The sequence below is a fragment of the Bos indicus x Bos taurus genome, chromosome 27 (assembly GCF_003369695.1).
Source record: "Bos indicus x Bos taurus breed Angus x Brahman F1 hybrid chromosome 27, Bos_hybrid_MaternalHap_v2.0, whole genome shotgun sequence".
Classification (NCBI taxonomy): domain Eukaryota; kingdom Metazoa; phylum Chordata; class Mammalia; order Artiodactyla; family Bovidae; genus Bos; species Bos indicus x Bos taurus.
This window is the reverse complement of record NC_040102.1, coordinates 6,273,775-6,340,000: the sequence shown is the minus strand read 5'-3', so window position 1 is coordinate 6,340,000 and position 66,226 is coordinate 6,273,775. Positions and strand designations below refer to the sequence as shown.

Here is a 66,226-nt window from a genome sequence, read left to right as displayed (position 1 = left end):
GGGAACAGCGGCCTATCTGTTCCTCCTTTGGAAGGCAGCCAATTTGAGCACACCAGCCTCTTCTTATTTTGCAATAATACTTTTGTAACCCGATTGTGATTCCGCCATTGCCTGCAGGAAAGAAACGGAGCACACGGGAAGGTTTTAGGAAGGCCGTGGTACAAGTCCTAGGCTTTTGGAATCCCTCTAATAAGTTATCTGGTGCCTTTCTTTGATTTCTTTTTTCTTTTCTATACCATCAGGAGTAAAGGAGGAGGTGAGGCTAGCAACTAACAACGTTTCTGTGAACTCAGCTCAGCCTCAAAGGTGGCGTGACCATGGCAGCCACTTCTTCAACTGTATTTTGCTTTGCTTCAGTGATTCTTTTAAAGAATTCAAGATGTAGTCCACAGGTTGGTAACAGAAACCAATGTATTCTGTATTGAGCCTAGCACAAATCAAGGATCAAAGCGAAAGGAAAGAAGTGAATTTACAATAGCAGTTAGCAAATGAATCTCACCCATCCAGGGGAAAGCACCTTCCTCTGGCTCACAGCAGCTGGGCAGTCGCAGTGGTCAGTGCAAGAGACCCAGTGGGAGCATCATCCACTACATGCGTCCATGCATGGAGGGGACCTCGCCGTGAGTCTAGGTGTGTGCCATTTTATAACTTACAAAGTTCTTTGTTCTCAAAGGAATTCAAAGAGCTTGCACATGAGGGAAATGGAAAAAAACCTGATTGGCCTTTTGATTGGCCAGATCAAAGGAGGAAAACGGTATTCCCCAAACCCTGCTGTTCCCGATCTTTATCAACTGTTGATGCTTTTCCCCTTTCTTGGTGGATGTTTTCATGATGCTCCCATTCTTCATGATGTTTAAGTACATAAGCAGTTTAAGTACAAGTAATGTCTAGGTACACATGTTCTTTGGGTACAAGCAATAAACACAGTACATCAGGTCACCATCTGGTACATGCTTCATCAAAACAGTGACTGAATGGTACGGTAACATGAAATTATTAGCCATTGCACTGCATTTTGACCCTCATGTTACAAGTCACAAGGGAGTCAAGTATTATAATAACTATAAACATTAACATTAACTGTGCATGTGACTTGATAAACATTGTATAGCACAATAACATACAATTAACAAGACAGTAAGTATGATTTGGTCCCATCACTTCATGGGAAATAGATGGGAAAACAGTGGAAACAGTGGCAGACTTTATTTTTGGGGGATCCAAAATCACTGCAGATGGTGATTACAGCCATGAAATTAAAAGATGCTTACTCCTTTGAAGGAAAGTTATGACCAACCTAGATAGCATATTGAAAAGCAGAGACATTACTTTGCCAACAAAGGTCCGTCTAGTCAAGGCTATGGTTTTTCCATTGGTCATGTATGGATGTGAGAGTTGGACTGTGAAGAAAGCTGAGTGCCGAAGAATTGATGCTTTTGAACTGTGGTGTTGGAGAAGACTCTTGAGAGTCCCTTGGACTGCAAGGAGATCCAACCAGTCCATTCGGAAGATCAGCCCTGGGATTTCTTTGGAGGGAATGATACTAAAGCTGAAACTCCAGTACTTTGGCCACGTCATGCGAAGAGTTGACTCATTGGAAAAGACTCTGATGCTGGGAGGGATTGGGGGCAGGAGGAGAAGAAGACTACAGAGGATGAGATGGCTGGATGGCGTCACTGACTCGATGAACGTGAGTCTGAGAGAACTCCAGGAGTTGGTGATGGACAGGGAGGCCTGGCGTGCTGTGATTCATGGGGTCACAAAGAGTCGGATATGACTGAGCGACTGAACTGAACTGAACTGAAGTATGATTAGAAAAACCAAAGCATGCATTATCCAATGTGAAGGTGCAGAAAACCAAGACAGCAAAGAGTCCCATATAGATACATTAGGGTTGTTTAACTTATTGATTACTCCCTTCACATGTTGAAGATAATTTGACATGTTAGCACTATGATCAGGGATAAACACACAACATTCTGTGTGAATTATGGCACAGGTTTACTGTGCTGCTGTTAATATATCTAATGCCATTCTATTCTGAAGTATGGCTTTGCATATTAAAGCTTATTTTGTAAAATTAGTCAAGGCTTCTACTATGAGCATTATGTCAGTGGTGCCAAGTGATGGCACAAATATTGCAGCTGAGTAGCCATACCACTGGAACACAGATCGTGTCTATCTTGCCTGTGCTATAGGGAAATTGGCTGGGGTGTGTGGTAATTCATTTAAAATTTGACCGCGTGCAAATGACGGTCCCAAGGTACATCTTCCAGTCCATCCTGTGGGTAACCAGGGCCAAAGATTAACCCCATATATCCAGTGAGTTCCATTTGGGGCTAAAATCATATGCCTGGGTTGTTTATCCAATCAGTCCCTGGCCATATGACTGAATCTGGTGAATTCATATGATTCACTGCTTCTGTTTGATTACACAAATTTAATCAAGATGTTACACAACATGTTGGTAGGAATGCTAGAGATTTAGTACTATTAGGATACAATTTGGTATGATTATTTTCTTCCCAGCAAATTGGGGCTGCCTTTATCAATCATCCCTCTTCTGAAGTTACCCACTTATATTGGTCCCAAATTTGGCATATTTGTAGGGTACCATATCGTGTAGCTTTGGTTTCTCTATGGGCATGGCTAGCATTGGTTCTTTCTTTCATATAATAGTCACAGGCAACTCTTTTTGCTTGATCATAAACAAAAGGCAAATTGTGTCCTAATCCATCAGTATTGTTACACCAAGTTAGTAAGTCATATTAAGGACATTTAAACTTCTGGTTTGATCTTGATTTTCTTGAATAAAATGACATATTCTTAAAAGTCAGGTCCATTTAAGGGTGACACCCACCAAGGCCCATGAGTGGAAGACAGTGATAGAGCTCCACAGGCCCAACAGTATGACTGGCTCTGGAAGGTTGCATAGAAGCAGGCCCAAGAGAGGAAGACATTGTCCTGTGGGTCCGCCTGTGTCCAAGCAACAAAGGTTCTCAGGAAAAGATCTATTAGGTCAGTTTGTGTGATAAACATTATATATATTTTAAGTTTCTTGAGTGTAGCAATATTGTAAAGGGATATGGTTAGGTGTTTCCATTCCCGTAGTCTTAGCAACAATTACATTTTTGGGCCTTGGGCTATAGCTTCAGCTGGTTTGGTTTATTCATATTGGGTAACTTAAACCATATTTTAGCCCCAGGACATGTTAGATTAGAGGATCCAAACGTTTTGTCTCCCCGGAGGGTTTGCAAGGCAGGGGGCATTCCAACAGATGAATAATTGTGCAATCTGATCTGGAGCAGCAATTAACACCAGGTAGTCCCCACCATTTTGTAAAAGAACCTTAATTTCCCCTTGGTAATCATTGTCTATTACTCCTCCAAAGACTTGTATACCTTTAATGGCCAGGCTAGAATGGCTTTTAATCAAGCTAAGATGTTTCAGAGTTAATTTAATTTCAATTCCTATAGGAAGCACTTTAGTATCTGAGGGATTTAAATGAGTCTGTTCAATAGAATATAGATCCAATCCAGCTGCTTCAGGAGTAGCTTTAAAAGATTTCATAGCTCCTGGTTGCATTTCCTAATACTCTAAGGTTGCATCCCATCTTGAAATGAGGGCCACAGATAAACTAAGATTAGGACTCACCATTCTCATCAAGGGGGTTTCACTTTGTCCAATAGGTCTATTATTTAATTGTTGCAAGTCTTCAAATAAATTATCTTTCCATTGTTTATATTCTCCCACTCCTAACTTTAATAAGTGTTGTTTTAAAAGTCCATTCATCCGTTCAATTAAACCGGCTGTTTGGGGATAATAAGGGATATGATAAATCCATTCTATATTGCTTGTCTGGGCATAGGTTTTAATTAACTTAACTTTAAAGTATGATCCATTTTCACTTTGAATCTGAACTGGGGTACCATCGTATGGAGTAATAATTTCTAGAGTTTTAATTATATTTTGCTGATTTGCATGTTTGTAAGCACAACCAACTAGATATCCAGAATAAGTGTCTACTATTGTACATACCTATTGGCATTTCTGACTAACTGGTAGAGGTCCAATATAGTCAGTCTGCAATATCTGGCCAAGTAATGTTCCTCATTGTAATTGTCCAGTTAATCTTTGAGGAAGGGGGCACTTGGTTAGATGCTGATGTATTGGACCGTGAGCTATTACCATTTTTATTACATCTTGTGTTGTAGGAATACCATGATTTTGCCCCCACCTCTATATGTAGCCTTTTCACCAAGATGTCTGGCTTTCTTTTTTTTTTTTTTTTTTTTTGGTCTAACTTCTTTTTTTTCTTCTCAGTTGTATTTATTTATTTATTATTTACTTTACAATATTGTATTGGTTTTGCCATACATTGACATGAATCTGCCATGGGTGTACACGTGTTCCCCATCCTGAACTCCCCTCCCACCTCCCTCCCCATCCCATCCCTCTGGGTCATCTCAGTGCACCAGCCCCAAGCACCCTGTATCATATCATACATCGAACCTGGACTGGCAATTCATTTCACATATGATAATATACATGTTTAAATGCCATTATCCCAAACCATCCCACCCTCACCCTCTCCCATAGAGTCCAAAAGACTGTTCTATACATCTGTGTCTCTTTTGCTGTCTTGCATACAGGGTTATTTTTACCATCTTTCTAAATTCCATATATATGCATTAGTATACTGTATTGGTGTTTTGCTTTCTGGCTTATTTCACTCTGTATAATAGGCTCCAGTTTCATCCACCTCATTAGAACTGATTCATATGTATTCTTTTTAATGGCTGAGTAATATTCCATTGCATATATGTACCACAGCTTTCTCATCCATTCATCTGCTGATGGATATCTAGGTTGCTGCCATGTCCTGGCTATTATAAACAGTGCTGCGATGAACATTGGGGTACACACGTCTCTTTCAATTCTGGTTTCCTCGGTGTGTATGCCCAGCAGTGGGATTGCTGGGTCATAAGGCAGTTCTATTTCCAGTTTTTTAAGGAATCTCCACACTGTTCTCCATAGTGGCTTCACTAGTTTGCATTCCCACCAACAGTGTAAGAGGGGGTTCCCTTTTCTCCACACCCTCTCCAACATTTATTGTATGTAGACTTTTGGATCGCAGCCATTCTGACTGGTATGAAATGGTACCTCATAGTGGTTTTGATTTGCACTTCTCTGATAATAAATGATGTTGAGCATCTTTTCATATGTTTGTTAGCCATCTGTATGTCTTCTTTGGAGAAATGTCTGTTTAGTTCTCTGGCCCACTTTTTGATTGGGTCGTTTATTTTTCTGGAATTGAGCTGCAGGAGTTGCTTGTATATTTTTTAGATTAATGCTTTGTCCATTGCTTTGTCTGCTATTATTTTCTCCTATTCTGAAGGCTGTCTTTTCACCTTGCTTATAGTTTCCTTTGTTGTGCAGAAGCTTTTAATTTTAATTAGATCCCATTTGTTTATTTTTGCTTTTATTTCCAATATTCTGGGAGGTGAGTCATAGAGGATCCTGCTGTGGTTTATGTCAGAGAGTTTTCCTCTAGGAGTTTTATAGTTTCTGGTCTTACATTTAGATCTTTAATCCATTTTGAGTTTATTTTTGTATATAGTGTTAGAAAGTGTTCTAGTTTCATTCTTTTACAAATGGTTGACCAGTTTTCCCAGCACCACTTGCTAAAGAGATTGAACCAGGAAGAAATAGAAAATCTTAACAGACCCATCACAAGCATGGAAATTGAAACTATAATCAGAAATCTTCCAACAAACAAAAGCCCAGGACCAGATGGCTTCACAGCTGAATTCTACCAAAAATTTAGAGAAGAGCTAACACCTATCCTACTCAAACTCTTCCAGAACATTGCAGAAGAAGGTAAACTCATTCTATGAGATCACCATCACCCTAATACCAAAACCTGACAAAGATGCCACAAAAAAAGAAAACTACAGGGCAATCCATCCTAAAGGAGACCAGTCCTGAGTGTTCATTGGAAGGATTGATGTTGAGGCTGAAACTCCGATACTTTGGCCACCTGATGTGAAGTGTTGACTCATTGGAAAAGACCCTGATGCTGGAGGGATTGTGGGCAGGAGGAGAAGGGGATGACAGACGATAAGATGGCTGGATGGCATCATTGACTCAATGCACATGAGTTTAGGTGAACTCTGGGAGTTGGTGATAGACAGGGAGGCCTGGCATGCTGCAATTCATGGGGTCACAAAGAGTTGGACATGACTGATCGACTGAACTGAACTGAACAGGCCAATATCACTGATGAACATAGATGAAAAAAATCCCTAACAAAATTCTAGCAAACAGAATCCAACAACATATTTAAAAGATCATACATTATGACCAAGTGGGCGTTATCCCAGGGATGCAAGGATTCTTCAATATCCACAAATCAATCAATGTAATACACCACATTAACAAATTGAAAAAGAAAAACCATATGATTATCTCAATAGATGCAAAGAAAGCCTTTGACAAAATTCAACATCCATTTATCATAAAAACCCTACAGAAAGCAGGAATAGAAGGAACATACCTCAACATAATAAAAGCTATATATGACAAACCCACAGCAAACATTATCCTCAATGGTGAAAAATTGAAAGCATTTTCCCTAAAGTCAGGAACAAGACAAGGGTGCCCACTCTCACCACTACTATTCAACATAGTTTTGGAAGTTTTGGCCACAGCAATCAGAGCAGAAAAAGAAATAAAAGGAATCCAGATGGAAAAGAAGAAGTAAAACTCTCACTGTTTGCAGATGACATGATCCTCTACATAGAAAACCCTAAAGACTCTACCAGAAAATTATTAGAGCTAATCAATGAATATAGTAAAGTTTCAGGATATAAAATCAACACACAGAAATCCCTTGAAATCCTATACACTAGCAATGAGAAAACAGAAAGAGAAATTAAGGTAACAATTCCATTCACCATTGCAATGAAAAGAATAAAATACTTAGGAATATATCTACCTAAAGAAACAAAAAACCTATATAGAGAGAACTATAAAACACTGGTGAAAGAAATCAAAGAGGACACAAACAGATATAGAAATATACTGTGTTCATGGATTGGAAGAATCAATATAGTGAAAATGAGTATACTACCCAAAGCAATCTATAGATTCAATGCAATCTCTATCAAGCTATCAATGGTATTTTTCAGAGAACTAGAACAAATAATTTCACAATCTGTATGGAAATACAAAAAACCTTGAAAAGCCAAAGCAATATTGAGAAAGAAGAATGGAACTGGAGGAATCAACCTGCCTGACTTCAGTCTCTACTACAAAGCTGCAGTCATCAAGGCAGTATAGTACTGGCACAAAGACAGATATATAGATCAATGGAACAAAATAGAAAGCCCGGAGAAAAATCCATGCACCTATGGACACTTTATCTTTGACAAAGGAGGCAAGAATATACAATGGAGATGTCTGGCTTTCTGATGAGCCCATAATGCTAATCCTTCCAGTTCAGAATCAGGGACAATGGATGCACTGTTGATTTCAGCCAAGTGATCAGGTTCCCTGTTATATTTTCTTTCTTCTGTTATCTCAGGTACATGTGCATCTACAGGAAAAACTGAAACATTAGTCTGTGAATGTATTTCCCAAATATCTTGCCACAATTCCTTTCTCCATATGTGTTTAGATCCAAGTTCCCAGTTATGTTTTCTCTATTGAGGAATCCAGGTAGTAAGACCATTAGTTACTGACCATGAATCTGCATAGATATGACATTCTTTAAAATCCTCTGCCCACCACACTTGGAAAACTGCAAGTAACTCAGCAAATTGACTACTTTCCCCTTCCCCTTCAGTGGTCATTACTCTTTGAGTTGCGGGATTATAAGGCACAGCTTTCCAATGTCAGGTTGCCTCCGCATATGTAGTAGATGCATGGTGCTTTTGCTCCTTAGCTAACTGTTAATATTCTATTTCCTGTTTTATGGGTGATTCTTCTGTTGGTTTTTGATATTGTAATTGGGAAGCTTCTTCATCAGAACAGTCAAACACTCATTCATGTAATAACAGAAGGCCAGATGGCCCGCCCAGGTTTTGCCTGGTCTTGAGTATACCATTTTCATTTAATTATACTAGACTCTTGAGCATAATCAATTCTGAGAGTTTGGGGGGTACTCATAACCCAAGTTATAATAGGAATATTTGACCTTAATTGTACTTCATGATATAAAGTCATAGCCTCTGTGTCAATTAATGCCCAATAGCAGGCTACCAATTGTTTTTCAGAAGGAGTGCTGGCATTAGGAATTTTTTGTAACCAACATCCTAGAAGCATTCTTCCCCCTTCTTGTTTTTGCCATAGACTCCAGTTTGCATAATTCTCATCCATAGACACCTGTAATTTCATAGGGCCTTCTCTAATGGGCCATAAATCCAAAGCAGTTTGAATGGCTATTTTAGCTTGTTCAAAAGCCAACTTCTGTGCCTCTCCCCATTCAAAATTATATTTCTTCCTGACTACTTTATAAAGAGATTGTAATATCTGCCTGAGATGAAGAATATGCTGCCTCCAAAAGCCAAATGATCCTATAAACTTTTGGGACTGTTTCTTAGGTTGGGGAGGAACAAGCTCCAAAATTTTCTGCTTGCCTTTAGGGAGTATTTCTTGTTTTCCTTTGTTCCAAATTATTCCTAAAATTTTTACTGATTGTCTTGGCCCTTGAATTTTTTCAGGATTTATTTCCCATCCTTTCATTTTTATGGGCTGGATAATTACATCCAGCTGAGTCCTCACTTGTTCTTCATCAGATCCTTCTAAGAGATTATCATCAATATAATGAGTAATCTGCATTCCTGTAGGTAGAGCCACCTCATCCAAATGCTTAGCAGCAATACCATGATAAATTGTAGGGCTATGAATATATCCTTGGAGTAGTGTAGTAAAGGTATACTGTTGCCCCTGCTGTGTGAAGACAAACTGATCCCACTGTTCGGGATCAATAAAGAAAGCATTAGCTAAATCTATGACAGCATACCAAGTACCAGCATGTTTCTGCACTTATTCAATTAAAGTTAACAACATCAGGGATGGCTGAAGTTAAAAGCCTAGTGTGTTTGTTAAGTTCTCTGTAGTCTACTGTCACCCTCCAAGATCCATCCGGTTTCCTTACAGGCCATACAGGATTATTTCATTCCATTCGAGCAGGAATTAAGACTCCTGCATCAACATGTTCTTTAATAGTGTTAGTAATTTCTTCTTGCCCTCCCTGGAATACAGTACTGCTTTTGTGTGACCATCTCAGTAGTTTCTGGGAGGGTCACTGGAGGCTCCAACAATTTTCCCACTACCACTGGAGCTACTAATTTAATCATGTGCACACCAAATTGGTATTTTCCTTCCTCTAAGTTTAAAGTGAGCCCCTTTAAAATATCTATTCCAATTATGTATTACGGAATGAGAACTATCATAACTTGATATTCTCTTTTAGGTAAATAGCTAATTTTCATGTATAATGAGGTTTGTACAGCTTTAGAGTCTTTGCCTCCTAATCCTGAAATAATAACTGCTCCTTAAAGATATTTGGATTTTCATAAGTTAAATTGGCCTCCAGCCCAGTATCAACTAATGCTTTAATAATTGTTTTAGATCCATTTTCTCAAAATATCTGAATTTGCACATGTAGGTAGATGTCTTTAGTAACCAATCTGACTTGGAAAGCTCCAGGGCTTGGCCTTCCCTTCATTTGGGCAACAAATCTGAATATAACAGAAGAAGGAGGAGGAGAAATGACCTGGGAAAATGGATTATTGTTTCCAAGATCTTTAGTTTCTACTTCAGACTTTTGAATATGAAGGCCTTTCTCTTTATGCTTCCTGGTAGTTCAGACAGTAAAGAATCCACCTGTAATGCAAGAGACCTGGGTTTGATCCCTGGGTTAGGAAGATCATCTGGAGGAGGGCATGGCACTCCAGTATTCTTGCCTGGAGAATCTCCATGGATAGAGGAGCTTGGTGGGCTACAGTCCATGGGGTTGCAAAGAGTCAGACACGACAGAGCAACTAAGTGCAGAGCTTTATACTTCTGCCATAATGCCACAATTGTTTTTCCATCAATTTCTGCAAAAGACCCTCCAGTTTTCAACAGTGCAGCAAACATATCTTTCCTGACATTTGGTGCTTGCCATTGCCATTATTTCCACCATTACCTTTTGCCTTGGGAGTTTCCCATTCTCCCAGATCTCCTAATTGCTGCACTTTCTCAATAACTTCCTGAATTGGGCTTCCAGTTTCAGAGAACAATGCTGCTGCTGCTGCTGCTGCTAAGTCGCTTCAGTCATGTCCGACTCTGTGAGACCCCCATAGACAGCCACCCACCAGGCCCTCCATCCCTGGGATTCTCCATGCAAGAACACTGGAGTGGGTTGCCATTTCCTTCTCCAATGCATGAAAGTGAAAAGTGAAAGTGAAGTTGCTCAGTCATGTCCAACTCTTCGCAACCCCATGGACTAAAGCCCACTAGGCTCCTCCGTCCATGGGATGTTCCAGGCAAGAGTACTGGAGTGGGGTGCCATTGCCTTCTCTGTCAGAGAACAAGAAAATCACAATAATGTTCTTATATGCCGCTGGAGCAGTTTTAATAATTTGGTTACAGCTACTTGCATCCAAAGCAGTATCATGTATAGTAGCTGGTCCCTGTCTATTATATAGAGAAATTTTCATACCCTCTTCCTTCAATCTTTGTATATACTCCCATAGCATATACCAAGATTTGGTGCAGGCTGGCCAAGAGCCAAGAGTAGGGCATTTAATTCCATGTCCCGAAGCACATAATTGTAGCAAAGCTACAGGTCCCTGCCCATAATTAATATTCCAATCACCAAAGGCTTGTTGAACTTGTGGGTCATGGAATATAGGGATAAATTTAATACAGTCTTGGTCATCTGGAACTATTCCATGACCCCCTGTTTCAGATAGTTGGACCAGCCAGGCTACAAGCGGCTCTCCGGCCTGTTGCATGCTGTGGGACGGTATATCATTTATCTCTTCTGTATAATCCTTGTATATCATTTTAGTTGTGGGAGCATGGCCCCCTCTTTGCTCCATCTTTCCACGTAAAGCCAGTTCTGCCTGACAAAGTTCTCCTTCCTTTGACTTTTCTACACTATCATCATCATCCATGTATTCATCATCTTCCTCATTATCCCAGATATCACTGTCCCAGGTAGCAGGGTCCCAATCAGGCAGGCATGGGCCAAGACAACCTGTACCTTGTGTTGACTGATTCACCCCTTGCTGTGAAGATAATTTGTATTTAGCCCCATGCACTGCTGCTTTCTCTGACACTGTCTGGTATCTAGAAACTTGATCAGGTAAGACTCAATTTTGACATTGCAACATAGCCGTGTGGCTTTGTAAATCCAGCATTTCTTTTTCTATTTGTACCTTTTCAGTTTCCAATTCTGCCTTCCTAGCATGTATTTTCCTACAAGCCATGAACAAACACCAACCTTGTCTTCCAAAAAAGAATCTGTTCCTTAGCTTTCTCCAAGTTAACCATGGGAAGCTGCCCCAACATGTCCAGTGGCTCAGCACACCACATTACAGTGTCCCAGTTTTCACATAGTCCAGCTCCCTTTCTCATTCCCGAGCTAAACTGCTGAAAGAAGGATCTTCCCATTCCGGAATAGGATCAACTTTACCATGAAAAAGCAATCACATCTCGAAACATGCTGACTATGCCAAAAACATTTTGCTTTGCTTCAGTGGTTCTTTTAAAGAATTCAAGATGTAGTCCACAGGTTGGTAACAGAAACCAATTTATTAAAGTATTAGGCTAGAATAGGCTAGTAAAAATCAAGGATCAAAGTGAAAGGAAAGAAGTGAATTTACAATAGCACTTAGCAAATGAGTCTCACCCGTCCAGGGGAAAGCACCTTCCTCTGGCTCGCAGCAGCTGCGCAGTCGCCGTGGTCAGTGCACCAGAGTCCCAGTGGGAGCATCATCCACTACATGCATCCATGCATGGAGGGGACCTCGCCGTGAGTCTAGGTGTGTGCCATTTTATAACTTACAAAGTTCTTTGTTCTCAAAGGAATTCAAAGAGTTTGTACATGAGGGAAATGGAAAAAAAACCTGATTGGCCCTTTGATTGGCCAGATCAAAGGAGAAAAATGGTATTCCCCAAACCCTACTGTTCCCGATCTTTATCTACTGTTGATGCTTTTCCCCTTTCTTGGTGGATGTTTTCATGATGCTCCCATTCTTCATGATGTTTAAGTACATAAGCTGTTTAAGTACAAGTAATGTCTAAGTACACATGTTGTTTGGGTACAAGCAATGAACACAGTACATCAGGTCACCATCTGGTACATGCTTCATCAAAACGGTGACCTAATGGCATAACTTTAAATTATTAAATAACATTTTTATTATTATTAAATAAAATTTTGTTATTAGATATTATTATTAAATAATGTTTTATTATTTAATATTATTAAATATTATGTACTATTATTATTCAATAACATTTTTATTATTAAATAACATTAAGTAACAAAATTATTAAATAACATTAAATTTTAACCACGGCACTACAAGTGACACCTAGGAGGCAGGGGCTGCAACAGTCCTTTGGGCCCTTAAGAGGCCAAAAGACTCTACCTCCAACCACTAAACTAAAAAAAGGGAATCTGTGAGTCTGTCCTCAGATTAAGCCCATTTTTCCTGTTGGCATTAAAGTTTTACATCACTTTCTTCCTGTCTCATCAACAGGTATAACAATCCTCCCATGAAGGAGTGGTTTGTGAGCTGATTGACTAATCGGAAGAGATGGAGACAACTACTTTCAGATTTTTAATGGGCTTGTCAGAAAAAAAAACAAATTGGTGATGTCTAGTTCCTAGACAATAAATCTACTTTGTCTAAAAGCCCCAGAAGAATGGAGAGGGCTGACTCTGAATGATAAATTCTCTATCTGTTCAGCCCTCTCATTTCCCAATGCATCTTACCTGGAACAGGCAGCAAGAACAAAAAGAGCAACACAAAGAGAAGGCAGAAGAGCCTCATGGCTGGCTGGCTTTCCAGCTGAGACTGGACAGGATGGTGTGCTCACTCACTTTATAAAGGCTCCAGGTCCACAGCCATAGGGAGAAGCATTCAGCAGCTGCAATTCCTATAATATTACAGTGATGACAATATGACGTATTTCCTGATGCTTCATGCCAAGGTTCCTTACAAAGCAGACCACACCCATTCCCCCCAGGAGTTAATTACAAATCTCAGAGCTTGAGGTGAGTGAGCACAGGGCTGTTTTGATGCCTCTGAGCTCTGGGTGCTCCTGTAGGGCTGCCTTATGTCTGGCTGTCTGCAACGGGAAAGACCTGCCCACTCCTGGATGCATTCCTGGGGCATGTAGCTGGGAGCTCACCTGTGCCCACTGTGGTCCTTCTATGCTTTTACCTTCTTCCTAAAGTCCTGGGAGAGTCTGAGGGCTGCTAGGAGCCACATCAGTCCAGTCCAAAGCTGGTATATTCAGAATCTAGGTGTAAACTGGGGCTGGGTCTCGCCCTAAGCCTGCAGAGATACCAGAAATGGTTATGAACCAAGATAAGCTTTTAAGTAGTGTGGAAAGGGAGGAAAAGTGGGCTGCATTCTGGAGACATTGCCTTGGCCTGTGATGGAGTGTGACATCTCAGGTCAAACACAGCTTATACTTTACTGCGGTCTGAAAACCACCAAATTCATGACTCAGGAAGGTGTCTCATTTTCCTTTATCAGAGACAGATGGATGATGTATTTAATGTGCTGGTGTCTCCTTACTGATGGTGTCACTCCCTCTACAAATGAGGGGCTTTGGAAGATGTATTTATGACCTCCTCCTCCTCCTGAGAAAAAGAAGGAGGTTTCTGTGCAATGTTAACAGAAAGAACAAGGTTTCTGAGAAAGTTCTGAGAGAAAGAATGTGCTTTGTGGGAGAATCCTGACATAAAAAAGAATGTTTCTGAAGAATCCTCAGAGTACAAAGTAAGTTTCTGAGGAAATTCTGACAGAAAAAGTTTTCTGAGGGGAATCTGACAAAAAATTAGATTCTGAAGATATTTTGAGAGAAAGAAGGTTTCTGAGGGAATTTTGACAGGAGTTTTCTGAGGGGAATCTGAAAGAAAGATGGATGTTTCTGAGGATATTTTGAGAAAGAGAAAGCAGTTTCTGAGGGAATATAGATAGAAAGATGTATGTTTTTGAGAGAATTCTCATAGAATGAAGGATGATTCTGAAGGAATTGTCACAAACAGAAGGAGGTTTCTGATGGAATTCTGACAGAAAGAAGGTTTCTGTGGGAAATGATGAAAAGTAGGAGATTTCTGAGGTAATTCTGACTGAAAGAGTGATTTTTTTAAAAGACTGTTTTCATCTATAGGTTTTATAGAATATTGAGTAGAGTTTCCTGTGGTATACAGTAGGTCCTTATGGATTATCTGTTTTATATGTAGTTGTGTGTACATTGTTGTTCTTCAGTCAGTAAGTTGTGTCTGACTCTTTGTGACCCAATGGACTGCAATATGCCACACTTTCCTGTCCTTCACTATCTTTTGGAATTTGCTCAAATTCATGTCCATTTAGTTGATGGTGTTATCTAACCATCTCATCCTCTGTCACCACTTCTCCTTTTGCCTTTACTCTTTCCCAGCATCAGGGTCTTTTCCAATGAGTTGGCTCTTCACATCAGGTGGCCAAAGTATTAGAGTCCAGCAACAGTCCTTTAAAAGAATATTCAGAGTTAATTTCCTTTAGGATTGACTGGTTTGATCTTCTTTCAGTCCAAGGAACTCTCAAGAGTCTTCTCCAACACAACAGTTTGAAAGCATTAATTCTTTGGCACTCAGCATTCTTTATGGTCCAACTTTCACATCAGTAAATGACTATTGGAAAAAACCATAGCTTGACTAGATGGACCTTTGTTGGCAGAGTGATGTCTCTGCTTTTTAATATGCTGTCTAGGTTGATCATAATTTTTCTTCCAAGGACCAAATGTCTTTTAATTTCATGGCTGTAGTCACCATCTGCAGTGATTTTGGAGCCCAAGAAAATAAAGTCTGCCACTGCTTCCACTTTTCCCCCTTTTATTTGCCATGAAGTGATGGGACTGCTTGTCATCATCTTAGTTTTTTGAATGTTGAGTTTTAAACCAGCTTTTTCACTCTCCTCTTTCATCCTTATCTACAGGCTCTTCAGTTCCTCTTCACTTTCTGCCATTAGAGCAGTATCATGTACATATCTGAAGCTGTTGATATTTCTCCCAGCAATCTTGAATCCAGACTGTGATTCATCCAGCCCAGCATTTCACATAATGCATTCTCCATATAAGTTAAATAAACAGGATGACAATATGATAGCTATACACTGAACAATGTCGAATTTGTGATCTCTGAAGAAGAAGATTTAGCTTTGGGACCAGGGACCAGGCTTGATCACTCAAGAGCTTTTGTGTAGCAGAGTTTTATTAAAGTGAAAAAGGACAGAGAAGTTTCAGCATAGACATCAGAAGAGGGAGTGCCCCAGTAGGAAATGGTGACCCACTCCAGTGTTCTTGCCTGGAGAATCCCAGGGATAGGGGAGCCTGGTGGGCTGCCATCTATGGGGTCGCACAGAGTCAGACACGACTGAAGCAACTTAGCAGCAGCAGCAGCATACTTTACCAGGCCCACTCCCACAATATACAAGATTAGTCAGAAGGTTCATGTCCAGCAAGATACGTTGCTATTATATAATCATTAGTGCAGAGCTTAAGGACAAACATATCCTTGAGCAAGATGAGTTATTTTGTTGTGTAATCATTAGCTCTAGGCTTAAAGAAAGTTAGTCTTAAAGATTGTTGTCATAACAACTCAGAGTTTAAGAAAAAATGTCTTATGTGACTAAGATAAAGCAATATAGAGAAAAACCATTTGTGCCTTTTCTCCTCCTCGAGGGCTCCAAGACCTCTTCCTCCTTGAGGGCCCTAGACTCCTTATCAACCTTCCTAAGCCTTAGCTCTCTCAAATCTAAAGCCTTGTCTTACTCCTTTCCCAATTTTGTACCAGTTAGTTGTTCCATGTAGGGTTCTAACTGTTGTTTTTTTGTCCTGCATACAGTTTTCTCAGGGACAGGTGGTTGTCTGATCTTCCCATCTCTTTAAGAATTTCCCACAGTTTGTAGATCCACATGGTCAAAGCCTTAAGCATAGTCAATGAAGCAGAAGTAGATGTTTTTCTGGAATTCCCTTGCTTTGTCTATAATCTTACAAACACTGGCAATTTTATCTCTGGTTTATCTGCCCTTTCTAAATCCAGCTTGTACATCTGAAAGTTCTCAATTCACATACTGTTGATTCCTAGCTTGAAGGATTTTGAGCGTAATCTTACTAGCATGGGAAATAAGTCTAATTGTATGGTAGTTTGAATATTGTTTGGCATTGCCCTTCTTTGGGATTGGAATAAAAACTGACCTTTTTCAGTCCTGTGACCACTGCTGAGTTTTCCAAATTTGCTGACATATTGAGTGCAGCACCTTAACAGCATCATCTTTTAGGATTTGAAATAGCTCAGCTGGAATTCCATCATCTCCACAAGCTTTGTTGGTAGTAATGCTCCCTAAGGCCCACTTGACTTCACACTCCAGAATCTGTGGCTCTAGGTGAGTGACCACACCATCATGGTTATCTACATCATTAAGACCTTTTTTGTATAGTTCTGTATATTCTTGCTACCTCTTCTTAATCTCTTTTGCTTCTGTTAGGTCCTTATCATTTCTGTCCTTTACTGTGCCCATCCTTACATGAAATGTTTCCTTGATCTGTCCAGTTTTCTTGAAGAGATCTCTAGTTTTTCCCATTCTATTGTTTTTCTCTACTTCTTTGCATTGTTCATTTAAGAAGTCCTTCTTACCTCTCCTTGCTATTCTCTGGAACTCTGCATTCAGTTGGATATATCTTTTACTTTCTCCCTTGCTTTTCAAGTCTCTTCTTTCCTCATCTATTTGTAAAACCTCCTCAGACAACCATTTTGCCTTCTTGCATTTCCTTTTCTTTTGGATGTTTTTGGTCACTGACTCCTGTACAATGTTATGAATCTCTCTCCATAGTTCTTCAGGCACTCTGTCTACCATATCTAATCCCTTCTATCTATTTGTTGTATGTATATGTCAGTCCTAATCTCCCAATTTATCCTTCCCTCTCTTGGAACTTGCTATTCTTTTCCTTCTTCCTATAAGAAAATGATCATCTTTAGTATTTCACCTAAATAATGATTTAGGTGAAATAATAAATACAAAAGTGCCTTAATTCCAGCTGAGGAACTCATGAGGGCTTGGAGCAAATGTTAGTTTTTCTATTTCTCTAGTATTCTGAGTAAAATTGATGAGTTCATATGTATTTATGACACAATTGCACGCATGTTTTGGGTTGAGTTAACAATTACAATTACTCCTCTTCTTTTGTTGTTTTGAATTATAGCCAAGGACCTATTGCTTAGAAATGATTGGGGAGGATGACTACTTCACTTATGGGCATTGTGCTGATGATTTCTATTAGTTGAGTCATGAAGATGTATGAGACACCTGAGGCTGTCAGTTTACATATGCATATTTATTATATGCATTATATTTATATGTGTTACTAGAATTTAAAATACCCGTTTCCAATTTATTTTCTTTATTTAACTTTAGTCAGCTCTGCATCATTAAGTATTAGTTCTACAGAAAAGGGAAACCAGAACCATCTTAATGAGTTTTATTTGAAAATAACTTCCATTAGTATGCAAACTAAACCTGTATTTTCAATGATTATTGTATATTCCAATTTACCATATATTTATTAATAGTATATACTTATTATATTTTTCCAATTCTTTTATCTAATGCTGTGTTCTCTGCTAGAAAAGCTACAACTTCTTAGCTGTTGGGGAAACTGAAAACTGTCAAAAATGGAAAGAGGCTTTTAGCCGTGAGGGGTCATGGTTTGTCTTTTCTTGAGTGGAAGAGTGATGGCTAACTTCCATTTTGTTAAGGTACAATAACATAGGATTCGGAGGCAGAGTCTGCTTTGCTGAGCCCAGATGCTTTCCTCCTTCAGCCTTATCACCTCCTATTCTATAGCTGACACGATTTCCCATGGTATATGCCAATTCTGGTTTTATTGAGCATATGAATCTAAGATAATACAGTATCTTCTGTGGCAAACTATGTCATATTTAAAAGCTTTTTTTAACTTTTAAGTTTTCAAAAATGTAATAAAATGATAAAGTGTTCATTAAATATAAGTTAAAAGGAACTTATTGGTTTGTATTACTCAAATCTAACATGAACTTCATTAACAAAATTGTTTCTTTATTGAATCCTTATTTTGAGTGGATTAGACAAAACTAGACAAAGGTGAAGAATTTATTTCAAAATGCCATTCTAGAAATTTGTGGGGCAACCAACTTGTCTTTTCAACCTTTGACATTTATCTCTAGTCCTCCTAGAATATAACTAGTCTTCATTATCTCAGTTTTGAGGTTCTTCAGTTACAAAGGATATCTTAACAATTATGGATAATCAAAGTTTTATCAAAACATTTATATTCATATAAAAACCCAGGATGTTCTAGATAATTTATTATTAACATATCCACATCTGACAGTTTTGTTATCTCAGGAAATTTCGGTGTAACCAAATTAAATCAAACTTTAATTCAGTGCAACTGAATTAAATCAAACTCACTAAAATGAGTGAAGAACTCCCATTGAGGTATGTCTGTGTGTGTAGAGACACAAAGGAGGGAGAGATTGCCTTGCTTTGTGAGATGCGTGTGGAGAGCATCTGGAGAAAGGCTAAGCAGAGGTGATTGTGGAGTCATTTGGCCTCATTCAATAGATTTTTTTCCATCCTGTGAAACCTGTGCCCTGTAACATTCTTGTCCTCTCTCTCCCCCTTTCATTTTCTTAGCTATAAAGTACAAATCCACGTGCAATGCAGGTGGTGCAGAAAACATGGGTTTGATCCTCGGTTTGGGAAGATTCCCTGGAGCAGGGTGTGGCAACCCACCCCAGTATTCTTGCCTGGAGAATCCCATGGGTAGGCTCCTCTGCCCTACAGTCCATAGGGTTGCAAAGAGTTGGACATGACTGAAGGGACTGAGTACACACGCAGCACAAAGTATGATTGATCCAGAATTACTATGTGGAAATGATTCCAGCCAGAATGTGGAATGATCTCGTGGCACATTTGGAAAGAACGAGCAGGGCTCACTGAGTTCTTAGCTCTCTGTCGTCTACCCATGAACCTCCTCACAGGGAAGAGTTCTTGTGTTTAACTCCCCCAGGCCCTGGGGAAAGGGGGCAAGACCAGCCTCAGCTAGTGTTGGCAGGACTGAGTGGGACAAAAGCCTCCAGCTCAGGTGCCCCGGTTAGCAGGATCACGTGATGAACAGACCTTGAGTCAGGCCACCCAAGTAGGTCTATCTTAACAATGAAAATGATTTTTGTTCAGAGTCAGATGAAGAAGAAGGATGATATTCCCCTTTAGATAAGCAAAGCTACCTATTGTTATTTCTTACCCTTATGATTTTTTTTTCTTATTTTAAAACTTCATCTTTTTTAAGAGAATCATTTTTAGGGTATGAGATGGCCTGTCGTTTAGTTCAGTCTTGTAGTTCTTAAGATGCTGGCAGTGCATTGAGAAGAAGTTCCCCAGGGATGAATACAAGTAGAATTAGGACATTTATTTCCAGTCAATGGAGAAAAAACAAGTTTAAGAGGAGTCTGTATAATTTATCCTCAAGTTCTGGAATTCTGGGCCAAGCTGGAGCCTGTGAAGTTCATGCATGTGTTCTAGAGTTTGAAGAGCCTACAGTTGGCTCTTATCAAGGAGATTTTGATTTGGGAGCTGGCGTTGGATAGGGAAAAAATATCCACCACTTTCTACAACATCTTTTGTCTTCATTACATACGCCAATGGGCTGTTCTATAGTGGTGCAGCCTCCGTCTTTGCACACCCCTTTCAGCAGATTACACTGTTTCTGTCCTGGAATAAGGCCAGTCCTTGCTGCACAGAAAGAGATTTAACAACGTCATTAATTCACCATCCATGTATTGATAGTGTACATAAAGCAATGCATTTACAGAAGAACAGCTTTGAGATAGAATAAATGATATTACCTATTATTACTGATACCCTTTATCTATTTCTACACAGTTGCTGGTGGTTTCTGAGGCTCCATTCTGTTTGGGTACCTCAAAAGATAATTATCTCAGGATTAGAAAAGAAGGAAGCTACCCTACACTTGAAACTCCTTCTGTGGCAGAACCAGGAAGAAAGAATAGTGGAAGTAGTGTTTAAAAAAGGAAAGACCTCTCAGGTTCATAGGCTGCCTAAAACCTGTAGATGATCCTACTTTAAGGGTAAACTGAAACTCCTGGGTGATAGAGATACTAGTGATCTACCACTTTCCAGTATAAAGTCTGGCAGACTTGCCCTTTTTGTTCTTTTTTATTAATTTGTTTGGTTTTGGCTACACTGTGTCTTTGTTGCTGAGGCCAGGTTTTCTCTCGCTGTGGCAAGTAGGGGCCACTCTCTGTTGTGGTGCAGGAGCTTCTCCTTGCAGTGGCTTGTCTTGTTGAGGAACATGGGCTTTAGGGCGCTCAGGCTCAGCGGTTGTGACACACAGGCTTACTTGCCCTGTGGCATGTGGGATCTTCCCAGACCAAGGATTGAACCTGTGTTCCCTGCATTGGCAGTTGGATTCTTAACCACTGGGCCAGTAGGGAAGTCCTTGCCCTCATTCTTGAAGCACCCCTGCAGATTTAGCATTGGCTTATGTAGCTTTTACTGGTGCGTAATGCCATGACACGCGTGGCACATATTCTGGTATAAACTACTGCTGTCTTCTAGGAGTCTTCTTGCCGTTCTTTGCAGACACTGTGGTTTCTTCTGCATTAGGGAAATTACACTGACTTCTTCCTTTGCCAGAAGTATTGAGGGCTCCTTGCAAGTGGTTTATCCATGAACACGTACCTTCTAGTTTTCAGCTCAAAAGGCATACCTCAAGAAACTCTTCCCAGATGCTGCGAATCAACCATGACCACATGCTTCAGGCACTTTTAATACTCTGTTCCTCTTTATTGTACTTGGAAAAATTTATAATTATAGATAAATTTGTTATCATTTACCTAGTGTCTGTCTTTTGTACTGTGGGAAGATGCCCTTCCTTTTGCTTCCCACTGCATCTTTTGTGTTTCCCACAGCCCATGGGAAGTAGCAGGCACTCAGTACACACTCCTTACCACTGAATGCAGTTACGTATTCTTTGACACCACACACAATTTGTCTCTTATTCCTTCTAAAACTTACTGGCTCCAGCCTGTTTTTGACTGTCTGGTCCCCACTCTTGGATATACAATCGTATTTGTGGGTCTCCAGTCCTAGGAACTTCTCTAAATCTTAGGCCTAGATTTCTTGGAGTCTTATTTTCCTGTCAGTTATTTCTGGTCTTTGTTTTAGGATAATCTTTTTAAAAATTGTTTTTCACCCTATGACTGAACCACTGCCGTATCCTTTGTCCTACTCCAGTGATGACTTTTGGCTGGATCTTTACTTCCAGGAGAACTATCCCCCTTAACTTTTTCTTTTTTAATTAAAAAAAAAAGTCCTTAACATGGGGTATGTATGACTTTGGATGGAGACAGTAATTTATGTTTAATTGAATTTAGCTTAAGTGGTGGAAAGCAAGCATGAGCAAAAAATTAAAAATAAAATAAAATATTCACTAATTAATCATGCAGACATAATTGTCTTGAGGCAATTGCTTTCAGCAATCTGAGAATTTATCTAATTTTAAGGAACACTGATCAGGAAAAGCTACAGACTAGTGTAAGTCATCCGAATAATAATGCCAGAGTATTAAGCCAATTGGTCATGCCAATTGGTCATGCCTACCACAAACACTGAAGAAAAAGAGTTTAGAGTTAAGTGAAGTAACATGTTTCAAAGACACTGTGACTCCCCAAAGAGGAACCTTAAAAATCTTCTCAGGTTCCTCAGTGTCTAATTAGGAGATTAAAAAGCCTGCAATCAATTAGAGTTTCCACTTTGTGGGCATAGATTAATGGAAACAACACTGACCCAGATTAAAAATACTTGGTTCAACAATGAGGTCCTACTCGAAAACACATGGAACACTGCTCAATGTCATATGGTGGCCTGGATGGGAAGGCAGTTTGGGTGGAGAATGGATTCATATATATGTACGGCTGAGTCCCCTTGCTGTCTACCTGAAACTATCACAACATTGTTAATTGGCTATAGTCCAATATAAAATAAAAGTTAAAAAGAAATACTCAGTTCCAGCTGCGGTGTTCCCCCTACCTATGTGATCTTAGTGAAAACATTCTTTATATGGACATGGATCTTCTTATCTGTAAAATTAAGAAATTAACTATTAAATTGCCTTCTATCTTTAAGTCCTTAACATTGTGTAATTTTATATTAGCCGTCACTACAAGTGTGTTATCTTCTGACAGAACTGAGGGCCAGATGAGAATTATGTGAACTCCCTCAAGAGTTCACAAATCAAGGGGACAACTATACATCAGAGTTCCTAAGATATTCATAGATCAGGTAAAGATCAAACAAGTCAATATATTCGATTATATTTGAAAGAATGTTATAAATGATTCAAGGAAAAGAGAGAGTTACCCAAATGAACCCAGATGTTGAGGGGTGGAAATACCCTGCCGTAAACAGTTTTACAAGGATCTAAATGACCCAGCCTGAAAATGACACGTTCCCTTTCTCCTTCATCTGCACTTTAATATTCCAGCTTCTCAATCATGAGCACCAAGGATGTAACTCGAACTGTTAGAATTCCTTCCTGCTTATTTTCCATTATGCTTAAAATTTTGCCACTGAAGCGCCATCCCAAATTTCTGTGCTTTTTCCAAATTCCCCTGCCCCCTGTTGGTTTTTAATAACTCGATAGAATTCCTTTTTGTTGTTGTTGTTGAGTTGTCTTACACACTAACTTGCACCCTTCACAAATATTCCTTTGCCAATAGACTCCAGGTCACGTTCATTCGCTAACCAAGTCTGACCCAATAGCTGCCATTTCCACTGTCTCTTTTGGAGATGGGGGCCCTTGTCAAAGCTACTTGATTTGTATCCTTGTGTCAGATGTCAAGGCTTCTCCCCCCTTCCCCTATATTTGAGCCCCCCTTTGTAATCATGGAGCTCTTGGAACTTGTTTTCTGTTGATGTAAATCCTTGTCTTTCTTCCCGATTTGGACCCAATGAGTTCTAAGGAGGACGCTCATGTTGGACCTCTGTATCCCTGAGACTGTGCGTTAAGGTCTGAGTCAAGATGGCCATGGTATAACTCAGTGTCTGAGTAGGTCTCCTAAGAAACCCAGCTCTACAGTTATTCGCCACCTACCTTTTGGTATTATAGCCAAAGAGAGAAGGAGAACAGAAAGCAATAAATGGAGTCTCATGGTTGAATGCCTGGTAGAGCAGTGAGTGATCAGGAACAGCAGGATACAGCACCTTTTATCTACTTCTGCAGACCAAGAGTCCTTTTAGTCACTGAAGCTTAACAAGGAAGAAAATAAAACAGCTTCCGTTGGAATGTTTCCAAACCCTGGGCTCTCTAAATTTGGTGACAAATTAACCTAACCACTGGAGACCAGATGGCTTATCCTGTACTTTTTCTGTGGGCTTTCACATTTTTCAGAGGTCAGTATCTCTGACCAGCATCTTTTGAAGGCTCGTTGAGTGCAAAGTCCTGGTTACCAAAAAGTCCTCTGTGTTGCAAGGGGACTCTTTATCATACCAGGAAGAAAATAATTGAATAAGGTCCATTTCTGGAAAAAAGAAACTGTACTTTTAAGTTATTTCTTTAAAAGAGAGGCCAGTATCACATATGTATTATGTTCTTAGTAGCATCTGAAAGGTAAATACACTGAGTTCACATTGAAAACTAAAATTTTCTCATCCGTTATAACCCTTTGTATAATTGTCCCATTTGACAAGGTTGGTGAGAACAGAAGAGTCAAAGAGCATAATATTTCCTCAATCACCATGTATTGTCCAAAGACTCAATGCCAAAAACTTAAGGAGACATGCAGCCTTTCCATATAGCCAAAGCTATAGTTTTTCCATTAGTCATGTACAGATGTGAGAGTTGGACTGTAAAGAAGGCTGAGCACCAAAGAACTGATGCTGTTGAACTGTGGTGTTGGACAAAACTCTTGAGAGTCCCTTGGACTGCAAGGAGATCCAACCGGTCCATCCTAAAGGAAATCAGTCCTGAATATTCATTGGAAGGACTGATGCTGAAGCTGAAGCTCCAGTACTTTGGCCACCTGATGCGAAGGACCAACTCATTAGAAAAGACCCTGATGCTGGGAAAGATTGAGGGCAGGAGGAGAAGGGGACGACAGAGGATGAGATGGTTGGATGGCATCACCGACTCAATGTACATGAGTTTGAGCAAACTCTGGGAGTTGTTGAAGGACAGGGAAGTCTGGTGTGCTGCAGTCCATGGAGTCGCAAAGATTCGGGCACAACTAAGCAACTGAGCAACAACAGTCTTTCCACCTACCATATACAAACAAAGTATATGCCTAAAGCCTTTGGCCAGTAACCAATTGACCTAAAACCAATTTATGGCTTTACAATACATTTATCTAAATTCACTTATTTTTGCCTTTATAAGCTTTCATATGTAATTTCTTTGAGGGGATATTTTTCTATACTTTTATGTCTTCTCTTATGACTGTCCTGTGCTTAGTTACTCAGCCGTTTCCGACTCTTTGCTACACTTTGGATGGTAATCTGCCAGGCTCCTCTGTCCTAGGGATTCTCCAGGCAAGAATACTGGAGTGAGTTGCCATACCCTCCTCCAGGGGATCTTCCCATCCGAGGGATCAAACCTGCGTATCTTCTCCTGCATTGGCAGGTGGGTTCTTTACCATTAGCGCCACCTGGGAATGTTTATTAACTAATGTGTTTACTTATTTTATGTATTTTTACAAATTGAGATACAGCTGACACAGAACTTTGTGTAACTTTAAGGTGTAGAGTATGTCAATTTGATACATTTGCGTATTATAGTAGGATTGCCACCACTGTGTTAGCTAACACCTCTCCTAGGTCACCTTTTTCTTTTTCTTTTTTCTTTGTGGTGAAGACAAGATTTAGTTTCCCATTACTTTGAAGTTTATAATACAGTATTATTGACTACAAGCACTATTTTGTGCCTTAAATCTCCAGAACTTACTTATCTACTAGTTGTAAGTTTGCACCCTTAAATAGGGAGAAGAAAATGGCAACCCACTGCACTATTCTTGCCTGGAGAATAGCATGGACAGAGGAGCCTGGAAGGCTACAGTCCATGGGGTCCTAAGAGTTGGACACAACTTAGCGACTAAACCACCACAGCCACTCTTAAATAACATCCCCCTAATTCCCCCACCATGGTCCCTGGTAACCACCATTCTGCTCTCTGTTTTTACGAGTTTTGCCTTTTTACATTCCACATAAAAGTGGTATCATACAATATTTGTCTTTCTATGTTGGACTCACCTCACTTTGACATAATGCCCTCAAGGCACATCTATGTTGGTAGAAATGACAGGAGTTCCTTTTTTTCTCATGACTGAGTAATATTTTATTGTATATGCACACCATATCTTCTTTACCCATTCATCCATTGATGGACACTTGGGTTGTTGTCACATCGTGGCTATTGTGAATAATACTGGAATGCTGGAATGTGGGAGTGCAGATAATTCTTCAAGATTCTGATTTTATTTCCTTTGTGTATATACCCCAAGGTGAGATTGCTGGATCATATGGAGACTATTTTTACTTTTTGAAGAACATTCATGCTGTTTTCTGTAACAACTGAATCATTCTACATCCCACTAACAGTGCACAAGTTTCTCTTTTCTCCACATCCTCACCAACACTTGTTATCTCGTCTTCTTGATGATAGCCATTATGGTAGGTGTGCAGTAATATTTCATTGTGGTTTTGATTTGCATTTCCTGATAATTAGTGATATTGAGATTCTTTTCATGTACCTGTTGGTCATTTGTATGTTTCTTTGGAAAAAGCTGTTCAATTTCTTTGACCTTCTTTTTAAAAAATTGGGTTATTCAGTTTTTGTTTTTGAGTTGTATGAGTTCTTCACATATTTATACATATTAACCCTTCTCTGATGTATCATTTGCAATATTTTCTCACATTCTGTAGATTGCTTTTTCATTTTTAAAATTTTTATTTATTTGTTTTTGGTTGCACTGGATCTTCGTTGCTGCATGCGGGGTACTCTGTAGTTATGGCGCGAGGGCTTTCCATTGTGGTGACCTCTCTTTTTGTGGAGTATAGGTTCTAGGTTCAGACTCTCAGTAGTTGTGGTTCATGGGCTTAGTTGCTCCATGGCATGTAGGATCTTCCCAGACCAGGGATGGGACCCATGTCCCCTGCATTGACAGGCAGATTCTTATCCACCGTAAATCCATCTTTTCATTTCTGAAGATTGTTTCTGTTGCAGTGCAGAGCTTTTTTAGTTTGATGTATTCCTGCTTGTTAATTTTTTCTTATTGTTTTTGGTATCACATCCCAAAAAAATCTTGTTGCCAAGGCAAATGTCAAGTTTTCCCCTGTTTTCTTTTAGGAGTTTTATGGTATAGGATCTTATGTTTAAGTCCTTAATTCATTTCAAGTTAACTTTTTGTGAGTAGTATAAGGTAAGGGTACAATTTCAGTGTTCTCCATGTGATTATCCAGTTTTTTCAACACCATTTGTTGGAGAGATTGTCATTTCCCCATTGAGTGTTCTTGGCTCCCTCGTCAAACATTAGTTGATTTCATAAATACTACATTATATGCTGAAAGAAGGGGAATCTTCAGTACCGAACCACACTTCCTTAATCATTGAAGTTTTACATGTGACTGAAAACTGACTCCTTCTAAGGACAACTTTGAGGTATGTAGTTGAACTCAAGTCCTAAGGGCATGCAAGGAAAGTGAGACCTTATGATTCTAGGGAAGAAAGTGAAGTTGTAGTCAGAAGTTGTGACACATCGAAAATCTATTTAAAAGGGGTATTGAAAGCATACCCTTGAAAGAGGTTACTATGTTTTTTACAGTAAAAAACGTTTAGGTTCTAAAAAGGAGAATTATTTGTGTAGAGGAAAACAATTGAGAATCTCTAAGTTATCACAATGTTTCCTCATTGCAGGAGGACATCGATATATTTTTGTTGTTAACTGAGGTTTTATTTGTTAGTACATTTATTTCTGTTGGTCTTAAACTTTCTGTTCCCTCCTTTTTGATCTCATCTCTTTGCAGTTATCTGCCATGCACTTATAATACTTATAAATCACCTCAAATTATTTCCTCTTGCCTCATTCCAGTTTTCTCCCCTTTCCCTATTTATATCTCCTCCACTCCCGGATCATTTCTAGATTTGGTTTTTGCATTTTCTTTGAACTCTGTGTGTCTATTTAATTGCACTGTATATAAAGATATCGTCATCTTTGCAACTTGTTGGTTAATTTTTTTTATCTTTCTGTGACAAATTTTTAAATATTTGTTAAGTAAATGGGCTTTCTTACTTTTTTTCCTATGTTTTTCATTGGAGTATAATTGCTTTACAGTGCTGTGTTAGTTTCTGTTGTAAAATGAAGCAAATCAGCTATATATATATATACACACACACACACACATATATATATATGTATGTAAACCCCTCTCTCCCACCCCACCCCCATCCTACCCATCTGGGTCATTGTAGATTGCCCAGCTGAGCTTCGTGTGCTTTATAGAAACTTCTCACTAGCTAGTTTACACATTGTAGTGTATATATATCAACCCCAACTTTTCTTACTTTTAAAGAGATTTTCTGGATCTGAAAATGAGTCTCAAAGCAGTTATCAGGGTAGATGTGAACTCACTATATATATATATAGGCGAGGGATGATAGAAGTTGATAATAAAAACAATAATGTTTAATATATACATTCTAAAATGTTTAGACACAAAGACGTTTCCTTTTCGATGATTTTTCAAGTTTCATTTCTCAGTCTTCTTACGGGGTGCTTGATAATCTGAATAGACAATGGGCATTGGAACTGGCAAAAGAATCCACCATGCACAACAGCATTTCCACCTTCTTCGGCAGGTGCCAAGTATATCCTCTGTCAATTTGCAGGTGTCTCTTCTGCAAACACCATTCAGATTGAGACAGTGGTTTACTGCAGATGATAAACCACTTCTTACTGCAGAAGAATCTGTAAGATCATTTGTCCATGAAGGGAACATAAACCTGTAAATTTTGGTGTGAGATTAAAAGAGTTCTAGGATGAGCATTTCTACATGGAGGAAAGAAACTGGACAAAGAGTCCATCCAGTTGCTTCATCACATGCACTGACTCCTTTTTGCCCAAGAGCCAAAACAATGACAAAGTGCTCCCTCCTTTCCTTATATGTTTTGTCTTCAAATGTAACCTTGGTAATGTTGAACAATGATGGGACGGACAAAATGTATGTTCTAAATACACCAATGTCCTTATTTTCACTCCTTTATATGGACCTTCAACCAGTATTTCCCAAATGTCTTCTATTCACTAGGCATTTTTTGCACTAGCAATAGAACAGTGAGAATGGCAGAAATATTTCTATTTCTCATAGCACCTACAGTCAGTGGGGAAAAGCTGACCATACAAAAATAGAATAAGATAATTTCAGAAAGTGATAAGTGGTTAGAACACAATAATAAAATAATGGGCCAGTTATAGTCTGGAGGATGGAGTTAATAAAAATGGACTGATAAAGGCTTTCTGAGGATAGCATTTGAACTGAGATTTGAGTGATGAAAATGAGATAGACAAACAGATATCCATGTGCGGAAATGATAGGCATATAGGGAACAAGGTCCCTTGCTTAGTTTATTTGAAGAACAGAAAGACCTGTGTGGATGGTGCATATTGGGGAAAAAAATAACTTTGATAAGAAATAAGGTGGCCTTGATTTAACAGAGTCAGGACATTTGGGGCTTGTAGGTCACAGGAAGCTTTTAGACTCATATAGTTAACATTGCAGCTTCCTTCAGTCAGCTTCTCGGTGCTCAATCTTCTTTAAAAATGGCATTTTAACCTCATATTTCCTACAATCCATTTAGATAAGGGGTAAGGGAAAGTTTCAGGAAAAAAGACCCTGTGAGTACTTAGTTGTGGTACCAGCTTATTCTACACTAATAGAAAGAGGAGAGTGAGAAAGTTGGCTTAAAACTCAACATTCAGAAAACTAAGATCATGGCATCTGGTCCCATCACTTCATGGCAAATAGACGGGGAAACAGTGGCAGACTTTATTTTGGGGGGCTCTAAGATCACTGCACATGGTGACTGCATCCCATGAAATTAAAAGACACTTGCTCCTTGGAAGAAAAGTTATGATCAACCTAGATAGCTTATTAAAAAGCAGAGACATTACTTGACCAACAAAGGTCTGTCTAGGCAAAGCTATGGTTTTTCCAGCAGTTGTGTATGGATGTGAGAGTTTGACTATAAAGAAAGCTGAGCACCGAAGAACTGATGCTTTTGAACAGTGGTGTTGGAGAAGACTCTTGAGAGTCCCTTGGACAACAAGGAGATCCAGCCAGTCCATTCTAAAGGAGATCAGTCCTGAATATTCATTGGAAGGACTGATGTTGAAGCTGAAACTCCAATACTTTGGTTATCTGATGAGAAGAACTGACTCATTTGAAAAGACCCTGATGCTGGGAAAGAATGAAAGTGGGAGGAGAATGGCATGATGGAAGATGAGATGGTTGGATGGCATCACCAACTCAATGGACATGAGTTTGAGTAAGCTCCAGGAGTTGGTGATGGACAGGGAAGCCTGGCATGCTACAGTCCATGGGGTCGCAAAAGTCGGACACAACAACTGAGTAACTGAACTGAGCTGAACTGAATAGAAAACCTCTCAATCTCTTCATGTTTCAATATTCTCAGAAAGAAGTAGAGGTTATTTTTTCTTTCCAAATTAGATATGATCTACCTAACTCAATGGACAAGGAAATTTTCATCATGAAGTGTATCAATCAGAGGAAAAGTAAATTTGTAGACATTCTCAATGATCCTTTCAATTAAATCTTAAGAAAGTAAAAGGTACTAGAAAGCTGAAAATTGGTCATTGTGTCCAGACCATTATTTCCTCCCAGTAACTTATATGGTAGAAAATTTAATTTACTAAGTAGCTCTCTAGTGGTAGAGCTAAATAAACTAGCCTTCTAGTAAAAAAAAAAAAAAAAAAATCTATCTAAAGCAAGAGTTAGGAAACAGATAGTTATTAGCTTCACTTTGGACTTAACCTATGTGTTGATAATTTGCATAGTGTCAATATTTTACCCCTCAAGAAATAATACAAAGTCCATTTAATAACGGATGAAGTCTATTAAATAAGTTATTTTGAGTGTAATCTTGTTAATTATATTTATATTTCTCCATTGAGGCCATTCCTAGCTAAGAATGATAAGTCAGTATTTTTAGATTAAAATTTGGTGTTATGTTCCTGTTTACTGTAACAGAATGACACAGACAATATACTCACTTGGTCAAGTAACTGAAACATGTGTTTGAAGGGGAGAATGAAAAAGTAAATTAACATTGACACTTGGTAAACATTATTTTTTAAATAGGAAGAGAAGAGTATTGCTTTAACCAAGTTAAAGTTTGAACACAAAAATCCAGGTAATATTTCATAGTAAAATATAGCTTTAATTCCATGAAAATCAGAAATAAGAATGTTCACAGTCAATATTACATAAATATAGTTTTGAAATGTTGAACCATGCCATGAGTCATAAGAAGGAAAGTCAATGACTACTTGAACCCTTCCTTCAGTATCTCCCCAGATGCCATGGGAATGATGTAAGTAACATTTTTACAGAATGTTCAGGGGTGCCAGAAATCACAGGGCACCACCAATGCACCAGAAACTGAGAAGTAACCGAAAGACACAAACCAAATATGATCAAGTTGCAAGAAAGATTTAAACTTTGGCCAAGATTACAAGTTCGATGCTCTCAAGCTACTGCTGTTATAGAAAAAGTAAACCTTAGAGAATATCTGAAATATTTCTACTCTTGAAAATGGTATGTTAATGTCCTATAATACTCTCTTTTTCAAGGAAAAAAGTCTGTGAACTGAAACTTGAGCAGTGGGCCCCTTATATTGGTCAACTGGGTAGGTGAAGGGTTTCCTGGAAGGTCAATGCTGTGATCACCAGTCCTAACATGGGGACTGACTCTTGGGTTTTGCACATTGCTATTTGGTTAAGACTGGAACCCAGGAACTAAGAAAAGAAGGGAAGAGGTTTACAGTGGTAGCTTTGGATGGCTACAAAAACACGTTTTCTATTGAGACCATAAGAACATAGCATACTGAGTATAGTAAATGAATTTATTATGAAAGATGATCAGGAAGGAAAGACATTGTGGGTACAGATTAATGTAAAAATAACATGTTTGGTCCTTCAAGGACTAAAGATAGGGAATCATCTACGTGAGCAAATAATTATGTTCTTTACAAAGAGTACAAGTGGAATAATTTACAGATAGCTTTTTTTAAGAGCCCCTCAGTGATCTGGGTTCTCAAGGAAAGCTAATTAACTAAAATCCAAAGGTGTAAGGACCTACCACAAGGGAGGGGGAGTGAGGCCACAGAGATAGCAGCGTGGATGGTTTGTCTTACAGTCTTTCGGGCTCCTCGGTCATAGAGTCTCACATTTCATGTGACTGCCTCCATTTCCCAGCCCAATCATTTTCTTCCCACATCACACATGCATTAGTATTTCAAACTCTGTTATCCTCTTAATTGCCTCCAATTTATGTTGAGGTACCTACTCTGTGCAATGCTACTTAACATAAGAAGCCCTTCCTAAAATGTGGACCAGCGCTCGATCTTCTGAGTAATCCCTCCCTAGGGACTCTAATTCTCTTTCTGAAACCCTCTTCTGGGTCCGTGCCATTTACGTAGCATGGCCCAGTGGCCAGTTTAAATGAGAAAGGTCTGGGTTATGCCTTAGTTCTGATACAGTGATAAGTGCTTCTTTCACTTTGCAAAGATGTCTAGTTCAGATTTTAAAAATGTTCATCCTCCTTCTATAATCATGGCTACACCTCTCCCATAATGAGAGTTGTGCTCATTATTATGCTGATTTGTCAGTTCCTTCAGGAGGCAAACCTACAGGACAGAGTTCCCCAGGACGCACCCTCTGCACTAAATCCTGTCAATAGGTCTCTGTCCATCTGTTTCTGACCTACTGAATAGATATAACGATAGATGCTGATGGAATCCAGTCCTTTCCGATCTACCTGTCTACTAATGGGTCACTGTGCCTCACCTAGACATCCCAAGCTACAGAGTAAGGATAAAGCCGAACATGATGCCATCCAGCATTCAGCTAACAGTGAAGGAACGGTCTCTCTACCGTCTTCCCCTGTTGTCATTCTATTAGGGTTATGAATCTGTAAGACTGATTCCAGGGTCTTGTCTGACCTTCCCAACAGCTTTCTGAACTGTGGACCCAGGTAATCAGCCGCCACCTTACCTGGTGATAAGAGGGTCAAGAAGAAGACCTCAGAGAGCAGCAGGTGGAACCTCATGGGGGAACAGCAGCTGGAGGGAAGGAGCGTCAGTATGGCTCGAGCTGGCAATCGCTGGGCGGGCAGGTCCGTGGCCTTTTATGATGTCCCCTGGGCCTGTGGTTTTTCCATGGTTAGTAGAGCCTGTCCAAAAGAGAGTTAACTCAGTCTTTAACAGGAAATCTCCAGGGAAAAAAGTACATGCTGTGGTGGAAACTCAACAGATGAGAAAGCAGAAGCTGATGCCGTGGGTTTCCCAGATTCAGGATATCCGAGCTGTCTGCTGTGTCCCCTTATGGAGAGACCCTCCCAGCAGGGGGTTGATGACTTTAGCAGTCAGCCGATGAAGATGTAGTCAGTTCCTCTTTATGTTACATGGAAAATAGAAATTGAATTCTGTTTCACATTTATAATATCTAGAATTGAAAGTGTTTGCACATTTTGCCTTTAAAATTGCTGTTTTAGTTGCTCTGCTGCTGCTGCTGCTGCTAAGTCACTTCAGTCGTGTCCAACTCTGTGCAACCCCACAGACAGCAGCCCACCAGGCTCCTCTGTCCCTGGGCTATACAGTCTTTTAAAAAGTATTTATTTATTTTTGGCTGTGCTGGTCTTCGTTGCTGTGCGGGCTTTTCTCTACTTGTGGCAAGTAGGGGCTACTCCCTAGTTATGGTGCAAAGGTTTCTCATTGCAATGGCTTCTCTTGTTTCAGAGGCGTGCAAGCTCTAGTGTGCTCAGGCTATTAAAGTTGGGGCAAGTGGGCTCAGTAGTTGTGGTTCCTGGGCTCCACAGCACAGGCTCAATAGTTGTGGCCCATGGGCTTAGTTGCTCTGCAGCATATGGGATCTTCACTGATCAGGGATTGAACCCATGTCTCCTGCATTGGCAGGCTGATTCTTTACCACCAAGCCAACAGGGAAGGCTGTTCTATAGTGTTAATGGTATTTTTAACCTAGTTGATCTACCAATTGTGAGTCAGGAAATGTCTGTGTTACTCTTGGCTCATTTACTGTGAAGTAACTAGACCCAGAGAACCCCATGGACAGGGCAGCCTGGCGGGCTACAGTCCATAGGGTTGCAAAGAGTTGGGCATGACTGAAGAGACTTAGCAGGCAACTAGACCTGTTACCTAGATTTCTAGGACGATACAGCAATAGTATCAGTAACGGCAGCAGGAGAAACAATAGCGGTAGCAGTTCTGTCAGTCAGGATCCAGCCAATTAGAACAGAGTAGTGCTTTGGTTTACAGAGGGGACTTACATCAGGATTTGTTCAGAGAGAATGCCGAGGGAACCCAGAAGCAACTGCAGGCAGTGGATATCACCCCTCAGTGAGACAATAAAATGGAGGAAGCCAGGAGCCAGGGGAGGACGCCTGTGGTCCTCAGGTGTTGGAGGAGGGGGCACGCTGCCCAGCTGTGCCTCTGCAGACCTGAGGGGAGACCTTTCAGAGTCAGTCCTCAGGTCTATGAAAGGGATATTGACTAGCTATTGCAGACACCTGTTTGAGGACATTGTGAGATGGGTTCTGTAACGCCATGAGAATGTGGACCCAGGAGGCCACTGTTGCTCCTGGATGCAAGCCATTGTTGCTATAGCAACAGTGACAGGAACAAAAGTAAGGAAGTCCATTCCCCCTTCTTCAAGCTCCAACTCTCCCTGGAGAGTCCATCCTTGAAGTGATGGAGTCAGCAAAGGAGTCTGGGAAATGTGATCTGAACCTTCCTGGTCCCCGAGTTACTGGGAAGCATGGTGTCAAAGAGGGCAACTGGAACAAAGAGACTGGGGAAGTGACGCCACAGTGGATGCAATGTTAGAAAGTTCGAGCAGTCAGATTTTTTTTTCAACATGCAGATGTTTCATGTGATTATGCTGTAAACTCATTCTGCATTTTTTAGAGTTTAAGTCACCTAGGGAAGCAGTGTTCCAGAGTGAAATACAAGGAGGGATATTGAACTGGGGATGATTCATTCCGCCAATGGGATCTGATGATAAGTGGGCCAGAAGGTGGTTAGACCCTGAAAAAGACTTAGAAGCAAAAACAAGACAGAAGTAATACGTAAGGATGAAAAACTCTATCAGTTATGCTGGAGTATCATGGCATCTGGTCCCATCATTTCATGGGAAATAGATGGGGAAACAGTGGAAACAGTGGCAGACTTTATTTTGGGGGGCTCCAAAAATCACTGCAGATGGTGATTGCAGCCATGAAATTAAAAGACGCTTACTCCTTGAAAGGAAAGTTATGACCAACCTAGATAGCATATTTAAAAGCAGAGACATTACTTTGCCAACAAAGGTCCGTCTAGTATGGTTTTCTAGTAAGGACCTTTACCTTCTAGTAAAGGTCCGTCAAGGCTATGGTTTTTCCAGTGGTCATGTATGGATGTGAGAGTTGGACTGTGAAGAAAGCTGAGCACTGAAGAATTAATGCTTTTGAACTGTGGTGTTGGAGAAGACTCTTGAGAATCCCTTGGACTGCAAGGAGATCCAACCAGTCCATCCTAAAGGAGATCAGTCCTGGGTGTTCACTGGAAGGACTGATGCTAAAGCTGAAACTCCAATACTTTGGCCACGTCATGCAAAGAGTTTACTCACTGGAAAAGACCCTGATGCTGGGAGGGATTGGGGGCAGGAGGAGAAGGGGATGACAGAGGATGAGATGGCTGGATGGCATCACCGACTCGATGGACATGAGTTTGAGTAAACTCCAGGAGTTGCTGGTGGACAGGGAGGCCTGGTGTGCTGTGATTCATGGGGTCGCAAAGAGTCAGACACAACTGAGCAACTCAACTGAACTGATGCTGGAGTATCTAAGAATCACTTTCCTATCCTGCCTGTCCATGAATTAAAGGCTCACCATTCTGAAGGATAGTTATGGGAGTGGGTAGGTGCCTCATACCTATTTAGGGCTTTTGTAGGGAGGCTACAACATGCTCTTGAGGCAAGATATTTACCCCCTTCTGGTTTCTGGTTCTTATCATTGTGTCAAAGCTTGTAGCAGAGTTTTTCAACCTCAGCACTGTTGATACTTTGGGTCAGATAATTCTTTGTCTTGAAGGTCATTTCTGTCATTGTAAGATGTCTACTAACATCCTTGGCTGGTAGCATCTTGGCTACTATTAATAGATGCTGGTAGCATCTTCCTGGTTGTCACAACTGAAGGTATCTCTAGAGACTGGCAACTATGTGCTGGGGAGAAAAGCATCTCCAGGTGAGAGGTCTGGTTCATAGTATCTAAATCCTCAGGCAGGGTTGTCTTTCTTCTACTTTTGGACCACTCCTTAGGGCAAACGTTTGGCTGTAGGTTATCAGATGGCAGCTGACTTTGAATGAACCCGGGTAAAAGTTGGGGTTATATGAACTCATCAGGAGCAGAGCCAGACAGGGCCTTTCCCATCACTCAGTACCAGGGCCCACTGTTTTATAATTCAGATGGTAAGGGCTGATGATGAAGCCTTCTCTGCATGACTGGAACTCCTCCAGATTTTTACCTGTCCCCATGGTGGTGCCAGGTCTCAAAGGTACCAGAAAGTTCTGGGGGTGGAAGTCGTGGTTACTCAGGAAGGCCGTGTTCTGTGTGGAGGAATATAGCAGGTTCTTGTAAGTGCATTCTATCCTGACATTGAAGCCTGAGGAGAAGAAGCCACAAGCTATTAGAAGTCAAAGGGAGCTATAAAAGCTGAAGACAGGAACAGAACTGACATTTGTGTTGTCTTTTAAGTCAGGTATATTGAGGTGTGTCTTTCACAGTAGAATTATTTTCATTAAAATTGAGCTCATTTCTATGAGTTTTTACACATGCATATAGCTGTATAACCACCACCACAATCAATACCTAGACCAGTTCTATCACCTACAAAATTCCCGAAATATTCTTCTGTATCTGACATCTCCTGTTCCCAGTCCCTGACAGCATCTTATCTTTCTGTCCCTATAGTTTATCTTGTCTTCTTATCTATTTCTGCTTAAGTGAGGTTTTGGTAGTTTTTTTTATTTCAAAGAATTCACCCATTTTCATTGATCTTGTTGGATTAATGTATGTAAAGCTATGCCTAATAATGTCTGGTTGTTCACCTTATATCTGTAGGATCTAATGTGCTTACTTTCATGGCTGGCATTGGCAATCTGTGTGCTTTTTGTCTCACTCTGTATCTCAGATCAGAATGGTAAGACATTTATAAATTTTATTCATCTTTTCAAAGAACCAGGTTTTGATTTCAATTTTGTTTTCTGTTGCTTTTCTGTTTAATTTCTTTTATTATTTACATTAATCTCTTCCTTTTCTTGTTTTAGATTTAATTCGCTCTTTGATTATATAAGCATTTGGATACTATAAATTTATTTCAAAATGCTACTGTAGCTTAATTCCATACATTTTGTTATGTTGTGTTTTTATTTTTATTTAATTCAAATCCTTAGCCATTTTTATCTAGAAGCATGCTGTTTGATTTCCTAATATATGGGAATTTCCCAAGTACTGAATATTGAAATCTGGTTTAATTCTATTAAGGTCAGAGTGTATTTTGCATGGTTTGGATAATTTTATGTTTGTCAAGACTTGTTTTGTTGCCCAGAATACGGTTTACTTTGGTAAGTGTACACTTAGAAAGAATGTTTATTCTGCTGTCATTGTGTCAAGTTTTTAAGCAATATTAATTGGATTGAATTGATATGCTTACAGAATTTTTGTTCTCATACTTTATTGATTACTGAAAAAGAAATGATTTTTTTACTGAGATGTAATTAACATATAATATTAGTTTCAGGTGTACAAAATAATGATTAAATATTTGTATATATTGTGAAGTGATCACCACCAAGTCTAATTAACATCCATCACAAAGCATGGTTACAAATTTATTCCTTGTAATGAGAAATTTAAGATCACTCTCTTAGCAATTTCCCAGTATTCAATACAGTATTTTTAACTCTGTTCACCATGCTGCACACTATATCCCTAAGACTTATTTATTTTATAGCTGAAACTTTATAACTTTTGATCATTTCATCCTTTTTACCCACCTCCAACACCCTCACTCCAATGACCACCAATCCCTTCTCTGAATCTGTGAGTTCACTGCCTTTTTTTTTTTTCTCATTTGAATTCCACATATAAATGAGATCATACAGTATTTAATTTATTTCACATAGCATAATGTCATCAAGGTCCATCCATGTTGTCACACACGGCAGGATTTCCTTCTTTTTTATGGCTTAATATTTCATCATACATCTAATATATATCATATTTTCTTTATTTGTTCATCTATCAGTGGACACTTAGGCTTTTCCCATATCTTGATTATTGTGAATAATGTTGCAATGAATATGGGAGTGCAGATATCTTTTTGAATTAGCATTTCTATATCCTTAAAAAAAAAACCCAGAAGCAGAATTGCTGCATCATATGGTAGTTTTCTTTTTAAAATAGCCTCTGTTTGCAAATGAAATGATCTTACATATAGAAAACTCTAAAGACTCCATAAATGGTTGTTAGAACTAACAAATGAACTAAGTAAAGTTTAAGAATACAAAATCAACATACAAAACAGCTGCATTTCTATATGCTAAAAGTGAACTCTCTGAAAATTTAAGACAAAAATTTTATTTGTGATAACATCTAAAACAATAAAATACTTAGGAATAAGTTTAACCAAAGAATTGAAACACTTATACACTGAGAATATAAGACAATAATAAAGAAATTGAAGAAGACATAAATAAATGAAAAGGTGTCCCTGAATGGAATATAGGTTGGTCATGAAAAAGAACAAAGAAATCCATGGATGAACTTTGAGAATGTATGCTAACTGAAGCGAGTCAGAGAAAGACAAATACCATATGATCTCATTTATATATGGAATCTGGAAAAAATTCAAACTCATAGAAACCACAGTAGATTGGTGGTTGTGGGGCATCAGGTGAATGGGTGAAGGTGGTCAGAGGATACAAACTTCCAGCTATAAGATGAATAAGTTCTGTCGGGGGAGCTGTGTAATTTCCTCGGTTCTGTCTCACCACAGCAAAGATTTGAAACGGCGGTCAGTGTTACAGCTCGGTTAAAGCTCAGAATTTTATTCAGCAAGCAAAGGAAAATACACTCTTGAGGCATGAGGGTGGGCTGACCCCAAAGAAGAGGCCCAATCTTGGCTCCGCTTTTTATATGTTTCATGTCCTCCCCCTAAGCCTGCTCTATATAAATCAGGCTAACCAGGAAGGCTGTTTGTTTCACCCTCCAGTCCTTGGATTTTCTTTTGTTCCACTTTCATGGGCTTTTTCCTATCTTTTTCTTTTAGTCACTGCCATTTTGGACTCCCTTTTCCTATTCTAACTACCTAACAATTCTGGAGATCTAATATACACCATGCTATCTATAGTTAACGTTTTATTATATAATTGAAAGTTGATAAGAGAGTAGATCTTAACAGTTTATATCACATATGCAAAAAAAATTCTAACTATCTCAGTTGATTATGAATTACTGTGGTAATTATTCAGTGATAAATATAAAACTGGGCAAAGGACCTGAATAGACATTTTTCCAAAGGATTCATACCAGAGGTTAATAGCTACATGAGAAATTGCTGAACATTACTATTCCAAACTCTTATCTATTGACCTTCTCCCTCTGTCTCTTTGCAGCAGTCTCTCAGAGCTATCTGAGGTGCTATCTCCCAGGTTGCAGTCCTCATTTTGCACCAAAATAAAACTTAAATCGCAACTGTCAAGTTGGTCATCTTTTTAGTTGACCAGCACAAGAGAGTGAGAATAAAACATCTAAACAAATAAAAAACTTCAGGAGGGCTTCAGTGCACTCTGGGTGTAGTGCAGTCGACTTGAGGTATGTTCATCATGGGCAAGGAGCATCGTTGGCCATCCAGACGTCACCCAAAATGGAAATGCCAGTCAAATCTTGCATTCAAGGAGATATCATCCACACCTGCTAGCATGGCTATTGTCAAAAAAATAAAAGAGAAAAAGTGTTGAAAATGTGGAGAAGGTGGGACCCAGAGCACTGGCTGTGAAGAGGGTATGAGAAGAACATGATTCATCTTGCTGGTGACATCCGGGAAGATTTCCTATGACCTGCCCTTTTGTTAGGAAGGGAGACCCCACGAGGCTGCATGGAGTGAAGTGGTGAGTTTTCCAAGTGTGGAAGGGGATTCGTCTCCCCAGATGAAGGGCAGAGGGCTGCAGGGCCAGGTGAAAACAGGAGGTGAGAGAAAGTTCCTGCCCCCAACCAGAGCTCATTCAGGCCAGATAAAAAGATGGAAACCAAACCACAGCCAAGTGAGGATACATCACAGGATTCTTAGAACAGGTTCTGTGTTCTTTGCTTATTGAGAACTCACTAAGAATCCCTGTGAGAAGAAAAACAGAGGAGAGATAAGAGTGAAAGAGAATGCCAGCTATAAATTGGCAGTTGCTGGTCAACTACAAATTGGCACTTGCCAAGAGCATTTGCCAAGAACTGAATAACAAGTAGGGCATTTGCCATCTGCCTTTGTGGAGATGGAACCCTGTGCTGCTGCAGCTATTGACCTTCAACATTCAGGGTGGAGTGAGGCACTCTGTGCTCCAGGAAATCTGGTGGGACAGGTCTTTAGATAGTTAGATATTTTCAGGAACTGATTTTATGATCCCAACCTTTGCATCTCTTCATATCTAAAAAAGCACTGAATACCTTCATAATGATATCAGCTCCTCATGACTAGCAGAAAACCTTTTGTAAAATGAGTGCCTGATTGCACTGAACTTCCCGTTCACCAAATTCTTATCTATTGACCTTCTCCCTCTGTCTCTTTGCAGCAGTCTCTCAGAGCTATCTGAGGTGCTATCTCCCAGGTTGCAGTCCTCATTTTGCACCAAAATAAAACTTAAATCACAACTGTCAAGTTGGTCATCTTTTTAGTTGACCAGCACAAGAGAGTGAGAATAAAATATCTAAACAAATAAAAAACTTCAGGAGGGCTTCAGTGCACTCTGGGTGTAGTGCAGTCAACTTGAGGTATGTTCACCATGGGCAAGGAGCATTGTCGGCAATCCAGACATCACCCAAAATGGATTTCTGAGTTAAGGCAGAATTCCTGGCAGGACCTATTTGGATGCTCACAGACCTCCTTGAAACTGGCCCTGTCTGCACAGAGAAGAGAGTGATGGTTACTGTTTACTGGTCTCCTTGAATTTTATTGAATTACATGGGAGGAGGGAGTGTCTGGAAACAGACTTGTATAGATTTTTCGTTGTTATTCTATGTCTTAAAAATCTGTTGCCCAGTCCCTAAGTCATGTCTGATTCCTTTTTGTCACATGGACTGTAGTCCACCAGGCTCCTCTGCCCATGGGATTCTCCAGGAAAGAATACTGGAGTGGGTTGCCATTTCTTCCTCCAGGGAATCTTCCTGACCCAGAGAATGATTCCATGTCTCTTGCATTCAGTTCAGTTCAGTTCAGTAGCTCAGTCATGTCCGACTCTTTGCGACCCCATGAATTGCAGCACACCAGGCCTCCCTGTCCAACACCAACTCCCGGAATTCACTCAAACTCATGCCCATCGAGTCAGTGATGCCATCCAGCCAGGTGGATTATTTACCCCTGAGCCACCAGGGAAGCCCCTTAAAAATCTGCTTTCACATAAAATTAGGATTGGGGGCATTCTGGTAAAATCTGCCAATATTGAGTGCATCTAATAAAAGAAAGGCTAGCCATGGGCAGCCCTGCCCTCGCTCTGGGGCTCACACACATCAAAGCTCCTCCTATTTTTCTCACTGCCTGTTATCTCCTGACATTGATGGCATAAGTCAGTTTTTATTTATTATGAATCTTGTACTGCTCATTTTCCTAAAGTTGAAAAAACTTTTTAGAGAAAGCTGTCTTTGTGTGTGTGTGTGTATCTTTCAAAAGTGGAACTGAAATACAGATCCAAAAGATAATGTACACAAGGAAATTATTAGAGAGGATATACTTCTGGGGGAAGGAAACGATATTCCTATGTATATAATGTGCAGATAGCGCCCACGTCAGCATTTCTTGCATCATGAGGGGACACTCACTGCTTCTCTCCCTGGTGCTGCTCTTCCAGGTTGCAACCTGCTGCAGGAATCGTTGTATACATTGAGTTCTTAAGGGATAGGCTACCCACTCCATTATTCTTGGGCTTCCCTAATAGCTCAGATGGTAAAGAATCTGCCTGCAATGCAGGAGACCTGGGTTCGATCCCTGGGTTGGGAAGATCCCCTGGAGAAGGGACTGGCTACCCATGCCAGTGTTCTTGCCTGGAGAATTCCATGGACAGAGGAGCCTGACGGGCTACAGTCTATGCGGTCACAAAGAGTCAGACACAACTAAGCGACTTTCACTTTCACTTTCAAAGGCTGAACACACATGCTTGTTAAAAACATTGAATCATATTTGACTTACGGCCTAATATATTAGTATTATGGAGATGGGTCACACAAAACAACGGGCTCATTTTCGAAAGCGGCTTCATCTCAGCAGTCTCCATATGCAACAAAGAGCACCTTTCCCAAGACAGCTTCTGAAACTCTTTGCTGGTATTAAAAGAGTTCTCAAAACCAGCACTTCTAGATTTTTCTATTCCAGAACACAAAAGCCAACTCTTGAATAGCTTCAAATCAGTGTAGGGCATTTGTAGCAATTCAACAAAAGTCCATTGAATTCAAAGGAAAGTCAAATGGATTAAAGTGAATTTAACCCTACCGTTCACAAAACAATCACGAATTGATATTTATTATGCATCCACTGAATGGGAGGCCCTTACTGGGGCGCAGGCTTCCAAAGAAAAAAAAGATACGATGGCCCTTGACTTCCAAGATATCATGGTCCAGTCATCTTGGTGGCTAGACAGTCCAGGGAAGAGTCAACTAGCTCTCAAAGCAGATTGTTGGCCCAAGGATGAAGAAGAGGTTTGGTAAGTGAGAGCCAGAGGTAAATAAAACATGACTGAAATAAAGACAGCATAAGTGTCCCAGGGGATGAGAGCTCAAGGCACTAAAGCCTCAAAGAATCTGATGGTTGGAGCAGGCTTTGGAAGGAAAATTATGGGATCAGATTAGTACTAAGTAAGGCTGTGTATTCAAGGTTTTCATCTGCATTTTTCCTTATTCCCAGAATAGTAACATTCTCTGTATGTGTGTGTGTACACACACATGCACTTTGCCTGTCTGTGAAATATATCCACTGCCCCACACTCCACAAGGGATCTGAGATGAATGAAAGGGCTGGGATTACAGCTCCTTATACGAGGACTGTCCACATTCACCCATCTGTGTACCTTCAGACTCCTTCCCAACCCTGAGACCTTGAATTCTCAGGAAAAGATAAGACATTCCTGTTGATGTAGAGCAGTGAGTCGCTCAGCCCTCCTTAGATCAACACGTCCTGGAGATAAACATCTGCGCCTGCCCCTGTGATGAGTGTTGGCATACCACACAGCATGCAGGTGGACAGGCTTCACTGCAGTGCCATCTTCATCTCTGTGTTTAAGTTCTACTCCAGGAGAACAGATATTTAAAAGGAAGAGGAAGCCCAGGGTTGGGATGGAGCCTTTGGGGACATCATCAAGCCAGGAAACCAGCAGTGTTAAGGGGCAATGGGTTAGTGGTCTCTCAGACTCAGAATAGGCCTTTCAAGGAGACCTGGACCCCTGTAGCTTTGGCATAGCTCTTATATAAGTATCTTAGGATACTAATTTTTGCTGAAAGTAGAGGAATTTTGGAGACCAAAATTTAGCAGAATAATGCCTTGTTTTTTGTTACCTAGATCTAGAAACTGCTAGTAGACTTGCCTAAATAATTCATCTTCAGTGCTGGAGCAAGGAGGGTTTCTTTCAAGCCCTTGAAACACCCTTGAAATGCCCTTGACCTCGTGTCGTGTAACTGAGAGTCGCTGTAGGGAACTACTGAGTCAGGAGGCTGCGCGTCTTCCCAGGTTTCCCACAAGACCCATCCTCAAGCAGCAGTGATGGTAACGTTGCTCTGATCACTGGATCCGCTCAAGGTCTCAGGCACTCTACTCTTACCAAGGCGTCAGCAAGGTTTTGTTGTTGTTGTTACCTGGTGGAACGTGGCTCATAGAGAAGAGAATGGCGAACACGGGGACAGCAGTGCTCATGGCTGGAGGGAGGAGACAGCTTGGCCTCGTCGCCAAGAAGAGAGGACACTTCGGTCCGCGGCTCCGGTGCCAGCGGGATGTCGGGGCCGGATGTCCGCGCTCCTCCGCCTCATTAAGGCTCTGTGCGGAGCTGTTTTGAGCGCAGAGCGGCCTTCGCAGGAAGCCGGAGAATCCTCCTTTCGTGGGACACTCAGAGCAATGGGAGCCTGTGGGTGCACACTTTGGACCAGAAAACCGTGTTAAATGGGAACACGAGCTACAAATGCTTTGGCTCCAGATTAAAGGGTCTGAGCGAAGAGCCGTCTGTGTTCAGGGACAATGAGTGGGGCTGGTTTCGTCAATGACTAGACGTTAGTGAGCTCTTCCCAGGCTTTAGGAGCCATTCTCACGATCAATTGCCTTCTCTCTTCGGGTCGGAAAGCCCACGGTGCTCTGCTCACAATGTACTCATGACACGCATGTGAGTTTGCTTAACAGACATTTATTTGCCTTCCAGTGAGGTGTGAGCTTGTTGCTGAGATCAGGCTTTGCTCCTCAGGGCTAAGGAAGAAGTTGAATCCTGTGGTCATTTACTCTCAGAACCTCATCAGGTCAGATGCTGGTGGGGCAGGGAAATGGACATATCTCTGAATATGGAGGCAGGAGGTCAGGGTTCAGGTCCAAGTCTCTAGGCCAGCCCCTCACTAGAGGGCCAGACATCAGCAGAAAGCCGTCTTCCTGGAGTCTCAGCAGCACCTGCATAGATTCACATCTGCTGCACCATGATCAGGAGACACTCAATCATGCATGAAAACAACTGGGAAAGCTGCTTCAAGATGCAGACACCTAGACCCACTCCAGGGTGCAGTGGAGCCTAGACGTCTACATTTTTAATACAGTTCCCAGGTACCAATGTTGGAGTATATTCTGGAATACTCAATGGAAAATGTCACCTTAGATCATCTCTCAGCTCCTTTCTAGCTCTTACATTAGAGTATTCCAAGTGCTCTTGTCTGAGTAAATCTCATGGTTGGCTTTTATGATTGACAACAACATTCTGTGTGTGTATATAGGTGTGTATGCGTGTGTCTGTGCATGCCTGTATGAAGCACACAAAGGTAAATTGCACACCTTAATCTGTGCCAAGTTAGAATACATATTTATAAACAAAACTGGCCAGGAGGAGTAACTAAATTGACAAAGCAATTTATTTAGAAGAAAGCTGTTGCAGTAATAGAGGCTAATTGAGCTTCCAGACTAAAACAGAGTGCATGTATGGAAGAATGAGAGACAAAGCATGGGGCCATGATGACATTTATAATTAAAGTGGGCACATATGAGTAGCCAATAGTTTTAATCTGAGTGCTTAAGAAAATGGCAAGAACACTTACCTGGAAATGGAGCTGTGCTGAGAGGCAAAGGGGTGATGACCCTCAGCCTAAGCAAGTGCAGATAAGTGCCTGGCTGGTCAGAGTTCTAGAGCCACTCGTGGTGGCCTCTGCTGCCCCCTGTTGGTCCAGGAACAACAGTCACTGACACTTTCCTGTAGCCCTCTGCTGAGATACCCAGAAGCCAGCTGTGTGGACCCCCAGTGTTCTGGAGGAAGAGCTGGCAGACGGCACTTAAGTGTGAGGGCTGAGATGATGGCGGGGCTTCCTGTGGGTGTAGCTAGAGCTTCTGCACACTGGGTGTGGGTCTGGGGTCCTGCATTCAGTGCATGCACTTCTTGGATAGAACTTCTGAAATGGGTGGGGATGGAGGGGTAGGCAGTCTTAGCACCAAAGTCTCTCTGTCGCTGTCCCATAAGACAGCCCTGCAGGACTTGTCTTCTGGGGTTTGTGCCAGAACTCCCAAGTTCACCTGTGTCCTCCTCCTCCATGGTTTTTTATTTCCCTTTGCTGCAACATTTTGCTTTTTTTTTTTTCTTTCCTTTGTGCAGACCTTGGACTATGAAGCCCAAATATCCCATGAAGCCAGAAATTAGTACCTCGTCATCTGTAGAGGAGAGTCTCTATTCTAATCTCCCATGATCTTAAGGTTTATTTTTATTGTTATTGATAGTGGTGGTACTATTATTATCTTTATGATGGCCCTCAACTTTTGTTATCATTGTTGGTCATTATTATTTTATTAGTATTTATTAGTAATAGTAGTCATCTTTTTTCCTTATTATGGGTGACTTTGTGGTTGATTTATTCAACCTGAGAGCTTCCTATGGGACTTAGACAAATCTGCGATTGCTGAACAGGTCAGCTGGCACCCCTGTGCCTTCTAAGGCAGTAGCAGAACTTCTTGAACCAGTGAGGGGACTGAGAATGTGTCCAGAGGTGCAAGGGGTCCTAGGGTGCCCTAAATGCCCCTAGGATGCCATAAGTGCCCTTCAATTTGGGGCAGTGTTGGCTTCCGGTTTCTGAGCTGATGGAGGAAATACTGAGAAGGTAGGAGGAGGTGGTGACACTTTCTAGAAAGCCAAGAGCAATATCACCCCCACCTTCAGGGTGAACTTAGAAAAAAATGTATACTTCTGTAGGGCCAATGATTTCCTCCTTGTGTCTTCTAAGACAAATACGTTTTAAAAAATATAGATAGCATCACATACTTTTTCACTTTTTATAAATATATTGTCATTTCACACTTTTCATTATCTTTCCTCCCTGGGCTATTTGAAAGATTATTTTTGTTTTGAAAGTAGGAGATTGTTGAACCCCTCTTTGCTTACTCTAAATATTTTGGGTCAAGTGTGGCTAATGAGCTGCGTGCCTTCACCTGGGCAGATGGAGGACCACCATCTTCTCACAGCTGACAGCATGTGTTCTGATGGAGCCCAGATCTGTGCCATCTCACTAAAATCGTCCTGTGTCCTGAAGCCCTGCCCCCTGGAGGCACAGGCCCAAGAATATCAGCCCACCCAATCCCAATAATTCCAATCTCACCTGGCTTCTGTGACAGACTCCTCTCTACTCCTGTGATGCTCAGAGGATCCCATAAAATAGAGCATTTCTCAGGCCCATTCAGAGCCTTTGAAATGACAAAATTGAAGATCAGACGATGTTTTGTTTTGTGAGAATCTGAGAATGTAATGAGGAGGATTTAGATCCTGAGACAAGGGAGTAAAAGGAATAGGCTGTGACCCAGGTCACAGAGAAAGACCGTCTCAGAAGTTTTGGGAGGTCTGGGCATGGCCCCAGCGTGCCAGCCATCTCCCTGATAGTTTCATCCCCTTGTGCCTTCAGCCAGCAGCCCCCTGCCCCTGAGGTGCAGGGCTCTGCAGAATGAAGACATTCCCCCAACTGTTGCTCTGGAAGGAAGGAGCACAGTTTGCTCTTCCAAGGAAGTCCTCTCCGCGTGGCTCAGTGGCTGTTCTTGGACCTACTCGGGTCTTTTCCTGCTGGAGAAGAGAGGCAGCCGGTGAGGTGGGTGTTCTCTTCCTACTGCCTCCAGTGCTTCTCAAACTCTGCTGCTCATCTGATGACCTCAGACCAGCGGCAAGCCCGATGCCTCAGAACAGACAATGAGCTCTACCTGTAAGGAGGATTCGGGCGTGTGTACACATTGCAACTCACCAACTGAGTCCAGTGTGGCCAGAGTGAGAATAAACCAGTACAAACGCTTATTATATTCTCTACGCGTGGGGGTCACACAGTGCATTGTTAATGTGCACATGTGGGGGCTGGGAGGGCCTGTTTCTGTGTTTTTATAAAGTCTTCCGAAGCTCTTTCCCTCAATTACAAAATCTATCTTGAGTAAAAATAATATTCAGATCCTCTTCAAGGCGTACAGATAAAAACCACATAAAACATGTCTTATATGGTAGAACTTTATTAAAATTGAAAGAAAATTTTTTATTCTATGGTAAATTTTATAAAAATTTTGGGAAACATTATATCAGTCCTACTAAAATTATCATTAAAAAGGAAGGCGGGAACTTATTCAAACTATTTTTTCATACCAACTATTTTCATACCAGTATTACATGATAACAAAATCAAATAATGCATTATAAGGAAACCACAAATTTCCTCATGAGCATAGATACAAAAATTCTTAATAAATAGCATATTACATCCAACAGTCTGTAATATATTATAGCATATTAAATCCATATATAATGGATCTTGACCTACAGGTGTTTATGCAAATTTGATTTAGGGCAGAAGGAAGGCCCTGCTGGAGCTGGGTGCAGGGCATGCCTGAGAAGGATGGAATGTGGCCAAATGATCTTTCTACATCTCTTGAGATGATTGTGTAGTTTTTCTTGTATATTCTATACAAGAATAAATATACAAAGACATTTATATAAATATACAAAGAAAAATTTAAAACAAACTTTATAGTAACACTTAAAGAAACATAAACACATACATGGATGTCTCCCACCATGATTTATAGTGAAAGACTCCACAGAGTCCACTAGACTCATCTCAGGTCAGGGCGCACCTTCTGCAGAGCAGAGTCAGGCCCTTTAGGCAGGTTCCAAATGTTCAGATACAGATACTACCATCAAATACAGATACTACTATCAAATACAGATACTACCATCACAGTGGCTCAGACGGTAAAGCATCTGCCTACGATGTAGGAGACCTGGGTTTGATCCTTGGGTCAGGAAGATCCCCTGGAGAAGGAAATGGCAACCCACTCAAGTATTCTTGCCTGGAAAATCCCATGGATGGAGAAGCCTGGTAGGCTACAGTCTATGGGGTCTCAAAGAGTCAGACATGACTGAGCGACTTCACTTCACTTTCACCATCAAATACAGATACTACTATCAAAAACAGATACTACCATCAAATACAGATACTACCATCACTTCCTATCTACACAATGGTTAAAAGTCACTCCTAGAATTTGCCTCAATTTTTTTTTTTTTCCACAGACCAGCATGTGCCCTTGGGCTTTATTGGGTAGGTAGTTACAGTATGTTCTGGAGCCGGGGCCTATGTACGTGGTCAGCAGGGACCCAGGGCAGCTCTCTACGAAGCGGTGGTGCCAGCTAAGGTAGGCAGGCAGGCCAGGTAAGGCGGGCAGGCTGGCTGGCCTCCACCTTCTGTCGTGTCTCTCTGGCATGATTAGGCTCCTGATCAGAGAAACGTCTCTTGGGCACATGGGGGCAGCCACTCTGGTCCAGGTACCTCCACCCCTACCTCAACTCTTGACCCATAATAAGGGCCCCCTTTACCAGGATTTCTTCGTGCAGGAAAGCTGACTTGGAAATGGGGGCTGGTGGGAGGGAAGGGCAGTGAGAGGCACCCTGGCAGGCAGACCCGCTCCTCTGGGCACCCACTGTGAGGAACTCTTGAGGGAGGGGCCCCGAAGGAACCGTGCATTGCAGCCCTCCCGCCTCCAGGAGCCAAAAGCAAGGGACAGAAGCAAACTGGAACCCCCACCCCATCATCCTACCCCTCTTCTGGCAGTCTCTGGATAATGATCTAAGAAGACAGGCTTACGTTTATAATTAGAGGATAATTTGGAGCGTATACACTATTTACAAGGGCCACCTTGCATGTAGCATGGAAGGCGGAGGGATGTTGTTGGGCACAGATGCCAACGGTCTGGGGGCCCCTCCTCCCTTCTCACCCTGTTTCTGCTGTTCCCACCCTCAGTGCCTGGTGGGGAGTTGGGGGCATAGAGACCAGCCCCCAGGACCTTGCTGCTTGCAGAAGGCCCAGGACTGGCTCAGACAGGGTGCCTGCTGTAGCATCGCCAGTCTGGGGAGTGGGGCACTGGGCGAGTGGATGGCCCCTGCAGACTGTCCTCGCAGAGGACTCGGAAGGCCGGCCCCCGAGCACCTGGAGAGTGAGTGGATGGCTTGAGGGGCAGGAGCCCTGCCTCTACCGCAGGTCAGGAATGCACTGAGTCCAGCCAACGCTGCCGGGGCCCAGCAGGTCCTCCTCCAGGCCAGGGAAGCTGATGTCCAGCAGGATTTTGCTGAGGCTGTCATTCATCATGTCCAGGATCAGGCCCTCGGTCAGAGAGCGGTTGGCCGAGAGGCCGGCCACCTGCGGCTCGGGGGAACCCGGCTTGGGGACCTCCATTTCGGAGGACAGGCAGCTGCCGAAGGGGTCAGTGGCGAGGTCAAAGGGTTCGGAATTGAGGAGCTCTCGGGGGGAGTCAAAGAGAGGGACGCTTTTCAGAGGGGTGGCACTGAGATCCGCGAGCTCCAGGGAGTCCAGCAGGAGGCCAAAGGCACCCTGGGGGGTTCGTACAGGGCTGAAGTCGAGCCCCCCCACTTTGGCTAGGGGTGTGAGCCTCCAGGACTCAGGGGTTGTGGGGAGGGCAGATTTGCTGGGGGTGGAGGAGGTGGGCAGCATCCCCTTAATGGGTGTCTTAAAGGGGCCTCCATCTTCTGGCGGGGAGCCGAGCTGGCAGGTAGGCTGTGGGGGCCCTGCCAGGGCTGGCTGGGGAGCCCCCGGGCCCTCGGAGAGGAGCAGCTCGGGCTCGTCCAGGCGGGGCGGCACGAGGTGCTGTTTCCTCCGAGACTGGCTCATCTCCCGCCCCTCCCTGCGTTTGATCACCAGCAGGTCGGAGAAACGGCGGGTGGGGGACCTGGACCCAGTGCTGGAGGACTTCTTGGGCCTGGGGGTTGGGAACAGGACGAGTCCTCCCAGGAGTGGGATGACTCTTCCTTGACCGATGGGCAGGGTGAAGGCCACGCTTCCAGGGGTGGGCTCTCGACTTTGATGGGCCTCCCTAGATGTGGTGTCTCCTCCCCAGGCTGGACGTCTTCCTCCTTGATGGATGGGACAGGAAGCAGAGGAGAGAGTCCTTCCACGAGGAGTAGCTTCTCCTCTGTCACCTGTCCTGCCGTGGGCAGAGAGGCCACCCCCTCATCCGCTAGCAGCACCTTGGGGGCGATGCAGACTCGCTTGCTGTGGCGGGCAAGCTCTGAGAGTGAGGCCACCAGGGGCAAGGGCACCTTGACTGAGGGCTGCAGCACCAGTGACGGGTTCGCGGGGAACTGGATGGGCACCAGGTACGAGCTGACCCGTAGCAGTAGTGGCTTCATCTTCCGCCGTGCACCCAGGGGGAGTTCGGTTTTGATGGCCACGTTCCGGCGGAGATCAGGGTTGGGCCGTTTCTGCTGTGATTCCGAGTGCTCGGGCGAGTGTGCAGACCCTGGGTCCAGTGGCTTAAATACCTGGTCAAGTGTCAGGTAGCGATTGGCACTGGGGTGAATGGTCCAGAAGGAGACCTTGCCGTTGGCAGACGTCTCACAGACAAACATGTCATGTAGAGAGAAGTTGTGGCGGATGGAGTTCTTCCAGCCTGGCTTGGCGATGTGCTTGAAATAGGGGAAGTGGTCCTTGATCCAAGAGTAGATGTCTTTCAGGGTCATGCGCTTCCTCTCTGTGCTGTTGATGGTGAATTGTATCATGGCCATGTAGGAGTATGGGGGTCGTTCAGACACGGAGTCCGGCCAGGGTGCCGACGCTCCAGGGGGCCTCTCCACCTGAGGGCTCTTGGCCTGACTCTGCTCCAGGTGAAGATTCTCCTTTTCTTCCACCTCTTGCTTGATGCTGCAGGAGCCCAGCCCGTCGGAAGTCATCTTTCCAAGCCACTGGATGTTGGTCAAGCTGTTGTCCAGGGGGCAGCTGGCTGCCTCACCGCCAGCACAGTTCTTCCATCTCTGCCCAGGAAGGGCTCCCGCTGGTCTTAGAAGATTCTCATCCCCAGTTGCAGACTTTGGTCCCAGGGTGATCACTTCTGTCCTCTTGGGGTCCTTGCTGGTTTGGGCTTGACGCTGGGGTCCTGGAGGGGGAGTGGGGGCTCCCCCACAGCTGATGAGGATGAACTTGTTAGGCCCACTGCTGCCACTCTCCTTCCCTTTGGCGGTCAGTGCTGTGATGATGCTCTGGATGTTGGCATTGTTGGGGACGACCACCACTTGGGTGTTGGGCATGGTTGGGTGGTTCAGGATCTTGATTCCGGCTGGAAACTTGCAGGGGTGGGGCTCTGCCACCTCCTTGGGGGCTTGTGCTTGAGCAGGCTCTTGTTGGGCAGGGGGCCCCTTCGGCTCCTCCTCTGCTGTGTCACCTGGAGCATTTTGAACAGGAAGGGGCAGCCTCTGTCTTTTGAGAATCAATGGCCTACGGGGGCTAGTTTTCATCATGAATCTGTGCTTTCACTCTCCATTGAGCATCACAAGCGTGGACCCACCATCCAGACCAGGGCAAGGCAGCGGGGGTCTCTGGAACCCGGAGGAGGGTCCTGGGACAGGGCGGAGTGGAGACTGGGCTACCTCGCTGCACCATCGGCTCCGGGCGGCTGGGCGCTGCTCCGACCTGCGGGCCTGGCCGCAACCCCGGCTGCGGGGCGGGAATCCCGGGATCCCAGCGGGGGAGGGGGGGGGAGGGTGTCCCAGGCCCGGGCCGGGGGTGGGGACCTGCTCTGGGGCTTTCAGTTTGTTCCCTAGTTTTAGGTTGACAGCTTGACATTCGGTTTGAGAAGTGCCATGTGACAGACTTGGATTCCATGAGGAGACAGGGCAGTGTGTGCAGCTGTGTGTCCCCAGGGTGGTCCGGTCCCACTGCTGTCTCACCCACCAGGGTGGGGAGTCCTGCTTCACCGGGCACAGCCACTCCCTCTAACACCCAGCCCACTCGCCAGAGTCACAGTCACGTCAGGGCACGGGGCGCTGGAGGACGAGTCTCAGTCGCCACTGGTGTCTTCGTCCCAGTCACTCTCTTCGGAGGAAGAAGACACCTGGAGGTCATCGTAGAGGACGCTCCGGGGCCCGGGTATAGCGTGTCCCTCAGGCTCCTGGTCGACGGACCGGCGCTCCACAGGCCACGGAGACGGGGGCACCGTGTACCCGCAGCTCCAGCAGCCTTCGCCGTCTCTCAGGAAGAGCATCCTGAGAGGCTGGGCTGGGATGCCAATAATGGGCGAGGGGTGGGCTGCGGAGAATGCACGCATGCTCCTGGAGGGAGATCTGTCCGCTGGAGGCTTGAGGTCAAAGTGTTGCCCCTGTGCAGGTGTCTCCCTGGATACACGGGCGGCCACTCTAGGTCCACATCCAGCTGTGCCGGGTGGAGGAGGGAGATTCAGGAAGGCCCCCGGATCTGCTGTCAGAGTGCTCTGCTGGGGGATCTGGACAGGGCTGGGTCTAGGTTTCTTTGGGGGGTTCACACATGTCAGGGTGGGGGTCTGAGCACATCTCTTGCCTGGAGCCTCGATGCAGCCCTTGGATGCTGGGGCCAAATTCCTGCCGATGAGAGGCACTGTGGAGAGGCTGGATTTCACACCATCTCTCCTTGTTGGTGACCCTCTTGGGTGATCTGGATGCTGTAGGGATTTCCTCTTGGATGTGTGGATAAGCACGGGCAAGTTTGGGTGCTGCAGGAGAAGAACACACAGAGAAACCAGGTGTGAGAATCTCCTCTTCCTCTAGTAAAACACCTCAAAGGAATTAATTTTATATGATAAGATACTCAACATCAGGTTTGCTCATAAAAAAAAAGAAAATTACAGTATGATTTTGATACATTTATGGATCAAATAGGTAAATGGAAATGTTATAAAAATATATCTTGTTAAGCAAGGGGAAACAAGCTTTTGGTACACACTCTTCTTAGGACTGTACACAGCTTGGTGTTTTGCAGGCACTATGATGGCAAAATGAGTTTTCATGGTCATGGAGGATGAATCACAATTCACAGATTCCTGTTCTAACTTCTACTATGGAAGCTACTGATAAAATCACTTTCACGTCCCTGCCAGCTTCTTCTTCCAGACATGCAAGTAAGAATGCAAAATCAAAGACAGCAAGAAAAATGGCATCTGAAAAATAAATGATGACATTGGTCAGGAAAGAACATGAACAATTTCCTCCCACAGACAGGACTGAAGCCAATGGATTAAAGAGGGGGCCCAGCAGAGACTGACCCTCAGGCAGAGGCCGGGCTCCAGCTCCTGCTTCCAGCTCTGTGGCTGCCGACCACAGGGCCTCCTGGGAAATCACTGCAGGAGCTTCCTCTGCTGCTCCTCTTTCCTGCAACACAAACATGTCAAGTGTCAGTAACCCAGTGTCCTTGTCACAGTTGGGACCAACGGTGCTGTGGCCCAGCCCCTTTCCTACTTTGGGAGTGACACCAGACCTGAACCCCTCTGCCTTTGTGCAGACCCCCCACGTCCTTCCCCAACTCCAGAAACCCCTCCAGAGTCTCCCAGGAAGTCTTGTCTCTCCATCTCTATGGCTTTGGGGCCCATCAGGTGCAAAGTTGTGTGTGTTCCCCACTCTCCTTAGTGACTTCAGGGCCTAGTGTGAGCCCCCGAGTGTGGCCCCTGAGCACTGGCTCCTGTCTGTCTCCTTAGTTCCCCTGTCCTTTGTAGAGATGGCTCAGCACAGTGTCAACAAGGAGAGGAACCGTCTCCCGATTGCAGCCCAGACCTTGGGTCCCACCTCCCTGCCACACACATCTGCCTTTCCTCCTCCTCTCTCTCAGCCATGTTAGGGGTCCCTGGGGTAAGTGGGTCCTGCAGCTTCCACGCCAGGTTCTCCTTACCGAATCTGGACCCCAAGGGCAGGGGGACCAGCGCCCCTTGCCAGCGCTTCATGGGGCACCTGAGGCTCCTTGCTGTGTGCCCAAAGGCTCCACAGTCCTTACACTTCTGGAGGAGAACCAGGTCAGTGAGTCAGCAGAAGCCACAGGCACGAGTCCAAAGGGAGTGCAAGGATGGATGAAGAGCATTGCATGCTGGTTCTGGAGAAAGGACGCGGTCCCTCAGGTGCCGGGGTAGTTACAATATTGTGGTTCCCAAAGCCCTCTTCAGGAGCATCAGAGGAGGAGGGGCTGGCGGTCTAAGGTGAACAGTAAGAGCCCCATTGAAAGATCTGGATGAAGCCAGGGCAGACATAACCCTGAGGAGCCCCAGTGGTTCCTCCCAGGCTCTGAATGGCCCGATCTGCTGGGGAGGGAGGTGGAGGCAGCTATCTTTGGATGCGAATGCACTAGTGAGTTATGGACCCAGAATATTCCAGGTCTAAACCCTGAATCCGCAGTCCATGCCACCCACAGATTCCCTGCAGGTCCAAGCCTCCATGCACCATGGAGTCTTTCTCCTGTGGTGGGGGAGCCATCTGCCTCCCAGGTCCCTGGTTTTGCTTCCTCACTCTCTGGTCTTGAAAGAGTCAGCAGGCTTTCAGCCATCCGTAATGACCAGCCATCTTCCACACCTACTGGAGATTCCCGTCAAACTTAATTTTTGGATCTCCTTTGTGAAAAGAAAGAAGAAACTATCATATTGATGCAGAGACACAGAGACTTCCCTGCCCTATTGACCCTAAATGGGGATCATGACATCGGGACCAGGTTTCTGACAATTTGACTTCTCCTGCCCAGATCTTTCTCTTCAAGGAAAGCGAAGAAGAACTAAGGAGGCTCTTGATGAAAGTGGAAGAAGAGAGTGAAAAAGTTGGCTTAAAACTCAACATTCAGAAAATCAAGATCATGGTAAGTGGATAGGGAAACGGTGACAGACTTTATTTTTGGGGGCTCCAAAATCACTGAAGATGGTGACTGCAGCCATGAAATGAAAAGACGCTTGTTCCTTGGAAGAAAAGCTATGACCAATCTAGACAGCATATTAAAAAGCAGAGACATTCCTTTGCTGACAAAGGTCTGTCTAGTCAAGGCTATGGTTTTTCCAGTAGTCATGTATGGATGTGAGAGTTGGACTGTAAACAAAGGCGAATGCCAAAGGATTCCTGCTTTTTAACTGTGGTGTTGGAGAACACTCTTGAGAGTCCCTTGGGCTGCCCGGAGATCCAACCAGTCCATCCTAAAGGAAATCAGTCCTGAATATTCACTGGAAGGACTGATGCTGAAGCTGAAACTCCAGTACTTTGGCCATCTGATGTTAAGAACTGATCATAGGAAAAGACTTGATGCTGGGAAAGATCGAAGGCAGGAGAAGAAGGGGAGGTCAGAGGATGAGATGGTTGGATGGCATCACCGACTCGATGGACAGGAGTTTGAGTAAGCTCCCAGAGGTGAAGATGGACAGGGAAGCCTGGTGTGCTGCAGTCCATGGGGTCCCAAAGAGTCAAACATGACTGAGAGACTGAACTGAAATGCCCAGACATTTCTATATTCTCCCCTGATTCCCGACACACAGATCAGGACCCAGACTAAATGCATTTGGATTTGCATCCTCGGAAGACTAAACTTAGAGACTTGGGTTACATGTATCACAGTCTAGGAGATAAAAGGTCTCCCCACATGTACACAAATATTTGCACTAGGGGAAGCTACACTTAATATTGAGGAATAGGCATTTGAAAAGGAAAAATAAGTGTGATTAATTTTGAAAACTGGACTCTCCCATTCGACATCAGGGAAGGCAATTTTCAAGTACAAATTCACTTCAAGTTATCTTCCTCTCTACTAGCTTACATGATTCACGGCTGAGGGTCTGTTTTCTGGAACTTTTGTCCTCAGCGTCTCATTTGTACCTAGCTCATGTGAAATACATGTTTCAACTAATTATGTTTTTGGCTTTCAATAGTATGCATATTCAATGGAAATCTAATCAGCCAGGAAAAAAAAAAAGTTGAGATGTTATTATTCTCCAGAACATGGAGAGACCTTAGTGTTACACTGCTGATGAATTAAGTCAGAGGCTGAAAGCAAAGACAAGAGGACTTCCCTCCTGGGTAGAAGAGTGAGAGCAAACACAGAAGGAACAAACCAGCACAGCGACAAACACAGCAGAGACAGAGGCGACACACAGACATGAGAACAAGAGCCCACAGTAGGGAGGACGCTTCCGCATCCACTGGATCACCATAAAAGCAAGAGGGTTGCAGAAAAACATCCACTTTTTCTTTATTGACTATGCCAAAGCCTTTGACTATGTGGATCACAACAAACTCTGGAAAATTCTGAAAGAGATGGGAATACCAGACCATCTTTCTTGCCTCCTGAGAAATCTATATGCAGGTCAGGACACAACAGTTAGAACCAGACATGGAACAACAGACTGGTTCCAAATAAGGAAAGGAGTATGTCAAGGCTGTCTGTTGTCACCCTGCTTATTTAACTTACATGCAGGGTGCATCATGAGAAACGCTGGGCTGGATAAAGCACAAGCTGGAATCAGGATTTCCCGGAGAAATATCAATAACCTCAGATGATACCACCCTTTTGCAGAAAGTGACGACCTAAAGGGCCTCTGGATGAAAGTGGAAAGGGAGAGTGAAAAAGCTGGCTTAAATTCAACATTCAGAAAACTAAGATCATGGCTTCTGGTCCCATCACTTCATGGCAAATAGATGGGGAAACAGTAGAAACAGTGGGAGATTTATTTTTGGGGGGGGCTCCAAAATCACTGCAGATAGTGACATGCAACCATGAAATTTTAATTTCTTTTAAGACACTTGTCCTTGGAAGAAAAGTTATGACCAACCTAGACAGCATATTCAAAAGCAGAGACATTACTTTGCCAACAAAGGTCCATCTAATCAAAGCTACGGTTTTTCCAATAGTCATGTATGGATGTGAGAGTTGGACTGTGAAGAAAGTTGAGTGCTGAAGAATTGATGCTTTTGAACTGTGGTGTTGGAGAAGACTCTTGAGAGACCCTTGGACTGCAAGGAGATCCAACCAGGCCATCCTAAAGGAAGTCAGTCCTGGGTGTTCATTGGAAGGACTGATGCTGAAGCTGAAACTCCAGTCCTTTGGCCACCTGATGCAAAGAAGTGACTTCCTTGAAAAGACTCTGATGCTGGGCAAGATTGAAGTCAGGAGGAGAAGGGGATGACATAGGATGAGATGGTTGGATGGCATCACCGGCTCAATGGACATGAGCTTGAGGAAACTCTGGGAGTTGGTGATGGACAGGGAAGCCTGCCGTGCTGCAGTCCATGGGGTCGCAAAGAGTCAGACATGACTGAGCGACTGAATTGAAATGAGGGAGGAAGCTTCAGGGGAGAAGGCAGGATAGTCACGGTGGTCAAATGTGTAGCGGCAGTGAGAGAGGAAAATCTGGGTGGTGAGCCTGAATAAGGTTCAAAAAGCTGAAATGCAGTAATGTACAAAAGGGCAGAAGTCACTGTAGTCAGCATGACGCAAGGTAGCCAGCAGGAGCTTGCCCGCCAGAAGAATAAGAAAAGGCAGAGCAGCTCGGTTAAGGGAATGCACTGATCTGCTGGGGCGATTGTTCCCCAAGCAGAGGGACATGCAGATCATGCAGCAGAAGCTAAAAATGCAAAAGGGAAGGGGGAAGCCCAGTAGCTTTGTGGCTTCCTGTGCAACCCTCTTGCCCTTGGCCTGTGTGCCTCAAGCCAGTGCCCCCACACTGGGGTTTCCTGCCACAGGGCTCCTGGGCCCCACGACCGATGGTGTTCCCTTTGCCCTGAGTCTGCAGCGGGTCCCTTTTGTGCTTCCTTCCCCTCAGGTAGCCTCTCTCCCTTTCAGCCACTTCCAGAGGGTGAGGGGGTTATCCTTTCCCAGTCTTTTTTATTCCTCTGGAGTTCACCCCAAAGTTTTAAAATTAGCTTTGTAATTGCAAAAAAAAAAAAAAAAAAGGACAAATGAAACATCTAATATTCACATCAACGTTTACTCAATTTAAAAAGTAAAATTATAAAGTTCAAGACACCTTACCCTATTGCAAGGCCAAACCACTACATAAGTTTACTATGGATTTTTGTTCTGAGCAATATGCTGAACATCAGCTTTAAAAGGCAAACCATCCTAAAATCCAGCTGTGCTCCTCCTCTCTGTAGGAGATGGTCAGACAGGTGGGGGAGGAATGCCCTCACTGAGGGAGATGCAGCTTTGAAGGTGGCTGAGGACCAGTCAAGAAGGAATGTCCCCTTCCTAGCTGACCTGAGGCTGCTCCAAGGTCGCATGACCTTGTCGAGAGTTTCTTAGCCAAGTGACATCATATATTCCCTTTGGTCTAACCACTTCTGAAGACTTGTGAAGAGAAAAATAATTCACAATTTCCCTCATGTGTGGGACACAAAAGACAAACAAAAAGAACACAAATAAACAGAATTTTAAAGAAGACAACGTGGACATGATAGCAAATACAAAGATACACAGACCTGAGTAAAGGAAATCAGAAGAGGAGCCTCAAACAAAATGGGACAGCAAATAGTAACAGAGGAAAACTGCATTTTTTGGTGCTGAGAAGGTGTGTGGTTCACAGAAGCTGAAATGTATGGTGATGCACCTAAAACTTCACTAAAATTATATTGGGATAATACCAAAACTTACAACAATTAAAATAAAATTCTAAAGAAATTACAGAATCAATCCCCAGCTGCCTAAAGCCACATCACTACATGATTTTACTCTTGTCCTGTTTCCCTGAGGGACTAGCCAAACACTAAATTTAAACCACAAAACCTGAAATGCAGCTGTGAGCCTCTAGTCTGTCAGCAGATGCTCAGAATCATGAGTGCTGGACACTCCAGCTGAGGAGGTGCAGCTTCCAGGGTGGCTGAGGAGATTCAAAGGGGAAATTTCCCTTTCCCTCTGACTTGATACTCCCCTAAGGTCACATGACCTTGATGAGGTTTTCTTTCCTTTTTTTTTTTTTTTTGATGAGATTTTCTTAACCAATCAATGTTATGTAGGCTACAGTCCAGGGGGTCACAAGGAGTCAGACACACCTGAGCGACTGAACAGCAAAACTCACCCTGTATCTCTCAGTGTCTTGAAGACCCATTTAGAAAAGAGAAATATCTTGTGAATTCACTTCAATGTGGAACACTAAACACAAATTTCAAAAGCAAATAAGTCAAAACAAAAAGAAAGGAAAGCAAATGACACAAAAGCAAACATTCTCACAGAACAGAGCAGGGCATGTCAGAGGATAGTGGCAAGGGGATGGCCGAGGAGTGAAACGGGTCCACAGGATGGTTACAAAACTCCCAAGTTGTTGGTGCTCACCAATTGTATGATCTACTGGAATTGAAACATATTTTTTGTACACATAACGTTTAATCTAACAAATTCACTGAATCAGTTCAGTTTAGTCTTTCATTGGTGTCCTACTCTTTGTGACCCCATGAATCACAACACCAGGTCAGGCCTCCATGTCCATCACCAACTCTCGGAGTTCACTCAAGCTCATGTCCATTGAGTCGGGATTGCGATGCAGCCATCTCATCCTCTGTCATCCCCTTCTCCTCCTACCCCCAATCCCTCCCAGCATCAGGGTCTTTTCCAATGAGTCAACTCTCCGCATGAGGTGGCCAAAGTATTGGAGTTTCAGCCTCAGCATCAGTCCTTCCAATGAACACCCAGGACTGATCTCCTTTAGGATGAACTGGTTGGATCTCCTTGCACTCCAAGGGTCTCTCAAGAGTCTTCTCCAACACCACAGTCCAAAAGCATCAATTCTTCGACACTCAGCTTTCTTCACAGTCCAACTCTCACATCCATACATGACCACTGGAAAAACCATAGCCTTGACTAGACGGACCTTTGCTGGCAAAGTAATATCTCTGCTTTTCAATACGCTATCTAGGTTGGTCATAACTTTCCTTCCAAGGAGTAAGTGTCTTTTAATTTCATGGCTGCAATCACCATCTGCAGTGATATTGGAGCCCCAAAAAATAAAGTCTGCCACTGTTTCCACAGTTTCACCATCTATGTGCCATGATGTGATGGGACCGGAAGCCATGATCTTCGTTTTCTGAATGTTGAGCTTTAAGCCAACTTTTTCACTCTCCTCTTTCACTTTCATCAAGAGGCTTTTTAGTTTCTCTTCATTTTCTGCCATAAGGGGTGGTGTCATCTGTATATCTGAGGTTATTGATATTTCTCCTGGCAATCTTGATTCCAGCTTATGCTTCTTCCAGCCCAGTGTTTCTCAAAATGTACTCTGCATATAAGTTAAATAAGCAGGGTGACAACAGACAGCCTTGAAGTACTCCTTTTCCTATTTGGAACCAGTCTGTTGTTCCATGTCCAGTTCTAACTGTTGCTTCCTGACCTGCATATAGGTTTCTCAAGAGGCAGGTCGGGTGGTCTTGTATTCCCATTTCTTTCAGAATTTTCCACAGTTTATTGTGATCCACACAGTCAAAGGCTTTGGCATAATCAATAAAGCAGAAATAGATGTTTTTCTGGAACTCTCTTGTTTCTGCGATGATCCAGTGGATGTTGGCAATTGGATCTCTGGTTCCTCTGCCTTTTGTAAAACCAGCTTGAACATCTGGAAGTTCACAGTTCATATACTGCTGAAGCCTGGCTTGGAGAATTTTGAGCATTACTTTACTAGTGTGTGAGATGAGTGCAATTGTGTGTTCATTTGAGCATTCTTTGGAATTGCCTTTCTTTGGGATTGGAATGAAAACTGACCTTTTCCAGTCCTGTGGTCACTGCTGAGTTTTCCAAATTTGCCAGCATATTGAGTGCAGCACTTTCACAGAATCATCTTTCAGGATTTGAAATAGCTCCACTGGAATTCCATCACTTCCACTAGCTTTGTTTGTCGTGATGCTTTCTAAGGCCCACTTGACTTCATATTCCAGGATATCTGGCTCTAGGTGAGTGATCACACCATATTGGCTGAGAGGAGATACCCCACACCCGAGGTCAGGAGAGGCGGCCGCGAGGAGCAACCCCATGTCCAAGGAGCGGCAGCTGCGCGGGCCCAGGAGGGCCAAGAGTAGCTCCTCCAACTTCAGTTTCAGGAGGGGCAGCCGTGAGGAGATAGCCCTTGTCCAAGATAAGGAGCAGCGACTGTGCTTTCTGGAGCAGCCATGGAGATATACCTCACATCCAAGGTAAGAGAAACCCAAGCAAGATGGTAGGTGTTGCGAGAGGGAGTCAGAGGGCAGACACACTGAAACCACAATCACAGAAAACTAGCCAATCTGATCATACGGACCACAGCCTTGTCTAATTCAATGAAACTAAGCCATGCCGTGTGGGGCCGCCCAAGACGGGAGGGTCATGGTGGAGAGAGGTCTGACAGAATGTAGTCCCTTGGAGAAGGGAAAGGCAAATCACTTCAGTATTCATGCCTTGAGAACCCCATGAACAGTATGAAAAGGCAAAATGGTAAGATACTGAAAGTGGAACTCCCCGGGTCAGTAGGTGCCCAATATGCTACTGGAGATCCGTGGAGAAATAATTCCAGAAAGAATGAAAGGATGGAGCAAAAGCAAAAACAATACCCAGTTGTGGATGTGACTGGTGATAGAAGCAAGGTCGATGCTGTAAAGAGCAATATTGCATAGGAACCTGGAATGTCAGGTCCATGAATCAAGGCAAATTGGAAATGGTCAAACAGGAGATGGCAAGAGTGAGCGTCGACATTCTAGGAATCAGCGAACTAAAATGCACTGGAATAGGGGAATTTAACTCAGATGACCATTATACCTACTCCTGTGGGCAGGAATCCCTTAGAAGAAATGGAGTAGCCATCATGGTCAACAAGAGTCCGAAATGTAGTACTTGATGCAATCTCAAAAATGACAGAATGAGCTCTGTTCGTTTCCAAGGCAAACCATTCAATATCACAGTAATCCAAGCCTATGCCCCAACCAGTAATGCTGAGGAAGCTGAAGTTGAACGGTTCTATGAAGACCTACAAGACCTTTTAGAACTAACACCCAAAAAAGATGTCCTTTTCATTATAGGGGACTGGAATGTAAAAGTAGGAAATCAAGAAACACCAGGAGTCACAGGCAAATTTGGCCTTGGAGTACGGAATGAAGCATGGCAAAGACTAATAGAGTTTTGACAAGAAAATGCACTGGTCATAGCAAACATCCTCTTCCAACAACACAAGAAGAGAATCTACACATGGATATCACCAGATGGTCAACACCAAAATCGGATTGATTATATTGTTTGCAGCCAAAGATGGAGACACTCTTTACAGTCAGCAAAAACAAGACCGGGAGCTGACTGTGGCTCAGATCATGCACTCCTTCTTGCCAAATTCAGACTTAAAGTGAAGAAAGTGGGGAAAACCACTAGACCATTCAGGTATGACCTCAATCAAATCCCTTATGATTATACAGTGGAAGGGAGAAATAGATTTAACGGACTAGATCTGATAGGCAGAGTGCCTGAGGAACTATGGACGGAGGTTCATGACATTGTGCAGGAGACAGGGATCAAGACCATTCCCATGGAAAAGAAATGCAAAAAAAGCAAAATGGCTGTCGGAGGAGGCCTTACAAATAGCTGTGAAAAGAAGAGAAGCCAAAAGCAAAGGAGAAAAGGGAAGATATAAGCATCTGAATGCAGAGTCCCAAAGAATAGCAAGGAGAGATAAGAAAGCCTTCCTCAGCGATCAATGCAAAGAAAGAGAGGAAAACAACAGAATGGGAAAGACTAAAGATCTCTTCAAGAAAATCACGCTACAAAAATCATAAAATGTAAACATTTAAAGTATCCATACCCCATCGCCTAGACCACATCGGTACCTCTTTTGTCTACTGTCCCATTTCTCCAATGGACACACACCACCAAATTTAAATCAGCCTTAATCCCAGCCCATACCTCTTACCTGTCAGTAAATGCTCAAAATGTAGGTGCTGGATACTCTATGCACCTTTGAAGGTGCCTAAGGAGGGTCAGTGGGGTCATTTCCCTCTCCTGCTGCCTTTGAGTCTGCTCCCACATCACCTGACCTTGACGAGGTTGTATTAATCCAATCAAGGTTAAGTATCACCTTTGATCTAATAACATCTTGCAGACACTTTCAGAAAAGAGAAATACCTTATAAATTCACTCATATATGGAACACTAAATACAAAGAAAAAGAGGGAATAAGTACAAAACATTATTAAGAGACAGCAAATGACACAAGAATAAACACACATATTCACAGAACAGAGCAGCAGGTGTCAGAGGGTGACTTTAAAATAGGCCCACAGGACGGTAAAAGAAAAACCTAGTTTTTGGTGCTGGTCAGTTTTGTGGCATGCCAGAGTTGAAATCTATTTTTATACAAATAAAACATGTACCATTGTAACCCAAAGATACCCTAGAAAAAAAAATACTTAAAAGTTGCATTATCCATGCCTCAGTGCATCCCTTGTGACTCAGCGGTAAAGAATCTGTCTGCAATTCGGGAGACCTGGGTTCGATCCCTGGGTTGGGAAGATCCCCTGGAGAAGGGAAAGACCTCCCACTCCAATATTCTGGCCTGGAGAATTCCACCGACTATTCAGTCCATGGGGTCGCAAAGAGTTGGACACAACTGAGTGACTTTCGCTCACTTCACTGAGAGACAAGGGGGTGGTGACCCTCAGCCTGAGCAAGGGTAGATAAGTGCCTGGTTGGTCAGGGAGTTCTTGAACCACTCATGGTGGCCTCTGCTGGCCCCTGTTGGTCCAGGAACAACAGTCCCTGACACTTGCCTGTAGCCCCCTGCTGAGATCCCCCTAACAGCCCCCTGCTGTCTGGACTCCCAGGGTTCTGGAGGAAGAGCTGGCGAAGGGCACCTGAGGATGAGGGCTGAGCTGATTCTGGGGCTTCCTGTGGCTGTACTCCACAGGCTGACCACATTCTCCAAACAGGGGACTGACACGGGAGCATTGTTAGTGTGCGTAAGTGGCCCCGGGGATCTGGGAGGCCCTGATTCTGTGTTTTTCATAAAGTCCTCCCATGTTCCTCTTCCCCCTCCATTACAAGATCTATCTTGAGTCAAAATAGTATTAAGATGATCCTCAAGGCTTAGAGATAAAAACCACACACAAAATATTTTCTATGGTAAAACGTTATTAAAATTCAAACTTTTTCACTGGTAAATTTTATAAAATTTGTGGGAGACAGTATATCAATCCTACCAAAATTATCATTCAAAAGCCAGGCGGCAACTGATTCCAACTAGTTTTTCATACCAGGATGACATAATAGGGCTTCACTAGCAGCTCAGTCTGTAAAGAATTTGCCTGCAGTGTAGGAGACCTGGGTTCAATCCCTGGGTTGGGAAGATACCCTGGAGGAGGGCCTGACAACCCACTCCAGGATGCTTGCCTGGAGAATCCCCATGGACAGAGGAGCCTGGCGGACTGCAGTCCATGGGGTCCAAAAGAGTTACGCATGACTGAGCCACTAAGCGTAGCATTCCAGGATAACAAAGTCACATGATACATAATAACAAAGTCAAAAATGTCCTGATGAGCATAAATACAAAACATCTTAATAAACTACTAGCATATTACATTCAACAGCATGTAATTGCATATACATATGAAATGGATCTTGACCTATTGCTGATTTGATTTAGGGCAGAAGGAAGGCCCTGCAGGGGCTGGGTGCAGGGCCTGCCTGACCAGGGTGTTGAATGTGACCAAATGATCTTTCTACATCTCTTGAGAGGACTGTGTAATTTTTCTTGTTTATTCTGAAAACACAGAAAGAAAATTTTATAAAACAAAGCTTTGTAGTAACATTTAATGACACTTGATAAGCACAGCCACGGGAATTTTCCCCACTGTGATTTATAATGCAAGACTCCACAGAGTTCACTAGACTTCTCTCAGGACAGGGCACGGCTGACCTTCTGCAGAGCAGAGTCAGGCCCTTTAGGCAGGTTCCAAATGTTCAGATACAGATACTCCCATCCAACACAGACACTACCATCATCAACTACTGATACTACCATCACTTCCTATCTACACAATGGTTGAAAGTCACTCCTAGAATTTGCCTCAATTACTGATAATAGATTTAGGTTGACAGCTTGACATTCGGTTTGAGAAGTGCCATGAGACAGACTAGGATTCCATGAGGAGACAGGGCAGTGTGTGCAGCTGTGTGTCCCCAGGATGGTCCGGTCCACTGCTGTCTCGCCCACCAGGGTGGGAAGTCCTGCTTCACCAGGAAGAGCCGCTCCCTCTAAAAATCAGCCCACCCGCAAGAGTCACAGTCACGTCAGGGCACCGGGCGCTGGAGAACGAGTCTCAGTTGCCACTGGTGTCTTCGTCCCAGTCACTCTCTTCGGAGGAAGAAGACACCTGGAGGTCATCGTGGAGGACGCTCCGGGGCCCGGGGACAGCGCGTCCCTCGGGCTCCTGGTCGACAGACGGGCTCTGAGCAGGAGGGGCTGGCCGCTCCGCAGGCCGCGGAGACGGGGGCGCCGTGTACCGGGGGTGCCGTGTACCGGCAGCTCCAGCAGCCTTCGCCGTCTCTCAGGAAAAGCATCCTGAGAGGCTGGGCTGGGACACGGATGATGGGTGGTGGGTGGGCTGCGGAGAAGGCGTGCACGCTCCTGGAGGGAGATCTGTCGGCTGGAGGCTGGAGGTCCAAGCGTTGCCCCTGGGCAGGTGTCTCCCTGGATACACGGGTGGCCACTCTCCGTCCACGTCCAGCTGTGCTGGGTGGAGGAGGGTGATTCAGGAAGGCCCCCAGATCTGCTGTCAGAGTGCTCTGCTGGGGGGTCTGGACAGAGCTGAGTCTAGGTTTCTTTGGGGGTTTCTCACATGCCAGGCTGGGGGTCTGCGCACATCTCTTCCCTGGAGCCTCGATGCGGCCCTTGGAGG

At 43.0% G+C, this 66,226-nt stretch overlaps 2 protein-coding genes and 1 pseudogene across 2 annotated transcripts; all 3 read right to left on the bottom strand.

The window, feature by feature from the left end:
* Window positions 1-19,866: 19,866 nt before the first annotated feature.
* On the bottom strand, window positions 19,867-23,488 carry LOC113885012 (beta-defensin 130-like). Its single transcript, XM_027530122.1, has 2 exons — window positions 23,427-23,488; window positions 19,867-20,044 (listed from the first exon to the last, which is right to left on the bottom strand). The coding sequence occupies exons 1-2, from the start codon at window positions 23,486-23,488 to the stop codon at window positions 19,867-19,869; spliced, it is 240 nt and encodes a 79-aa protein (XP_027385923.1).
* Window positions 23,489-28,076: 4,588 nt separating this feature from the next.
* Window positions 28,077-32,672, bottom strand: LOC113884794 (beta-defensin 109-like). Its single transcript, XM_027529744.1, has 2 exons — window positions 32,618-32,672; window positions 28,077-28,282 (listed from the first exon to the last, which is right to left on the bottom strand). The coding sequence occupies exons 1-2, from the start codon at window positions 32,670-32,672 to the stop codon at window positions 28,077-28,079; spliced, it is 261 nt and encodes an 86-aa protein (XP_027385545.1).
* Window positions 32,673-49,465: 16,793 nt separating this feature from the next.
* Window positions 49,466-51,976, bottom strand: LOC113885034 (annotated as a pseudogene).
* Window positions 51,977-66,226: the final 14,250 nt, after the last annotated feature.

What these genes read in the sequence shown, in the direction of transcription:
- LOC113885012 (XM_027530122.1), bottom strand. Translation starts at nt 23,488, where the DNA reads ATGAGACTCCATTTATTGCTTTCTGTTCTCCTTCTCTCTTTGGCTATA. An exon ending in GCTATAATACCAAAAGGTAG is followed by an intron (nt 20,045 to 23,426) that starts GTGGCGAATAAC and finishes CTGTGCAGCAAG; the next exon opens with GACTGGCCTTATTCCAGGAC.
- LOC113884794 (XM_027529744.1), bottom strand. Translation starts at nt 32,672, where the DNA reads ATGAGGTTCCACCTGCTGCTCTCTGAGGTCTTCTTCTTGACCCTCTTA. An exon ending in CTTGACCCTCTTATCACCAG is followed by an intron (nt 28,283 to 32,617) that starts GTAAGGTGGCGG and finishes ATTCTTCTGCAG; the next exon opens with TAAGAAGTGGTTTATCATCT.